This window comes from Diadema setosum, chromosome 9, assembly GCF_964275005.1.
Source record: "Diadema setosum chromosome 9, eeDiaSeto1, whole genome shotgun sequence".
Classification (NCBI taxonomy): domain Eukaryota; kingdom Metazoa; phylum Echinodermata; class Echinoidea; order Diadematoida; family Diadematidae; genus Diadema; species Diadema setosum.
Window position 1 is genome coordinate 29421681 of NC_092693.1, and position 72089 is coordinate 29493769.

At 39.4% G+C, this 72089-nt stretch overlaps 3 protein-coding genes and 1 long non-coding RNA gene across 6 annotated transcripts in view; all 4 read right to left on the reverse strand.

Annotated features, from left to right (window-relative positions):
- Positions 1-1767: 1767 nt before the first annotated feature.
- On the reverse strand, positions 1768-40343 carry LOC140232981 (copine-8-like). Of its 3 annotated transcripts, none has more exons than XM_072313086.1 (18): positions 40333-40343; positions 36370-36616; positions 32074-32114; positions 24211-24257; positions 23028-23131; positions 22189-22228; positions 18518-18591; positions 17813-17879; positions 17270-17373; positions 16487-16633; positions 15978-16053; positions 14665-14818; positions 13955-14136; positions 12106-12233; positions 10330-10432; positions 9779-9836; positions 8857-8930; positions 1768-2235 (listed from the first exon to the last, which is right to left on the reverse strand). In XM_072313086.1, the coding sequence occupies exons 2-18, from the start codon at positions 36456-36458 to the stop codon at positions 2008-2010; spliced, it is 1716 nt and encodes a 571-aa protein (XP_072169187.1). In that variant the 5' UTR covers positions 36459-36616; positions 40333-40343; the 3' UTR covers positions 1768-2007. The 3 variants fall into 3 exon arrangements, with proteins under 3 accessions (XP_072169187.1, XP_072169189.1, XP_072169188.1); XM_072313088.1 differs by having other exon boundaries at positions 32074-32422; XM_072313087.1 differs by lacking the exon at positions 32074-32114 and adding an exon at positions 32980-33020.
- A 10751-nt stretch (positions 40344-51094) lies between these two features.
- LOC140233286 (uncharacterized) lies at positions 51095-55663 on the reverse strand. Its single transcript, XM_072313394.1, has 8 exons — positions 54695-55663; positions 54231-54295; positions 53766-53897; positions 53401-53463; positions 52947-53235; positions 52512-52635; positions 51842-52030; positions 51095-51414 (listed from the first exon to the last, which is right to left on the reverse strand). The coding sequence occupies exons 1-8, from the start codon at positions 55661-55663 to the stop codon at positions 51095-51097; spliced, it is 2151 nt and encodes a 716-aa protein (XP_072169495.1).
- A 12294-nt stretch (positions 55664-67957) lies between these two features.
- Positions 67958-70208, reverse strand: LOC140233287 (serine/threonine-protein kinase 4-like). Its single transcript, XM_072313395.1, has 5 exons — positions 70159-70208; positions 69791-70076; positions 69376-69499; positions 68703-68891; positions 67958-68277 (listed from the first exon to the last, which is right to left on the reverse strand). Exons 1-5 carry the CDS (start codon positions 70206-70208, stop codon positions 67958-67960), a joined length of 969 nt encoding a protein of 322 aa, XP_072169496.1.
- Positions 70209-70244: 36 nt separating this feature from the next.
- LOC140232957 (uncharacterized) overlaps positions 70245-72089 on the reverse strand; it is a 5135-nt gene continuing 3290 nt past the window's right edge. Inside the window, exons 2-3 of the long non-coding RNA XR_011901510.1 lie at positions 71078-71142; positions 70245-70307 (exon numbers count right to left, since the gene is read on the reverse strand). This is a non-coding gene — a long non-coding RNA (uncharacterized lncRNA). The remainder of the gene's footprint in view (positions 70308-71077; positions 71143-72089) is intronic.

The following is a 72089-nucleotide window of genomic DNA, read 5'->3' on the forward strand; positions in this document are numbered from 1 at the left end:
CAAACTGTTAAATGCGTTTGTTTCTTTTTCTGAACACCAACTCAATTAAGTAGATTAACATGCGATATTCAACTATTTTTACGCTACTGTCGCCTGGCGGGATCGCTATGATTTCATTAATTATTTCGGCTTTAATCATTATACATTTATAATAGTTACTTGCCAGCAAAACAACTGGAAGTCGGAACTAAAAATGGAAAGGGTATAATGATGAGTTGCACACGCATTTCAATATTATTGTCCATTTTGGCCACGAGTGTCGCTACATGAAAAGTCTTTGAAGGCGTTATATTTTTTTTTTTCTCTCGTTGCGCTGTGGTCTGACCTATCACGCACGCGTATCTCGCGAAAAACAAAATCGAATGATTTTATTCAATAACTTAGTAGGAACATCGGAAGGTGTTTCTGTGTCTTATCGCGTGGTTAAGAAGAAAACATGAACTACTCTGCAAAACGGGAAAGAGACATGGACAGCGTGAATTCGGTTTTCAATGTTCCGTTTGTCGCGTGTTTGAAAGCGGCAAGTCAGGAAATGGAACCTCGCAAAAAAGAAAATGGAATGATTATGATTATGTGGTTTAACATGGAAAGAACGGTAGGCCCTACTCGGTTATTCGTCCCTGATAATGGATGGTCAAGAAGGATAACGGTGGGACTGAAACATGTTTGTTTCCGAGTCTTCATGCTTCAGATAGTACATGTAGATATTGAGACGGGACGGGCACTTGTGCAGTGCGTTACTGCGTTCTACACATACGTAAAACGGAGATCGTAAAAGTGAAATCGCTTTTCAATGTATCGTTCGTGGCGTGATTGAAAGCGGCAGGTCAAGAAATGGAACCTCGTTATATCCGACCAAATTACTTATGTTTTTCTTTATCATGATGCATCGAAAATGTCCTCGTTATAACCGGAATCTCGTTATAACTGGTTCGTTCTGCCATAGGTTTCCACGCAAAGGAAAACGGGACCGACGCGATCACCTCGTTATAAGCGGTTCCTCGTTATAACCGAACTTGTTATAACGGGGTTTCACTGTACTCTTTACAAATTTGCAAAACTTTTCTCAATAATAATGATAATGATTATAATAATTATAATAGATATCATTTATACAGTGCTTAATATAGGTATTTCTAAGCACATTAATAATGAAGTGAAAACGTTGAATTAAGATACAGAAACAAACATGATGGTATGTATATGAGATGTACGCAGAGAATGAAAAAAAAATTGTAATGGCTTGACTAAGTGAACTACATTTGTATGAGCACTGATTTAAAATTGCCTACATGTTGAGTGTTTTGAATAGACTGCTTATGCTCAGCAATGTCATTTGATTTTGTCACTCATCACACTTATATAGTTCAAGCAGCTGAAATGGTTTTGGAAGGAACAAAGAGAAGAAGAAAGAGTGAAGTGGCAGGTTTGCCTCGTACGCATGATTTTGCTCAACTTCGTCCGTTTCTGTCATTTTTCAGACCACAAGGTAGCCACTACTTTTCAACCATTCAGTCTTCACTGGCTGATACATGTGAAACAAGATATTTCAATAACTGAGCATTTGAACACGGTTAGAAATACAAATCTACGCAGACCTACTTTCTAGTTCACACACACACAAATACTATGCATCTCTTCAACAGCGACTTTCAACTTTCATCATCAGAAAAAATGTAGCTTCAGATATTTTTCCACGCTAGATTTAAAGCGGTCATGGTTTCTTTGCAAAATCTAACACCATCTACTCAATCTAATGAAATATAGAGAGATAGATATTTGACATTCATACATTGACAGAGAGAGAGAGAAGGTAAGTAATCAAAGTGTTCAATGCATCAGATATCGAAAGACACACACAATGCTTGAAAGCAAACATGTCTCCAATGTTAGGCATCACAAGAGTGGAGCGGAAACAGACACAGACCTCTCACATGTCTACGTGCCAACGGGTATCTTGGCTTTCTTTGCATCACCCAGGCTGAGGGCGGAGCTGCGTGGGTACCATCAGATGGGGGTGCTGTAGCCCGGCTGCGGGGGCGCCGAGGCCACCGACATGGCCGACATGGTGGAAATGGTGGAGGTGATGGATGCCCGCCTGGGTCTCGGGTGGATCTTGGCAGACTTCATGTAGGACACCAGCTGGTCTGGGATCTCGGCTAGGACCTCTTTGGCCAACCGCGCCTGACTCACCACAACGTTGTCAGAGTTCTCAAAGTCCCGGAATGGAACAAACTGGGGAGATGTACAGAGATGAATAGAAAGAGAGAAATATATGACTTTGGCATATTTTACACTTCCAAGAAATCCACCCCAAAACTGTATTAATTTTGTAAGAAAGAGTGGGAAAAAATCCCTGCAGAACAGTGCAAGAATGATCGAAATAGGATAAGAAATATTTAGGAAACTACAACATTCTGATATTTCACAATTTTCCGGAAGACACTTCTTGACCAGTCGTTATGAATATTCAAATCAGCAAGTTGACAATGTCATGCTCTCACAATTTTGTTATTCATTTGGTATAGAGAAGTGACAAAAATCTCATATTTCAGCTATATAAATATAAAACTTGCCTTAAAACCACCCCCAAAAAAGAAGAAATGTTAACTCTGATACATCTTTGAATTGAAACATGTTTTTACTTGTATTAGCTAAAATAAAAATTTTTCTAATTCATATATAACATACATGAAAAATTGTGACGGTATGACATCATCACCTCGCTCATTTGAACATTCATAAGGACTGGTCCAGAAATTTTTCCAAAAAAGTGTGAAATGTCAAAATGTTATACCTTCCTTATTTATTATCCATTTTTTTTTCCATTTTTGTATAGATATTTCAATCAATATTTTTTTTTTTCTTTTGAGGTTTAATTTTTTTTTTTTGGGTGGATTTCTTCTCTAAAAGAAACATCTGGGCCATGCAAAGGGAGTAGATGGTGCGGCATGCAAACAGGAGAGGAACAAGACAGAGCAGGGGAGTGCACAAAGAAAGATGACAAGTGTGTACATAAAGTACTACAAAAACTATCAAAGACTAGCAATCAGAGCATGACAAATGACACTGGAATAACTCATAAGAAATCAAAATCATTTCTTCATATCCACACTAATCAGCACTTTGAAAAATAACATCGCAAAGGCAATCTTGCAACTGATTTTGTACAGCACTCCTAGTAACTGCCTACATACTTATACATGGAAAACATATCAAAACAACTTCAGGCAGATTCCTTTCGACATCAAAATGTGGACCACAGCAATTTTCTCTCCAAAGTATTAAACTTAGTTCCACTTACTTCCACTCAAAATATTTTGTGCATGCACTTGATTATTAAATACAAGTACGACAATCTTTTTGCCAGTCTACCAATAAGTATACTTGGTAGATGGTTCATATCATACATGACTGAACCTATCATGGTAAACAGCATCAGCCATATTATTACTCATATACTCATATTAGCACTACTGCTAGTGCTAATACTAGTGGTAGCAGTTGGACTACCACCACCACTACTACAAATGAAGAGCTTGCAACCAAAAGGCGCTAAATCCATTCCGGCTACTTTCGAGTAAATTGATGTTTTTTAATTACACATATTACAGCTTGTTTATTCATTAGCTCTATGCTCCTAGTGGAAGAGCCATCACAGTAGGTAATAAAAATGCACATTAAAAAAATCCTGCCCACACCATTTATTTTTTATGAATTTTTATATTTCAGATTTTTTCGGATTTAGCGCCTTTTGGAAGAAATCATGGATTTAGCGCCTTTTGGAAGAAATACTTTTGAGTTGTTCAATAACATTGGTATTAGGGAATGTCATTAATGTACAAGCCAGGTAAATACTAGAGAACTGCATAAATTTACATCACAGTAGCCACACATACCCACACGCACACACACCCACACACACACACACCCACCCAAACACACACCCACATACACATACACACACAAATGCACCAAAACACACACACATCAAAATGTGAAATCTTTCCCAGCATGCTGCTTTTAATTTTACTCATAATAGCAGCATACTGTACACCTATTCATTATACATTCCACACATGCACAATACAACTGCAGCAGCAACAACAACAAATAAAATACTTTGATCTCCTAATAACACTTTGCACTGAATATCATGAAGTCTATACAGAAGGTGCAGTGACTCAAGGAAAGTGAGGACTTGCAGAGATTGTGAAATCATGTTGACTGATAGTATTTACTTCAGGTGAAAATAAAATACAGGTTGTCATGCAGAAATCTGACTGCAACAGACATGAAAACAAATCACTATGATAAGCCCTCACATTGTATGCTTTACCTATAAATACTATAGAAAGCATCGCAAGGCTTTGCTGGAGGCTTTTTGATTTGGACTAACCAAACATCTGTTTAAAAAAAATGTCAATTTGCTAAAACTGTAGTACTTATTAAGAAGGCAACAGATGCACATGAAAGCACATCTGTGGACAAAACTCTTTGTTTATACGTAAGTCAACAGCAATAAGGCCTACATCTAGGAATCTGTACTGTGAATCACATTGTCTTTTTTTTTTTGTCTTCTTACCATGTTCATTTCTGAAAAGTAAAAATTGAGTCATTTACAGCCAAAACAGGAGGTTTACCGCATGAAATGCATACCATCAAGTCCATGGCAGAATATCTCAACTAGTTAAAGTGCCTGCCCTAGGAATCATAATGTCTTGCCATAAGCTCAAGTCAGAGTTCCGTTCATCATTGGTGGCCACTGTTGCTTCATCCTCATTGCCAGAGATGTCCACTGTATTCAATATCAAGGAAGTCATTCAAAGCACTGGCCACTTGGTTAGTACCTCGCCGAATTCCTGTCCACCGCCTAAATGCAAGCAATATCACCTTGATGTTGTTTTCCAGGGATGTTTTCTCCTCCTCTCAGCTTAAGTTTAATGATGTCAAAAACACACAGCCACTCGAAGTACGTTGCACCTACCGGCGTACTCAAGAAAGCTTGATTCAGCATTCAATGAGATTAAGACCACTGTGATGGTTCCGTTGTCTGGTTCAGTACGCATGAGCTCAGAAATGAACGATAAGCTCTGTGATTTCTCGCAATCCTCTGATTCACGAAATCTTGGCCTTTCATGTACTGCTATGAATGCATCCTGTCACCCTCCTGGTATAAGGCATGGTAAATGTCATCGATGTGCGCTTCTTCTTCTTCTTGCGTATGAGGCAGCGGCAGCTAAATAACGTCCCTCACTTGTTGTAGCCAAGTTACAGTCTTAGGAGTAGGGTGTGTCAGGTCCATGTTGTCAGGAGGGCGGAGATCAGGGCACTCACTCAAGATGTGTTGAGCAGTCTGTTCTGGTGCATCACACTGGCAGGCTGCTGACGAGTGTAGCCCCCACCGATGCATGGCTGCGTTGAAACGCCCAACTCGGGTTCGAATCCGATTTAATGACACCCACTCCCTCCTTGGGAGGTTTGCTCCTGGGGGGACAGATGTATTGGGCGTGACAACGAGTTGGGCAGGTCATTGGGTGTCTTGCCAGCTCAGTGACACTTGCTGCTTGCAGATATGCTGTAGGTTGTATGACTTCCAAGGATGATTTGCCATTAACCTGAATTGGGAGAAGAATAAGAGAATTCAGTCAAAAGTAATTAATACCGTTGGCTTAGAATATCTGTCCATGAGTAGCAAACACAACCTCAAACTTCCAATTTTGATACATTTCTCAATAGCTTCTAGACAGCCATAGTGATTTGGAGCAACTCTTACTCTACTAAAAGACCAAAAAGAAAGGGACTAGTTTGATTTACAGATTTTTAACATAATTTTTTAATGTTTAATATAACCATAAAAAAAAACCACTAATGCAATCATATCAGGATTATAAGATCCATCAGTGAACATTAGACAGGCTCTAATTCTATCATTACCAGGGCAATGCACCCGTGCTGCATAGACCAACTCGAACAGTTAGAAAAGTAGGTAACCAGGTTATTACCATGGCAACACAGCATAAGCAGTACTGTATAGACTGACTTGAATAGTTACACGCTGTAGACCTACAGAAAACTTAACTGAGAAAATGAGTCAAGGTAACTTCATTTATTGATTACAGTTCCTTCAACAGATAATTAGTGACATACTTGTGAAATGGACCCCACCACTGTCTCTCTATCATCAGTACTAAATAATACGGCAGCTTACCTGTTACATCCCCACCATGTAGTGTTCAATATGGTGCTTTCTTGCACAATACAGGGCTAATACTGAGGAATGTGGCCCCACCAAACGACACTTTAATATGCATGATTGATACAGCAACAGGACCAGTTTCCACTGCATACAATGTATTGTAGCAATACACTTCATTTGGCATACTCGTGAAGTAGGCCCCACCACTGTGTGTCAGTACCAATACTACAGCGGCTCGCCTGTTTATACTCGTGAATTCAGCCCCACTGTGTGGCGTTCATCGGTACATAAGCACGGCGTTGGGGCTTTCTTCCATAGTATAATACTTGTGAATGCGGCCCCACCAAACGGTGTTTACGAGCAATTGATACAGAGGCGGGGCCAATTTCCACAGCATACTGCTCCCTTTCTCCCGTTTTTTTTTTTTTTTTCTTTGGTCTTCATGTTTTATTCTTGGAAAGACTCCCTAATGTCCCTCGACTAATTCAACAGCCAATTCAGCTATAAGTACAACCCTAACATAACCTTAAACCCTAACCCCAACCTAACCTTGCTTAATTGCTAAATGCACGAGTGCAAGCACACTGCTGTGGGGCCGATTTCACGATTTTGCCCTTCATTCTATCCTTGGAAAGACTTCCTCATGACCCTTGATTATTCTTACCATAGGTATACAACCCTACGCTAACGGCATACTTGTTAAATAGGCCCCACCACTGCATGTCAGTATTGGTTCACAGCGGCTCGCCTGTTTATACACACGCAGCCCTGTTGCTTAAGTCCACCCTATGTTAGTAACGTTAGTAGTAATTTACCTTGCTTGGCATTGCATCGCCGAAAAGTACCCTGTTTATACACACACAGCCCTGTTGCTGTAAGTCCACCCTATACGTTAGTAGTAGGCCTACTGGTAATTTACCTTGCTTGGCATTGCATCGCCGAAAAGTACCGGTAAATTTACCCTGTTTATACACACGCAGCCCTGTTGCTGTAAGTCCACCCTATAATATCTGGTAGAAGCTACTAGTAGGGGCCTATAGGCCTAGTAGTAAATTTACCTTGCTTGGTATTGCATCATGATCATCGAGCAGAACCCGTAGATCAAGAGGTTTAATTTACTAAAACTTATTGTACTAACATTTAATAGAGCTCTAACGTTAGAGCTCTACACTACAGCCTTGTACAGGTAAACATTTAGCTGGTAGCCAACACGTAAAATAAAATTTTACATAATTTACATTGTGATGCACGACGACGAGCCCTGTTTGTGGTGCCGGTGCATGGTGGGGCCCATTTCACGATTTTCCCCAGCAGATTATTGATCCCAGTGAATGATTAATTATAAAATTTGTAATAAAACCCAAATTTGACATTCTACGTTGCTCATAAATCAACTCAACATGTTCAAAGTAGGGTATGATGCCCATCTTGGTCCCAACACCAAGACGCACATATGGGACTGACTTAATCTGGGCGTCGTACAGATAAGTAAACTCACCTTTCACAGCTGTATTTCCACTGCTTAGCCTTGCATTTCTTCAACACTGCCTCATTTCTCCACTTTTCGTACCACTTTTTAGATCACCGGCAGTCTTGGGTCTTTCATCCATTATGAAACTGTCATGTACTTTCGACTGATAGCCATGGTTCTGTACAGCACTACAGACAACAGTGGTAGTGATCCATGACCGCGAAGAATTGCCATTGAACTATGTAGTGCAGTATCGCTGCATGTAATAGTACGTGTTGCATGTTCTCATTGGTCAGAGCACCCCTAGCTGGCGTGCTCTGACCAATCAGAGACCGGAATAGAGAAATTGGATATAGCGCCTTTTGGTTGAAAGCAAAAATGGATTTAGCGCCTTTTGGTTGAAAGCGTGAATTTCATGCTTGATTTTTTCATATTTCCTAAAACAATTTTGATTAAATTTTTAGTGCTTTATGTGCACATGACAAAGATCTGTTCGAATCATGCGAAAGATGGAGTTCGATAAAAATTGGATTTAGCGCCTTTTGGAAGCAAGCTCTTCAAATACTACCAGTACTACTACTACTAGTACTACTACTGTTACAAGATGTGATAGCGCCATCTACGACACACAGTTGTTAGCAGCACAGCCATGAGCTGAGAGAAGTTTGCCTGAGAATAAAGCCTCTGTTTAAAGAACTTGAAATTACAGAACTTGATTTATTATCATCTGTTGAGTAGCCTACAGAGTGAATGTGGGTGAAGAAGGTGAAAACTAACAACTACTACTACTACTACTACTACTACTACTACTACTACTACTACTACTACTACTACTACTACCACTACTAGTACTACAGTGCACTCCTATCACATAAGGAACACAGTTATAATGAAATTCTGCTTACAACAAAGTAAAAATTCAGACTGCAACATTATTAACTCTATTTTCTTTATTGTTTATTTGTTCGGTTCTAACAACGTTTTGATATAATGAAAGAAAACTACCCGTAACAAGGACTTTGTTATAATGGGAGTCCACTGTACTAATACATGTATTACTAGTACTGCTACTACAAAAATAGCATTAGTATTATATCACTGTCACAATTATCAAAATCTTTACAATCCTTGTGATTGCAAGAGGGGCTGTAGCAACCCTTGATAAGAGAGAGAAGCTCCCACTGACCTGGACGATGTCCCGAGCCGCCGTTCGTCCCTGATACGAGAGTCTGACCTCATCTCCGTCCAGTTCCTCCATGTCTGCCGATAGGAAAAGATGACCACAGTATTGGTACAACTGACCAATAGAATGCTCGCACCAGAGAATTCGTTTGGACTTGAGACAGTGAAGCCCCGTTAGAACAGAGCCTTTCAAATTAGAGTTATCGCGAAAACATCTGGCTAACATCTGGATAATCTTTTTTTTTTTTTTATCCTGCCTGCAAAAACAGTTCCCACAAAATGTTGCTTGGACGTTGTTGCCGTAACTTTTGCCAAATTCTACCCTAGCCAGCTAGGGTTATAACCGCGACATGATCCTGACATTACTGTGACATTACCCCAACAACCTTTCCATTAGAATGTAACCGTGCTAACATTCTTTGATACACTCCACACGCATGCGCAACATTGTAGACACAGAATGATTGACATGCCACACGCAGATCAAGTGCATGGATTGTAACCACTAATCTCTATGTAGTTGAGATCCGTGATTGTAACCATAATTTCTATGTGCACAATCTAGATCAATAGGCGGCGCTGACCAGTGGGTGGGGTAGTCGCATCAGTAGACACACCCCATTCGTGGAAACCTACTCGGAGAATGTTTTCAGTGTGTGTCTGTTAAAACAGTACCCCTCGCTCTCTCCTGCAGTTTTTATTGTCTACAGTCAAGGAATTTCTCCTGTTCCCAAAGTCCATTAGCTATTTATATCACCAATTCACAATACTGATCTAACAATATCAATTTATGTGAGGTATCAATGACTTAAAACAAAACAAAACAAAACAGATAAATGGAATACATAATGAATTAAGGATTTTACAATATAAATACAATTCTGCGCTGACAAAAGACTTAAATGAATCCAAGAGAAGCTACTCACTTGCAAAGTTCTCCTTGCCTACGCCCACAATGATGATGGACAGTGGTAGTACAGCAGCCTGAAACCAGTATGGAGGGGAAAATGTTAGTGTCAGAATCTTATCTACATGGTAGCCGAAGAGCTCAGTCCTTCAGCTCCAATTCTAAAAGCATCAAAGAGTTAATTCTTTCAAATCCTTACACAGAACCAAATTGCAATATGCTGTATTGCTCCATTTTCAACTCCATAATTTTCAATTTGAGAAAGCTTCCCCAGCTTTTCTATCTCTAACATCTACTCAAAGAGTATGAAGACAGATGATAAAAACATGCACATTGTGGCACTAAGGATAAAATTACATCTTGAGATATTATGTAACACCAGAAATCTTCATGCGCATTGCAGATTTGCAAAAGTAAAGTGCATACAAAATTTTTGTCAACACAATGCACTAAATGCCAGTCACAAATTCATGAAAGTTTTATGCCGCGAAAAAGGCCATTTGCAAAAGTTTATTTGCGAATGTTTAGGATTTTACAGGGGCAACTCTTTAAAAGTCTGGTTGTTCTTACATTGACGATAGCTTCCTTGGTCCGTGCCATGTCTGTGATAATGCCGTCAGTGATGATGAGGAGGACGAAGTACTCAGATCCATCACGTTTGGCCGATGCAAACCTGAGAGAAGAAGTGATTGGATCATGAAATGATTTCCTCACACCCTATGATGACATATGGCAGGACTTAACACTAACCATTTTGTATGGTGGTCTGTTTGGGCCACTAAAATCTTGATATCTGAAATTTTGGTGGCCCCCAAAAGTTATATAGTGGCCTGGAAAAAAAAAAGAAGCAAAAGTAGCAAGCCATTATGAATCATAGTTGCCTGATTGGGCCATTAAAATATGAATTTAGTGGCCTGACACCAATTCTTAGTGATTGCAGGCCACCAGACCGCTGTTAATGTCGAGTCCTGCAAATATGGAATGGGGGTGGGGGAGACATATCTCTAGATAGAAAGAGAGCATGAAAGACAAGATGATAGATGATGCCATGGTGGAAATGACAGAAGAGAAGAAGAGTATGAACAATTCAAAGACCATCATGTCACAATCAACTCAGGAAACATTTTGAAGCAATAAATGCTACTAAATGGGAGATTACTACGAAAGCTTTACATGGTATCCCATAAATGCTGATGGTATTCTGCAGGTGTACCATGAGGTGCTGGTCCTTAAAGGGACTTCGATGGATTGGCAGAGGATGGATGGGAAGATTCATGAGGAGTTAACATTGGCAGAACTATTTCTAAGTAGCACTAGTGGGAAGTGAATAAGAGTATGAGAACAAAAACACTGAAGAGAGTTGTGAAAGAGGTTTGTAATAGGTGTAACACTGTGGCATTGTAAGGGGTTACATGTTTACAGTATAAATGAGAGAAACCAAAGCTAAAATTGTGTGATGATATAAAACAAGGTAGGAAAAATGAAAGTTTGTACATCACCATGCAAAAAAGGAAGAAAATGGAAATGAGAGAAGATACAAGGATATTTTAATAAGAAGATCACAGCACAATACATTTCTGTTAATGGGAGAATGGCTTTAGAAAGAGGAAAGCTAATAAACCATTGTTTGATTACTGTAATGATTACAATGGCAGTATCATAATACATGATATATATCATCTTATACTACAATAGTGCATAATATATATATCATGGTATACAGGATTATATGAAATGGAATTATGACTGTCTTACAACTTATTCTTCACAGTCTATGTAAGTTAGTGTAGTGTACAAGCTATAATTTGATGTGTAGATTAAAAAATACAAATAATGAAAAAAATTGACTGAAAATGATAGAACATTCTATGGCAAAAGAAATTAATTGGTAATTATAAAATCTTTTGGGTTTTAATGACTTGTTGTTGTTACTTTGCTTGCACTAACACTTGTAGGAGTACATTACCAAATTTACTTCAATAAATACAGCAGAATTAGATATTCATAACTGTAAAAGTTCAAATGAAATAGTGAAATTGGTTGTAAAATAAGAAAGTTTTAGATTCCAGGTGGTACACGTGTTACAAGAACAGTGGGATAGGTCATGAACACATTTACTGCCACTTTGGATGAGGTGATGAAGTGACTTCACTCTTCCATACCAAATTCTGTTTCAGAGCCTCTAGTCTGATAACATTAAAACCTGAATTCAACTTCTGCAAATGTCTAAACACATCTTTCATGCCCCCCACTGATATAAAATTAAACTTGATGAAGTTTGAGAACAGCTACTTTGTGTCTTTTTTTTTTCTCTCCATTTTGCATGTGTATAACATCTTGCCTCACCTCGCTACATGGTTGATGATGGGAGCAAAGTTGGTGGGGCCGTAGAGTTGTACAGTGTGAAGTGCCCTCTGGTAGGCGTCCACGACGCCATCGATGCCGTTGCAGTATGGGTTATCGTTCCTTCCATTCTGCCAGGGACGGGCAAGAGATCACATTGTGTAATATAGTGATGATGATGATGATGATGATGGTGGTGGTGGTGGTGGTGGTGATTCACAACATTTGTATGGTGCCATATATTTGTTTTACAAAACATTCAAAGGTGCACACTCCTCCAAGAGAGGTGATAAGATGATTTAAGAGATACTATGAAATGCAAGTCTATATCTTATCATATCATTTCATTACCAGGTGCTGTTTAATATTTACTATTTGATACTATGTAAATAAACACTTTCAAAGTTACTTTCAAAACCATGCTATACAGTGAAAGCAATTATATGCAAATGTAGACTTGAAAGGTCAATGTTCTCTGCTTTTCTATGTGACATCAGTTGTTCTTTCTCACCTGTTCTCATTAATGGATACATCAGCACCACTATCTATCATTTTTTTATTATTATGTGCAGCTTTGTATCCATTGTTTACTTTATTTAACCTTTTCAAGCACTTGTTTCTAAATGAGAGGTGATATTAACCCTAACTTACCTGGGGGGGGGGGGGGCATAATGGCCCCCCCCCCTCGATGAATTCCGCGACCATTCCGGCGCACAAAATTTTTTAATGCGCCGTTCGCTGACTTTTTAATTTCAAGTCTCGCGCAACTTTTGAGACCAAATTTGTCGCGCCCGGGCATACCGTTCCAAAGCCACGCCCCTTCAAAAAACTTTCGTCAACCCCAAAATTGCTCAAAAACGTGATTTTGTGTACAAAGTCAATACAAATTGTGTTTTTTCAATTAATTCATATAAAGATTCATATTTTTAATTTTAATGGCCGAAATCAATTTATTTTAGTATAATTATGCTTCAAAAAATGTGTGTGACAAATTCTGCTGAAAAAACAACAAAAACAAAAGTTTGAAAAAACAAAGAAATACATAAAGAATTGATAAAACAATGAAAAACATAAAAAATTTTCATACTGAAATTTTTTTTACGCACAAATGTTCGGAATGTCACTAGGAATATTTACACCAAAAATCAGCATTCCCTAAGCTTTTATAAGCCAATTACAGACGAAAATGAGGTTGTTTTGCATATATTTGCATAATTAATTGATTTAAAATAGAAAATGCAAATTTTTTGAAAATTTAACTTAACAGTTTTGTAGATTACATGCAAAATTTTGCGGCGTTCACGCGATCAACGGCCGAGATCTGAAGGGGGGCCATAATGGCCCCCCCGAATTCAAGCTCGCTAAATAGCCCAGGTAAGGTAGGGTTAAGATTGAATTTTAATCTGAAATACAGATTTCATAACCACACTATTGATCGAAATTCTCATAACGAGCACCGAATATTTTATATGCTTTTACAAAATTTAATGGGCAATTTGTTTTGTTTGAACAAGTTTAATTAGATAAGGTCTTTTGTTTTGTTTTGCTTTGTTTTGTCCAACATTTATAGGTCATTTAAAAGCACAGAGCTATAAAAGGCAACAAAAAAAAAAATAATTGCCTGTATAAATGGAGAAGGTACATATGTATTCCCCTAGTGCAACACACTGACAGGAATGATTTTGTGAAGGAAGAAACTTGCCACAGTCTATATGCACACATCAAAACACACGGAAAAGTTCCATACATTCTTAGATAACCCCTTCAATGTTGTTTCTTTGGTAAAGCAACCCCCCCCCCCACACACACACACACGAAGAATAGAAAAATGGTTGCTGATCTCGGCCCTCACCAGGTAGAATTCATGAGAGACGACTCCAGTCGGGGGCAGCCTGGCACCAAAGCCAAAGGCAGGGAAAAGCTTGTCCGAGTCGTAGTCCTGTATGACCTGGCCCACTGCCCTGAGGGCCCGGAGGTAGTGGTTGGGCTGATAGGGGTTCATGTAGTGCAGCGAGGTGGGTTGGCGTGGGTCGCCTGTTTGGTGGTGAGGTAGGTAGAGAGCAGCACATCATCAATGTAATTATTACTACCACTACCTCAACAACAACTGCTACTACAGTAGGAAAGGGAAGTGGGTTTATGAAGGTCACCTGTTTGATGGGAGTGGCAGCCAGAATCAGTGCAACATACAAACATTGCTGATCCCTCTCCCAAGTCTACTACATTGTATCACCAAGACTATTCATGCTATCATTAACACCATATGAAGAAAATATATATATACAATGTATACTGATACTTATACAAATATCAATGTTACTGCAACAGATAACACTTCTACTATCAATGACACTAATTCTGCTGCTAGTACCAATATCTATACCACCACTACTATTGTCACTTCTAATACTACTTCTACCTCTGTTAATATCACTGCCATCATTACTGTAACTATACTACTTCCACTTCCACTACCACTGCAACTATCAGATGACTATCTCCCTTTAGATGCTTTATACATCCATCCCTCCTCCTTGGGCCAAAAAATATCCTACTGCTCACCATTGGATGCAGTGAAGTCGATGGCAACAGTGAAATTGAGTTGGCATCCTCCCTGGATGTAATCCAAGAAGGTGTGCTGAGGTTCGATGGATGCTGCCGTCAGAAAGATCAGCCCAGAGTTCTTCTTCTTTGCCTTCTTCTTTGGATGAATCAACTGATTCATAACAGATAAAAAGGGCAGTATGATCAATTGAATTCAACAATTTCAGTTTTAAGTGCCGACTACATATCAGCATAATTCTATAACATGCGAATCAAATGCTTGTGCAATGAATCAGTAGGATATGAAGACAGAGTTTAAAGGGATGACATACTTTAAGTCGAGATAGGGATTCAGATTTTAACTTTTTGCGAGATAATTGCAAACCTCTTATATGATATATCAAATATCATACAATATTAAGAGGAAATAAAAGTTTATTTGATAAAAATCTGTTTTGAAATGACTGAGATATCAAAAAATAAAGTAAAACAAAGTGGACCTACAAAAGGTGGGTCCCATCTTTTATTCAGACTACTTTGTTTTAGGATATCTCAGCCATTTCAAAATCAATTTGAATCAAACAAACTTTGAATTCGTCTTAGAAATTTATGCTTTTTGATAATTCATATAACTGGTTTATAATAATCCTGCAAAAAGTTCAAACCTGAATTCCCATCTCACCTAAAACTAAACCATCCCTTTGAATGTTCAACAAAATTCTTTGATCAGACAATGAGAGAAGCAGCAACAGAAACAATTCAGATGTATTCATGTTCTGTATACGCCATATATTTCGCAAATCTAAATTTTCGCGAATCGGGAATTCCCGACGATTTCACGAGTGGTTAAATTCGTGATCGTACAGTTCTGTACTGAACAGAGTAATGTATGCAGGTATGCAGGTTAAGCATATTAAATCCTCAAAAGGACAGTCAAAACTTAGAGTGTTAGGTGCATTGACAATTTAAAGCTCTTTTTCATCATTTGTCTGCTATACTACTTGCATTTGACAGTGCTACAACAACTGCTACTATAACTTCTTCATACTTACTAATACTACTACTACCACTGCTGATAGTAACTTTGACAATATCTTATTCATTCATTTGTTCATTCATATGAACACTGCCAGGTATAAACATAGTACCCAATGTGATTGTACACTATAAATGGTGAAGAAAATAGATGTCGTCCAAAAGATGGATGCACCAGATGGGGATTTGAACACACAACCTTCCGCTCAAAACCACCAGTCTATCACACCATTTACTGACACACACCAATACTGTACATTGTGATGGTAGAAATGTTTTGATTGGATGACACTCACATGATAGACGTTTGAATGGCCAGGCCCTCGTGACAGCTCCCTCACAGTCGTCTCAAAGACTCCAATCATACTGTGACTGCAAAATACAAAATCAGGAACATATGACTTCTAAGAAAAACCATCATAGATAAGGATGATATTTTAGACTACTGAACAACCAGACTGCAAGAATCTGTGGACAATTATGCTCTGGAGATACTAATGGGAAAAAACAAACCTTGCCAAAATACGGCCACACTTTTTGTCCTTGAACTTGTTTTGGATGCTGTCTGTTTTCAGGCTTATGAGTTTTATATCACCTCCCCCCCCCCAAAAAAAAAAAAAAATACACAAAAAAACAAAACAAAAACATTGCTTCTGTCTGTCCATTGCCAACGACACGAAGTTTGGAGATGTACAACAGGCAGCCAGAAGTGAAGAGTCTTGTTTTTCATATGCTAGATTACAAGTGGATGCAAATTGGCAACATCAGCAGCTGGCTGGGCTGTGGTGGATGTGCCTGCGCCTACCTTCCGTCTCTGTTCCAGTCGTAGCATTCCACTTGTATCTTCCTGTCGTAGTCACCGTTACAGAACGATCGCAGCATGATGCTGAAACACTTCCAGTTTGGGTTCAGTGTGTTCTTGATGACCTCTGTCTTGTGGCAAATTGTGAATCTGTCAAAAAGTGTGTTAAAAATTCTGGACATAAAAAGTTCGACTTAAAAGGCATGTAACCCTTTTGCAAATGTCACAAAATTTTGCATTGTTCGAGAGTAATGTCTCCTTACATGGTGTATGAAATCTTACGGTAATACACCTCAGAGTTTTTAAAAAGATATGAAAAACTTATCCCATATCACTCAAAAATATGCTCCCTTTTGTACTGAGGATAACAGTTGAAGAACTGAAAAAACAGAAAAAATTCACAGGAAATCTATTGTATTGTTTGCCCTCTGTCTTAAAGCAATTTCCAGTTTTACCATTCCAAGGATAGGTCTGAACTACCTACCTCTAAAATATACCAGCTTAATGAAAGGAATCTCATTTTAGGGTTGTGAAAGGGACACACAAACTTAAAAAATAAAATAAAATATACAAATATTGTCGACATGTCAAATGGCCAATTTAGCAGTAGCTCAGTTCTCACCACATTAAGCAGAAATGTTTTAAATGCGAGAGAATATTTTTAAAGAGGAACAGGTTTCTCCAACTTTATTGTGAACAGAATGGGATTGTGGTATGTAGACCCACTACCAAGTTAAGCCATATGTTTTATCTACATGGACAGAGTGCTTTGATTTTGATTCTTACGTGCCATCCTCGTTCTGCCTGGAGAAGACGAGGAAAGGGTCTGATTTTCCAAAGAAGTCTTTCTTGTCTAGATTTTCTCCCTTGAACTGCAGTGTCATCAAGTCCTGTGCAGGGAAAAAGAAAAGAAAAATACTCAATTATGACACAATATGACAACTGTTTATGTCAGTTCATATAAAACTTGTAAATGCTAAATACAGTATTCACTTGAAAGTGTGAAAATGTAGTGTCCACTGTATGTATGAGGAATAGTGGTGGTCTCTTGTGAAGCAGAATTTTTCAATTCAAGGCCATAGACATAGCAGAGAAATTAAATTTCATTTTTTTTTTCACATGAAAAGCAGTCGAACTGTGAAATGCACAAAGATTAAAACAGGAAAATTATAGCATATACTGCACTGTACGAAAGAGATGCTGGGTACAGAGAAAGAAAGATCTCTTCCTTAACCTGTTGAGGACAAGCTCATTTTGCTACAACATGCATTTCCCATAGACACTTGCCGAGTATACTCCGGACTTGTCGTCAATGGGTTAAATACTCACTTTGCATTGACTCATCTCTTCTCCTCTGATGATGATCTTGCCGCAGTCTTTCTTTTTACCTTTATAACTGAGACAAATGAATAAGAGTGCAACAATAATGATGGGGAAAATGTAACTTAATCAAAAGTCTAAAAACCCTCAAAAGGCTTTCTCATCAAGGTAAGGGTAGTTCATTTTTTCAGCATTACGAGACTACACTTTATTATCTCTGATGTTTCTTCAATTCTCTCTTTCTGAGTTTATATTATTATATCTTATTACTGAAAATGGGTATAGATTAATCATTTTGAAATCAGCACTGCAATGTAACAGTCTATGCTTGTCAACATATTTCAGTTACGCTTTTGCACAAGAATATTGACATTCCATGCAAGATGCATACCTGCCAACCCTGATCTGAACAAAGAAAAATCATCTAAAAATCTGAACTTTCATAATTTTCATATACTTTAATTATTATTAACATATATTTCCAAAAAAATCTGAACTTTCATAATTTTCATATACTTTAATTATTATTAACATATATTTCCAAAAAAATCAGAACATCATTTGATCATTTGAAATTAATGTAGCTTTGCCACACATAAAATGAAAAACATATGTACACATCATTTGATTACATGAAATTAACCTTACATGGCCATATATGAAAAAAAACAAACAAACCATAAACATGATCACGAATAATTTCCTACAACTTACTTCAGAGGCTGAACATATCTCCCTCCTGCTCCCATGATATTACCCATGGTACATTCCAGACTGCCAAGGAAATCCTGGCGGAAAAAAAGAAAAATGAGACTGTTTAAATCTTGGTCTAAAAGTAAATGTTCTTTCTTAGCTGTTACTTGTATATTCAAGTGACATTATCTTTCCAAAGGTCATATTAGGAATAGGAATTCTACCAACATCTATTATTGTCCTTTCCAAAATCTATTGTCTTTGACTGACAAACTTAGAAATTGGGATGATCTGTGCAGAATGGTAGGTATGTTGGACATCCTTTAAAATACTATCAACAAATCAAATGACAGCATGTAGGAATGAAAGAAAGGGATGATAGTAAACATGGAATATTTATTGGTGTTGGATATTTTCACAAATGCCATGCTCTCCACAAATAGCACAAAACTTGTAACATTCATATATATATTTGAGACATCAGAAAATGAGTACACACTTAATCATAAAATCATAACGGGTAAAGGTCACTGTAATTGGCCCAGCACTGCAAACTAATTGAGCATAAGTTTTAATTATCTCAGTAAATACCTACCTCATGATAACACTATTTGACAATATTGTAAAAGGATAATTGGCTGCATTTCTGTGGTACTTGAACATATTATAATTTCAAAGAGTTCTGCACATTTCCCCCTGTTTCCTGTGTCACTGGATTTAAACTCAATGCAGTGCCATGGTAGGATATTGTGCTTTCCATGAAAGTGAGGCATATACTGCTTACAAATGACCTTGCATCACACAATCAACAAAAAGCCACCAGGAAAAAACTAGAAATGTCGCTATGGTGACTGATGCCTCCGCCATAATGCATGATTCTCCCAATAGGCGTATAGTACAATGTCTTCACAATGTGTAATCCATGACAGTTTCACATAACTGGCAAAATATTGAAATGACAGGTCTGTCAGAAATGTCTTGATCTGGGTTTGCTATAATTTTTTTAAGAGTGCAGGTACACATATTTGGGGAATTGAGAATTTTTACTTGAATTCTGATGGACCTTTTCATTAGTTTATGCATTGAGTAATTTCCAAGGTATGAAGAAAGAGTGTAATAATGGTACAAAATATATATATATATATATATATATATATATATATATTTTTTTTTTTTTTTTTTTTTGGGGGGGGGGGGGGAATTGAAACCTGGCCTTTGACCCTAAACCTCTGACCTTTGACCTTCTGGCTGGAAATTTCCCGGAGAATCTCCATTAGGTAATGCATGTATTAAGTTTTGAAACTAATAATGCAAGCATTGCATATACTAGTATATGAGGGACATAATAAAATTTTGAGTTGACCTTGCCCTTTGACCCCTGACTATTGACCCATGACCCCTAAATTCCCTAGATAATCCCTGCCAGTCAGTACACACATATTTACCAAGTTCCACGAAGATACATTGAACCATTTGCGAGAAAAGTGATATTGCAACATTTTCACCTCACCTTTGACCTTTTGACCTTTGACCTTATGACATGAAACTCTCTCTGGAGAATCTTTACGCAATAGTACATGTCCACACCAAGTTTCAAGAAAATACCTTTGGGGCATTGCATAGATATGGGGGAAATTGCAACATTTGTAGCATTTGACCTTGACCTTTTGACCTTTGACCTCTTGCCAATGTCACTAAAATCTACTCAACTAATTGTCCCATCATACATCATCCTTGGACCAAGTTTGGTGAAAGCTGCTTCATCCAGTTTTGAGTTATCACGTAAACAGATAAATTTTAGGATTTGACCTTTGACCTTTGACCTCTGTCCGATTTCACTGAAAAACTAATCAAGTAATTGTTTTACCATACATCATCCTCCAACAAAGTTTGGTGAAATTTGCTTGATGCAGTCTTTGAGTTATCGCGTAAACGGATACAATTTCATGATTTGACCTTGACCTTTGACCTTTGACCTTTCGCTGATTTCACCCAAAATCTAATCAAATAATTGCCCCATCATACTTCATACTTGGACCAAGATTGGTAAAATTCCAGTAAATATTACTCAAGTTATCGCGTAAACGAAAGCGGACGGACGTACGGACGTACGTACGGACGTACGTACGGACGGACGGACAACCCGAAAACATAATGTCTCCGGCACCACTTCGTGGCGGAGGCATAAAAAATGTAGATAAGGGTAATAGTACCAAAGGGTGATATACTAAACTTCAGAGTGATATTTGGCTCAGGTAAATTGGGAATTCCCAGGACACATCCTAAAACACTTACACAATCCGGATTCCATCCATTCCAAACGTTACTCTGAAAAGAGGGACTTAGAGGTAAGGGTCTATCGAACTGTGCTGATTCACTACTTGCTGTGCACAAAGAATGAATTTAAATCTCTGGCAACCACTGCACCAGGATTATCAGATTATCCTTAAAATTGGCATACTCAGTCAGCACAACTTATTCATGATCATAGCAAAGGGTGCTACAGCTTTGCCTCACTCTGGAAGGTTTTACGCACAATATCCTACATCACATGGGTAGAAAATGAGGCCAAAAAAAGTAAAAACAACACAATATTCTAGTAAAGATAAGAAGAAAAAAAAAGACAACTTCAGAAAACCCTTTTTGTACTTAGGTTTACAATTCAAATCTAAAGAGAGAGAAGAGATTGAAAAAAAAATGTTCACTTTTTCAGAATACACAACAAACTTAAAATGGTAATCAGCCGGTCGTACGTTCGAGTCCTACTCGAGTACATAAGCCCATTTTACCATGGCTTCTACTGAACACTGATCAACTCAGCGCTTATTTCAATACGTCATTGTAAGGCCATTTTTGGAAGTCAGTTGAAATAAAAACAATTCCACACAACTTTCACTAATTTGAATAGGCTAAAAATGGACCTGCTTGACCCAAACCGCATATTTTTAGGCCATTTAGAAATCAACCCATGTGACTTTTTTAGGCAGGATTTGTAATGCATGGTCATATACATTCTAATCAACAGTCTGCAAACAGCAAATTCTCTGTTTATAGTGCCTTTTACACCCATCCATTAAAGGACAAGTTCACCTTCATTAACATAAGGATTGAGAGAATGTAGCAATATTAGTAGAACACATCATTGAAAGTTTGAGGAAAATCGGACAATCCGTTCAAAAGTTATGAATTTTTGAAGTTTTTGTGCAGTCACCGCTGGATGAGAAGACTACTGCAGTGAATGATGTCACATGCGTACAACAATATAAGGAAAATATAAAGAGAATTTCACAAAATTTAATCTTTTGAAAAAAGTACACATTCCCATGACTCATTACTGACGTACGTTATGGGTAATATTATTCCCATTGTCTTTAGAAAGAGGCAAGTCAAGTGCTCTTTTATTATGCAAAAAAAGTGAAAATATATTGAATTTTCTTTACATTTTCTTTATACTGTTGTACTCATATGACATCACAAGCCTTAGTAGTCTCCTCATCCAGCAGTTCCAACACAAAAATTTTAAAAATTCATAACTTTTGCAATGACTGTCCTATTTTCCTCAAACTTTCACTGAGGTGTTCTACTGATATTGCTGCATTCTCTCAATCCTTATGTTTATGAAGGTGAACTTGTCCTTTAACATACATCTTTAAATAAGGAGTATCTTTAATGAACAAACCAACAGAACTTACATGTTTACTGAGGTCTGGGCTTTTTGAGTCAACATCATACCTGGATGACAAGACAAGGGTCAGACAAGCGCAAATGTTAGAGGGGACCCAGAGTGAAATGGAAAAAGAAAATGTTTTACTGCCAGCACTAGGTACTCTAGTGAGTAAATATATGAATTTGAGAGAACTGCCAGGAAGAAAGTAGGTGTGAACAGAAGGAATTTCTACTAAGCCTCTGCACACAGAAAAGCAACAATATAAATAAATAAAAAAAATCCTACTGACAATAATGAATAAATAATCAATGACACACAACTTTTTATGATGATGATATCAATACTAAAAATACAAACAACAAATTCACAATATCAATGATGATGATAGAGTAATAATAGCTAAAGGACTACCTCTGTTGCTAATAAACTTGCGTGATAATAACAATAAAAATCATTACTACTCTTATAACCATCAAAACTCCAAAACTAATATACCATGTGGATGATGTTGGTGTGATATTCAATGTAGAAACATATTACTCCTTCTTTGGCAAAAGCACTGCTTACATCTATAAAAAAAGACAGTATAAAAAATCTTCAATGTTCAGCAATGGTAATTGATCTGTACTCATTGAAATATATCAAACATTGGCTCCTTTTTTTTCATCAGAATGCTGGTGAATAACTCCTGCAGTTACAGACGAGTAACAAAATCACTAATTTGGACAAGATGATAAGAAAAAAATTAGAATCACAAATCTGAGACCATCTGAAGTTAAAAAAAGAAACACCACAAGAGGTCAACTCTTAATCCATTAAGTTGCTGTTTGATGCTTCTGGAAAGACAATGACCAGTGGACTTACAACTCAAATTTCAGGTGCTGGACCTCCTCGAAGAAGTAGTCCAGCACAAACTTCTTGACAAAGTTTGGATTCAGAGTGTTCATGATAACCTCAGTCCGGCCATACTGAAAAAAAAAAAAGAGGTACTGTAAAACGAGAAATTTTCACGTGCATTTTAATTTCGCGAATTTCGCGAGCGCCAAAATTCGCGAAATTAATATGCACGCGAAAGTTTTTGTCTACACTACATGCATTGAACGCCAGTGGCAATTCGCGAAAATTTCATGCCGCGAAAAAGGCTGTCAGCTCCAATTCGCGAAAATTTCATGCCGCGAATATTTCATGTTTTACAGTAAAAGGTACAGCAGGAAATATTAATAGATGAGTATTAAACTGGTAAACTATTAATTACTGTTAATTATTCAGGGATGTGACACACTATGTCAGGTAAAATGTTGTGACTTGTGCATCTAGATGTAAAATCAGGAAAAGTTGGGAAACTAGTATGACAGCAATGAATACTCCGTCTTACAAAAATTATGAGATTCATCATTTGGTAGCAAATATGACTACAGGTTGATTTATCCCCAAAAAAGTTGGTATTCAATCAATCTTACAGGTTCAATTCCTTTTCTTGAGATTATGTGAACAGAATTATGGACATCTAGAACAAAGATCAGCTATCCTATGATTGCTTTTGTTTTCAAATCACAAATATGGCTTCTTGGTCTTCACCTAAATATTGATAATCTGAAAATGGCAACTGGATTTTCAATCCCAGAAACTGAAAAGAATTCTAGACACCGAAATATGAGAACAAAATTTCTTTTCTGAAGACTTCATCCAACTTTAGGTTGCTTGAAATATTGAGTAAAAAGTCAGATGTGCTCTGTGCTTACAAATAGAAACTCCTTTTTGTGTACAGATCAACAAGCTTCAAAATTTATTGAATGAGGATTTTATTTCTACATTATGAAGACAAAGACTTTGAGAGAAAAAGAAAGTAGATCTTCAGAAAAGGACAATTCTCAGAGAACTTAACATTCAAAAACAAATATGCTGAAGTCATTTGAATGATCATGCACTCAAATCAAGACATTTCAAAACAACATCAGCTTGAGCTGTGCATGTACTCTGATCATTGAAAACAGCACACAGAATTCAAAAAAGCTTAAAATGGATGAAAAACAACAACAACACCAACCTCGACATATTTGTCCGATCCAAGTGACTTCATAAAGAGAACACACACTGTGCAGGGGGAAACGATGAAGAAAAGCAGACAGTCATTCTCATGCCAGTCTAGGAACATTCACCTTATTTTTACCCTTAATTTCATAATATCCCCTAAAAAGGAATGATTCTCCAGCAATAATAATGGTGCATCTCTCAAGCTGAGGGGCAAAAAGGCATTCAACTTTACTGATTTGTGTATGAAGTCAACACTCTGTATTGCTCTTGGGTGAAAATGGGGCATGTGGATAATAATGCCATGATGTATGTAATGTACATTCCCTCATTATCCTAACAAAATGTTTCAAGAAGCATGCTTTGCACGAGTCATTAGTTACATTCAGATGCTGATCCTTAACTACAAGTTGAGCTAACTTTGAGGAAAAGCTTAGTACCACATAGATGCACTTGAAGTTAAGCTAGAACTTGAAGTTAACTTGATGACAAGAACCACAAGATTTCTCAGGGTTAACACTCTGTCCACAAACTGTGGGGGTCCCCACTTGTAGTTTACCATGATGTGGACACGATAATCAACCAGCTCAAAGGAAAGAGTGACATCTTAGTGAACTCCCCACTCCCTTTAGCTTCCAGGTCAACCTCCCAAATGCCCTTTGTACTTGGGTCATCACACCATCGAGTGGGACTCACTCATAGTTACAGGAACAAGAGCCTACCATTGATGATAAGCTTTGTCATCGATGATAGGCTTTGTCATATAGACACATGTTGAAGTGAAGGGGGCAAGAGCTTATCATCAAAAGTTAGCTTAACTTGAAGTTAAGGATCACCATCTGAACATAACTAATAGTGATGATAGCACATTCAACCAACATAAAATGAGGGGTAATGAGTGAAGCTATGAAGCTAAATTGCATCATTCCTGTGACTTCCACATAATTGTTAGCATGGTACAATGAATTTCTAGACTGCAGTAGACATTTGATTTCACACGTTTATTTCTGCCTATATATCAAAAATTTCTTCAAACCCAACATTATTATCAGGCATTGGGCAAATATAACTAATATGTATTGATGCCCAAAATACAAAAGAAATTGAGACAACATCAGTTGATATATTAAAAAAAAAAAGCAAGATTCACAAGTAAGCACATAACAATGATGTAGATGCTCATTAAATATCAAAATAACAATAAATAAGATTAGGATCCTCTCGTGGAATGAAGGCAAAATTCAGGGATTAAAGGTTTATAGGCGTTAGTACTGCTTTTATGAGTGTAATATCACATTTACGAGGCTAAGGTGTTAGTACCACGATATCAGTAATCTATATTCAGAATGCACATTCCATGCAAACCAATGGCAAGATTCACATAAAAAAGTTTACTACTGCTATGATTACTTAGAGTTTGCAGTCTCCCTTGTCTCCCTTGATGAATATAATATATATTCCAACAAAAACTGCATCCATTCTCTTTCCCACATGAAATATTAATTTTGTGGTTGTTTTTGTTTTATGTTATGATTTTTGAATGATATGTTTTACTCCATCAAAGATGGACTTGAATCCTGCATTTACGGGCATTGAATTGATCTATATGCATTGTTGGATGATTTTCTGTTTTTAACAGGGCAGAAGGTAATTTAGCTGAAGCCATGGTTTAGAAGAAATGTTCACATTCATGGTGAAAGGAATATAGCACAGGACCATTTTTGAAAAAAAAAAAGTTTACAGGTCTTGGCTAATGAATACACAAACAAAGCCCCCCCCCCCCACCCCCCACCCCCCCCCCCCAAAAAAAAAAAGGAAAGTCAAGTCAGTCTTTAAACGAGGAATCACAAATTAGCTTTGATGAATGGTGTAAGATACTTTATTTTACAGAGACCCTTCCCAATATGACTTTGAAATCCCCATTTTAAGCACGGGCCACTGAGGTCCTGTTGACATTACATTCTGTTATTCCCCATACTTATCATTTTGAAATGGCTTCTCCAAGTCTTCTTTTCCTCTCTTTCTCTCTCCTTTTATTTGATATTTGCTAGGTTTAGTTGACAATGTATGAACTATGACCTATGTGAGTGTATGTACGTGTATGTGTGTGCCACCTATCTTACAGAACCCCTTTGTATAGAATCCCTAGGTATATAAATGAAGGAAATCCTACACTGCAAAAGGTTTCTTGACGCATTTCCTGCCAGCACAGGTACACCACACACCACAGGCATGATGAATAGGAGGATTAGCATTTTAGTGCAAAGCCCTGAGAACTTATCTTCCATTGTCAAATGCCCAATTGTGTTTGGCTTTTAAAAAAAAACATAATGTGACCTTGCCAAGCAATGAAACCGAGTCAAGCTCCATGAACATGGCATTACAGGCATTAGCCCTTATTCATGACCACTGACTTTGTCCCACTGTCTTCTGTCTTCCACTATTTCAAATTTTTCACCACATCTGAATTTCAGTTGAGCATTGAATGAAATGTTTGTTTGTTTTTTAGTTTTACACGACCAAAATCCTGCATAACTTAATCCACGTTTGGACACATCCTAATGTAATCACTATTTGTTGGCATGAGTTAAAGAGGGTTTCTCACTTTTAACTTACTGATGGTAAGTAAAAAATGAAGGCAGTTTATTAAAAAAAAAAACCACAAAAACAAAACAAATCAACCAAACAAAGAAACGACCCCAACAAAATTTCTGACCCGAACAATTCTAATATATAGACTGTGGTTCAGAGCAGAATTGTCCAAAAATGATTTTACTACACAGGCAGACTGAGAGGAAATAGAGGATTAAGACTTAAGTAAAACTATTACACATTCTTGCTTTCTTCTCACTGAAATTCAGAAACCAAATTTAGACATATTAACACATGTGCTGATCGAATATCAGTGGCATTTCTACAATGTGCAACTCCAACCCACACCATGTTTCTGGTGCAAATGCCAGAATTTGTTTTGTTTTCCTGAGGATTTTTTTCCCCTTAATTACAACTTCATCTATGAGATGATGCAAGTTAGATGTTTATCCCTGGATATGGATGGGTGATGGGTGGTGGTGGTGGTGGTGGGAAGGGGCGGGGGGGGGGGGGGCAGGAGAGGACAAGTACCATGAATAAGTATGGTGTTTGATACCAATTCTAGTGATTAAGTCGTGGTATGGTCTAGTGTTGTCATTGCATGCACATAGTATGATATGAGCTGGGTAAGAGATTGAAGCTGAGTTTTCATGTGCCATGTACAGTGCTTCGTAAAATTCCAAACAGTACAAAATCAAACAGTTCAACCATTGAAAAAAAAAATAACAAGATATCAGTTCAAACACATCAAAACACTGATGGGGATGTAAAGTAAAAACTCCATGCATTCTCAAGCATCTGCTCAAAAAAAGGATGCTTTTCCCCTCAAGTGGCAACGTTCTTTCCTTTGTTCGTCATGCAAACAATTGAAGCAAGCGATACACACCACATGTAAACCCAGACTCTGAATAGGTTGAAAACAGGTGAGAACGGACAGAAACTGTTAGTAGAGGGCACACGGCAACTTGCACAAGGGGAACACTCCAAACGACTTGTGCTTGATACTTATCATTGTGCCAGCATGATCACCATTGTTATGTTTACACACTGCATTTCCTTTTATCTTTATTGCTCATTCTTGACATGAAGTTAGGCTGTCATTTTAAACAAATAATTCCCTCAACGCCATCCTCAGATGTCATCTCACAAAATACACAAACTATTAACCTTGGTCTGCTTTGCTACGAAGTTATGCTTATTACATAAAGTGCTGCTGAGCTTGCATTTGTCTGTCACACATTATTTGAAACATATGGCAATATCATAATTTACTCTCAAATACATATTTCCTCAAAATAAACTGGTGCCCTGAATCCCATGCCTCAATCCAAACAACCTTGGAAATTTTCCCTATGATGTCACTAGGGCATTCAAATGTATCAGTGCGGATCACAGATGCTTTTCAACTCACATAACTGCACAGCCTGGCATGTTTTGTACTTTGCTGTTTTGGCTAACAGAGATTTACCAAAATGTGGATTTCTACATATCGTCGCTGGGGTGACAAGACCTTGTATCTCAAATTTTGGTGAAAATGACTTTTTTGCATTAGTGGTCAAATAATCGATTAAGTGATGTCCTTTTCAAATCCCAGCTGTCTTACCCCAAAAATGAAGCCACCACGGCATGTCAAAGGAACGGCTATCCCATTCAGTATAGTGCTTTGGCCGCCATGTTTTTTGGCTCTCCTGAACATTTGACATTTTTGAGATACGAGGTCTTGTTGCCCCAGCGACGATATAATCTGGGACACATGTGCCATATCCATAGTAGATCAAAATCTTTCTCCAGCCGACCCCACCCCCTTCCCTAAAAGACAAACAAAACAGATGAAATACAGTCAAATAATCATAGATGTACATAAAGCACTCACAAATCTATCAATACTTCCCAAGCATTATATGCCTCTACTGGCTTGGGACTACAAAGATTTGTATCTCATACCTGCCAACATTTCAAGATGAAATATCTTACTCGTGGATTACAAAAATCTTATTTTATATGCAAACTGAAGTTAAAAATCTTACTTTCGGTCAAATCTCCAGAAAATACACATGAAAGGTATATCTAAATATTTTTTTAAAATCTGATTTCTCTGACAGAAAATCTGATTTTGCTATTTTTAACGTAAAAAATCTTACTGAATCTGATAAAATCTTACTAGTTGGCAAGTATGCTATCTATGTTATACTTTGTTCTATCCCCCTTCCATTTTTGGTACAATATTTCCGCAAAAGGAGGACAAGAAATGATTGGCGTTTTTACATCATCACAGACTCCACAAAACTCACTTGGGAACAAACTATGAAAGAGAAAACATGAGAAATCATAGCATGAATCTGCAGGGAAATGAAATGAGAATTGTAAGTGAACATATTACATGTGCCTTCCTTGCCCTGCGAATGGAACATAAATGTAGCTAATAAATAGCTAAGAAAGCTTCTGAGGCATCTACCATGACACACATTCTGAAAGAAACAACCATGTTAAAGCCAAAACATAGTTCATGTATGCCAGCAGAACTGTCCATTATTGCTCTGAAATATATGTGTATGCATAAGAAATGCATGAAATAACGCTGTAATAAAAAAAATTTCAGGTGGGTAATGACGAAAATGAGAAATATTAGCCAAAATGGTTCACTGGAAGCCGATAATCTTGGAGGTTACCCAATTGTGGTTGCTATGTAACTTTTCATTTAATAGATTATAGGTCATCAACAAATTGAGCCACAATGATAACTTCCATCGATCATTCGTGCTAGCATGCAGCTTGTTGAAAAATATGATTGCAAGGGCACAATTGATCATCATGTTACGTTCCACCTTCCTACAATGCTGAACACCGTAGGGCTCTTCTGGAATATAAGTTGTGTAATACGATCGAAATTATTCCACACTCTAAGCAACTGCTCATCCTGGCAAATCGCATCAGCCAGGTAAGTTTCTCAGTCCTCCCTTTTTGATGTATCAAGAGCAAATTCCATATCATGGAAGATGAACTTGCAGCCCTTCTGTGAGCTATGTTTTGGCTTTGAACATACTTTTACACACACTGAAGCAAACAGCCCGCACTCAACAAATGAACAACAAAAACCAGAATAGAGTTTCAAGATGAAAATATCAAAGTTTGCAGGTGTACACGGAGATCATAAGAAATCATGCAGATGTTGAAATGCTTTAAAAAAAAAAAAAGGCAGGGCAGGATTAAAAAAATGCAGTGATTTAGCCACAAGTGATTCAAACATTGTATGCTCTTTACTTGAGGATAAAAACTGGTAAGTCATACAATGAACTTTGTAATATAAGCACCACAACCCAACATTGCAAGTTCATAGGCCACCAAGGGGGGGGGGGGGGGGGGAGCATTATAAACTGCATCATTTTGAGAAGAAACCTGTTGCAGGTATATTACTTTCACTGTCTATGAACATCTTTTAATATAGCAGCAAGAGCAACAAGAACTGAACATTTGACACATTTGAACTTAAAACGGGACATGACATATACTACCGAACATACATACAACTAGTGATCACTGGATATGCTGTGCAGATAAGCTGGAATGTAGGATACACGTAAGTTTACAAAAATAGCCTGAAGAAGCCAAACTACAAATATGGGCATATGAAAAATGCACAGACCTAGAAGGCCATTACTACCATAAAAAAAAAATAATAATCATATGAAAAAAAGTAATAGAAATAGTTTAAAAAAAAGATAATGCAAAATTTAAGACTGGCAAATGATGAAAGTTTGGTTTCAAATTTCCTCTTTCATGTTGCTTTTTTTACTCTAGCAAGGCTTTTAGTGTGCCAGAAGATTTATGACAACGAATGATAGAGCTTACAACTCCAGTAGCATTTTTATTTTGATCAAAGCAACTGCTGACAATCACACACTTTGTTTGGAAACAGGATGACTGAGAAAAGACAGACAGGGTAGGTTAGGGGGTCATGGATCAGGAAGAATGGGTGGCTGGTTGGGGGCAGAGAAGTTATGTGTGTAGATTGGGGACCAGTCTTGCAACACTCAATTTTAGTCATTTATTAATTTCCTTGTTTTCTAAACTCTTCAAATCACTCCGCAAACGCATGCATGCATGCATACTATTAGAAGTGTCATGCTTTCATCGCTCATGTGTACGGCTACTGGGTCACTGTTACTTTTTGTTTTTCTTCTTTTTCGTCAGGCGGAGGCAGACAATCAAATTGGCTGTTTGTTCCTTTTTTTTGGGGGGGGGGGTCTTTAAAATAGCAAAAAGGATTTAGGGAGACATGCAATGAAGCAGTAATCTGCCTGCATATGTTAACTCTGATCAAACACTGGGAATCCTGCATAGAATTGCCATTATTTGGTCACATCTTTAAGACAACATAAAAATGACAGAATTTGCAGAAGATTTCATATAAATGCACGTCTGAAGCCGGCATATGATGAACATCAGGGTCAACATATGCCAACTTTGCAAGGAACTCTGCACTGCGTTTACTGGTGAACAAGGAGAGTGATCACACATCATATTTGTTCTGCTGATTCAAATCACGGGGTATCTTAAATAACACTAGGATACCACAGGTCATGCACATGTAGAAATGAAACCTGTAAACACAGACATTTTTGCGGTATGTTTAATCTCATGCGTATGTCGCGCTACTTTTGGCTAGCGGGCATTCTATACCCAGCAACAACCTCTTCACAATTTTCACTGCACATTTTGAATGGGTGGAATTGTGGGCTTTGTCAGTGCTACCTCCCTGGTACGAGTTGGTGTCTGTCCATGTGCCCTTGCAGTATTCACTTGAGCACAAGTTTGTGCTGCAGAAGTTTCTGTGCATGACATATGATAGGACAGCACATCAATTTTCATGCAGGCAAATATTGATTAAAATTCCGTCTTTTCTGTGAAATGGATGAAAACCTAGGAGTATAGAAGCAATCGTGCTGCCGGAATTCAAGAACCTGGAAATGTGTTTTTGAGCCACTCAGCTTGAAAAATTGACAGTTCAAAAATATCTACGTTCGCAGTACCGTACTGAGAATGTGCAGGGAAACCCATGTTATATTTTATATAATACTTGTTTAGTCAACCCGCAGTTTTCAGAACCCTGGGCATGTCATGTATTGAACATATGAGAATAAGAATATTTTGGAAGTGAAGGGGTTAAATGTATATATTCTGATATCTTGCTGAGTTTGCTCTACGTTGTATGTGGTGGGGGTAATGTGTGCCTCTTCCAGCTACTACAGTCATCAGGAAAGAACTGCATTAACTCGGTTCAGCTTACGTGGATCACTTTTTGAAAATGTGTCCATGTCCAGAAGCTTTCTGAAAGAGAATTAAGATACCAAGATGATATTACAGGGTAAGTTTATCGTTTACATCAGGATACAGTGTAAACAAACAACATTTCCAACAACCCTCCTGACCTTGTTACTATCTCTCAATCTCCATTTCTCTCTCACTTTAAAGTTTCTCCCAATGATGTCCCACTGAACTTGCAATGTTTCCATGGTCATGGATGAAATTGCTGTTTGCATCTCCTTTCTCTGCTTTCTGGTTACATTTCTGCCTTCTTCTTCTTCTTTTTTTTTTTTTTTTTGTAGACAGTGGCAGGTGATACCTCACTACCTTTGCTGTGAGAAAACAAACGCAAACACACACAAAACAAGGACCAATGTGACTGTTATCAGTGGCTGAACACACGCGTGTTAAGAGGGTGGTCCACATGAAGCTTCTAGCGTGTCGCGGCAACATGCTGCAGTTTTTGTGCCACAATTAAGCGCCATGCCGAGAATTCATAACATTCTAGTTTGAGATACTTGCCAGAACATGCAAGTCTGCGGTGTTCTGAAATTTGTTTCAAATTTGGCTACACATATTTTTAGCAGTGGACTACAGCTCTTTCACTGCATGGACAAATGATTGAAAAGTTGGCTTCAGAGAGCACCTACAGCATATCTAGTACCCAGGAACTCAATCCCAGGGGCAAGCAATATTCCTCAAAGCGACATGCTGAAATTTCAAATTGTGAACTACCCTGATAGCAACATAGTTTCAAGCCACCAACGAATGAGCTGAAAGTGCAGTGACATCAACGTTAATAGAAGAGGAGTGAAAGGATGAGGGTGTTATGTCCACTAATGTGTGGTTTGGAAGAGGGGATAGGCAGTGCTTCATGTAGCAGTCTTACCGGGGTCTGACTGGGAGACTACATCCGTATCAATGAGCTTTCTGTTTGGGAGAGAGATACAGTGACATGTATTGGGACAGAGACAACGCATCTTCGTTACTACCGAAGACTAATCCACACGAATACTGTCAAACCTGTTTTTGAACGGTCAGTTTTGTACAGCAGCCAATACAAAGCCACCTCTAGAAGATAAAAAAAAAAAAATCATGCATTATAAATCTTGGGTGTTTCATCCAACTGACTCTAGTGGCTAGCAGCTAACTAACTGCCTTCCAATTCATTGTCATTATTTAACTTTTTGTAGAAGCCACAGAATCCTACATTTAATAAAGACCATGTCTGTTAGCATGATAGTTGTTATTTTTGTTTCTGCTTTGAGTAATCTGCATCTCACAAACTAAAATTTAATCATTCTTTTTAAGGGTGAACCAGATTGATATCTCAAAAATATAAGAAAATGTAGGCTTGTTATATCTGACATAAGTAAATTTAAACAAAATCTGACCTTTGCATCTCATATGTAAATGTTTGTGAGACATGTATTGAATGTGAAATCTATCCTAGATGATATCATTAGATACTATCACAACAATCATAATAATCAGAGCGTTGAATTGAGCTGTCTAGATAACAGCCATCTTTGATGTTTTCCCCAATTCAATTCAATTCAATTCAATTCAATTCAATTCATTTATTTTCATTCTTCTTTTTCCAACAAAACATAACACAAGATAAATCAAACCAAGCACCCACTTATACATGCAGCTTTGACTGTATTTCAGTATGCACCTTGTATGTTTGACCACAGAGTGAAGGTCTGCTTGGTGTCAGGTTAGACTGGCTGGCTAATATTGAAGAGGTAGACTACCATTGTTGCGGTAATGCTACTTAAACAAACGCTCAGCCATTGCCATGATCATTGAGGCAATATTTGCATTCTGTATGTCACACAGTGCGTGAACAGTAACCCAAGTTTTGGTTTACCTGCTTTCTATTGCAGTCTGACAGAATCAGTCGTGAAAAGGAAAAGTGGACACGTGACCTATTTTGTCCATTTGTATGCATTAGTCAAATCACCATCTACAATACGGAGAAAATTGGGCACAATGAATCCAGTAACTTCACAAAGGATGTTCTTATCTAACATCTTATCTATCATTGTCTCCTTTACAAGAAATCCATATGTTCTTATATGTAGAAAACGTGGAGCTTGCGAGACAAGTCTGCTTTCTTTACGTGATACATATCACATCTCTTTTTTTCATCATTTGAACTTTTGTATTGCCTTGATGTAAAATTTAAAGAGAAAATACACATTACACCCCAGCAAAGTAGCTGACTTTTACTGTAAGAGTAACACTAAAACATTACACAAGAAACACTATGGTCATACTAGCTTAAGAACAACTGAGGCAACTAAGCTCTCATGGCTCCGTGGATAAGGCCATTGACTCTAAATCGTGAGGTTCTAGGTTCAAGGCCTCTAGGAGAACCTGTGCCTTCAGGCAGAGTCCTTTTACATTATGTAGGTCCCTATGCATTGTTGGGTCCTTCAGAGGGATTTCAAGCTGTTGATCCAGTAGTAGCTCATTAAGTCTTTAAATGCTTTGCAAGTAACCGCATAAAATATATGCCAACACAAAACTTTTCCAAGGAGCTTATCACAATCTAAATGAGGTGATTTTTCTGCTGTTCCTGGAAATGGGTACGACAGTCTTCAAAATCTGCCAATTTTGCTTACACTTTTTTGTTTAAAAGCAAAGTGTTGTATTTTTACTGCATATCATTTCAACTTGGGAACTTGGAGATGGGCAGAGAGGGGAATAGATCATGCAATAGTAAAATTAGTAGAACAACCTTTGTGACTCAGACCCCGTTTACAGTCCGGCCTCAATTGCGCGGCCGAGCCTCGCAATTTTGTCCATTTACACTGCTGGGCTCGGCCGCGCTTTTGATTCAAACCTTTCAATATTTTGTCGTAGTGGGGCTCTGCTTGTAAACAAACGCAATTTGGTATTGTCTGGTTTTCAGACCCTTTGCCAAATGAATTCCGTGGCGACGAAGTCGCCGTTCGGGCAAAGGCCTTTGCCGAAGAAAAAAAAATCCTTTGCAGGACAAAACCACCTTAAACTAGTTTTCGACGTTGAGGGGGTTAATATCCTGAATAGCGAAAGATACAGGCAGAGGGTTTGGAAGCCAGACTAAAATTGGCCGCGCATTTGGCCCAGTTTGCGTTTACACCAAGAAGAGGCAGGGCTCGGCCGCGGCTCGGCCGTGGCCGAGACCACCTCCAGAGCGAGGCCAAATGCGAGGCCAATTTTGGCCTCGCATTTGGCCTTTTGCGCGTTTACACCGAAGCGGGGCTGGGCTCGGCCGCGGCCGAGCCTCGCACTGTAAACGGGGTCAATGAGTTTGATCTTGCAGCCACTTTTCACATGTTATGTGACACCTGCACACTCTTTGAAGAGGGAAAGCTATGCCTTCCATGCATGACAGAAGACATAGGATTTAGAGCATGCAATAAAAAAAAAAAAAAAAAAAAAAAAAAAACCAATCAGACCAACATACCCACATATTTTTTTTCTTCTCAACATTGACATGGGGAAGGACAGAAGATTGAATACATAAATGGTGTGTGCTTACTGTGGCAAAATATGGATATTGAAAGGTTCGATGGACAAAGGTTTACACAAAATACCAAATGTTATTGCTTTACAGCCTGAACAATCAAGAGAATGTGCCATTCTCATGGAGGGAATTTCCCTTTTGCATTTATACTGCAACTCAAAGTGTGTCTAAGTACTGTGCATTCACACCTATTTATACCAGACATCTCACTTGCATGAGACATGTGACAGTATGCATTGTCTTGTTTAGTTGTGTAGATCATAGGTTTCAATCTTTACATGGAACAAGCTTTACTGACCAACTAGTGCACAGCAGCATCTTGAGGCAAACAAACAAACAACAAAACTTGCCAGCAAAAGAAATGATATTGAATTTGGAGATCCAACTTCAGTTTTTTATCAAATTTGGCATCATCATGCACCATGAATAGTCAGTTTCCTGCAAGAAAAAGGTTATCTTTTCCCCCACTAACCTTAAAAAGACAATATCTCTGTTCTGCATGTGTTTAAATAGGTGAAACTGCAAACACATTTTGATTCTACCAGGTTACAGTGGATTATTTGGATTATATGGATCTGGTTATCCAGTGACATGCTGAATAGGAACTTTTGCTGTTTATCACCCTCCTCACTCTGTTTGAATCTTTGCTTAATCTGATAAAGAGGCAATTGCTAGCTTGTTTATTTTTAATGATTCTACATGAGATAAATACAATGAAAATGGACATGAAAGGAGAACTAAATTGGTGGTAAGTGCAATTACCTGGCTGATACAGTGAGCTCCACTTTGGTTGCTGGGATGCTTTGTTCTGGATCCATCATGAAGTTGACGTCCCCTGGACCTGCCATCATTGCGACTTGTTCCTTGTCCCCTCTTGTTGGCCCAAACACCCGTTGGGAACAACTTCCTCTGCTGCGTGGGAGTGACGTCAGACACTCCAGCAGACAGACTCACCCGCGTCAAACGGTGCTTCTATTTGTACAGACAGGAGCCCACTCCCTTATCAGGTCTGGAGAGGAAGGATTTTAAAAATGATTTTAGGTCGAATTACTGGTGACTGAAAGTTATGTTTGCTTTTTCTTCTTCTTTACCTCCCTTAACCTCAGAGCTACCAAGTCTCACGCATTCTGCGTCAGACTCAAGCATTTAGGGGCCATCTCACGATCTCACGCATGGCACCCATTTTTCTCACGCATCGGGCGAAGTCTGCAACTTGGGCCTATAATAATGAGCATGGCTCAAAGGATTATTAAAGTGATAGTTGCAATTGAAGGTATATTTCCCTTTTGTCTTTCAAAATAAGTAAAAAATAGTCACTTAAGTGCACATGCACCTGATCGCATCATTAAGAGCTAAAAATTGAAAACGCTCCCTACTGTGGGAGGGGGAAAAAATCCCTCCCACACCCTCGCTCGCGCACACATTTCGCGTGCCGAGATGCCGAGTCATGAAAATCTCATTCATAAAAATTTTTTGAACTTGGCATCCCTGTAACCTGTTGAGGACGAGTCCCGAGTATACTCAGGCAAGTGTACGTGGGAAATGTTGGTTGTACACTTATTGCAAAATCAGTACGTCCTTGACGGGTTAAAGACCTCAAGAGAAGCTGCTCTATCAAACTGTTCAACTGAATACATTTCAAAATAAACATGAAATTCAATTACAAACATCAGTAGATGGAAAAACTTGTCTACAGGTCCGGAGGAGTCTTTTATCATTTTTTTTAAAACTTAAAAAAACACACACAAAAAAACACACACAAAAAAAAACTTTTACGGCTCTCCTCCCATCAGTTGCTCCTTTGTAATGCAAGCCTCATTCATTCTTTTATTGTTCTGTGTCCCTGGCCCCGCCTAGTCAGTGTAGGCTAAAGTAACTCGTCAGTAACTGATAGTTTAACACTGAATTACTATTTTTTTTTTCAACTTTGGTATATAATATCTATATATACATATATACCATTATATATATATATTTGAAAATGTTATTCAAAAACCTTATATGTCAAACAGGTAGACATACATTTGCTAACTGCACTACAGTACAAAGCATTCTTTAGCAGTCAGATGCAAATCCTGGTTGGTATCAAATGTAGGAAAAAATACACTTCTTGCCAGTCCAAGGAAGATTTAAACTGTTTAAATCCAAATATAAATCCAAATCCAAATATAAATCCAAATCCAAATTCAAATATAAATCCAAATCCAAATCTGGAGCAAATACAGGGTCTATCACAAAATGTTGATATGCTGGATGGTGTCCAGGCTGTCAATCTCTGTAGTGTGGATTACACAAATCAGTACGCACTGAAAACATATCTTGATAGAATGTCTGCAGTACTACTTTAAATTTTGGTGAATGCCCGTTCTCCTTAGCAACTAGTGATTGAAAAGGATGACTGATGGCGGGATACAAACTGCTAATGTATGCTCACAAACAGCAGGTCCAGGCTAAAAAAGTAAAATCCATGATGTGTTGCTAAGAAAAGGTTGGTAACACACCCTAAATCTTGGTCCTTTTCTGTGCGAGTTCTTAAATATGTGAGAAGGATAAGATATACCAAAGATAACCACGAAGTGTAAACTGTAGAGTAGTAATAGTAGTACAGTGTTGGGGGTGGAACCTTTCTCAACAGTAGTGCAGACTACACAACCGACAACTGCCTCACACACTGCTGATACAGGCTGCTGTGCTGGTGTTTACAGACAGGGACTACAATGTACTTCAGTATCTGGTTTCTTGTGTTGGTCTGCTGATCTTTAAATACAACGACAGACATTTCCCCGAGCTTGGAAATTTCCCCCCATCATACAGTTTGACATGTTCGATGTTCAGTACATTTCCACCACTGACGTTCCGTTTGCTGCGGTCAACGACGTTGACGGCGATGACTCATATTTCCCACAGTCGCAATTAATATATTCGTGGTGTTGCCCAATACTATACTAAGTACTAGTAGTAGTTGATCGCTTGTACAACCGGTACAACGTACAGCATTGCAAATAACATGATAACCAGCGACAAGTGGGCAGAACAGAACAATCAATCGACTGAGGCAGGTTGCGAATTCGCGTCAGGCAAAGATTTTGCATCGTCTTTAGTGTGTGAAATTCGCTATGAATAACGATGTTACACACTGCGTTTATAAAGATGCAAAAAATCACACATCTAAAATCACAATCTGTGCAATACAATGACACATGCCACACCTATCTGGAAATTGCACCAACGTCACCCTAGTCCCATACAGTATATTTCATGTTGTGCGTAAATTTTAACGTAATTATTGTTATTTTTTTAGGTGGCGGTGGGAGGAATTATGTTTCAATGATAAATGATGAATACTAAATGAAAAAAAAAATGGTACAGTGTATTCAGATCATTAGGCCTCACCTCAACTGATTTCTTTTTATGCAGCAAGCTTCCAATCGCACGGAATCTTTCAGCAGCTCTTTTGTACGGTACCCTCGCTTCGCTTGGAGCTCCTCAGTCGATCTCGCCGATCCGAGTGACGCGCAGTGTAAGTGCAGTATGATGAGTAAAGAGATGGGCCGCAGCTACCGAGCGCAGCGAGAGCAGAAATCGGGTGGTATGAGCGTACATCAACAAATCGTGGCGCGCCAGGTATTATGTAGTATACAAAATTGTACAGCACAACAATGCCACCGCGTATTGCCACCGCAGATCGATTGGAGTCATCAGGGACTCCTGCAAATGGTGATGAGTTTCTTTGGCAACAATTAAGTTTCCGTTATGAGAACATGTAATTCGCCAAGAATACTTTCAAACCAAGAAGTAAACAGAAAGCTCAATCTGTTCTAACATTTATCGTCGGGGAAATGTTTCGCGGAGGTGTCGTGCATCGAGGAGATTTAATATGTCTGGCTTGACGGAATGTCTCGAGGGAAGAACTGTCAAAGTACCCCCCCCCCCCCACAAAAAAAAAAAAACCAAACAACAACAACACACAAATCAAAACAAAACAAAACAAAAACAAAAACAAAAGCAAAAACACCCCAAAAAGAACAAAATGAAATAAAACAAAACTCCTCCGAACAGGCAGATTTTTCCGTCTCACCACGAAGTTGACAAACTGAGAGCTATACAGATTCGCACACGTCAAAGCTTGAACAATCCAAGAAATAAAAAAAGAGAACTCTACACATTCTTATATTTCACTTTCTAAATCTAGTAAATGAAGAAAAGATTCAGGCAGAGTCATTCAATCAATACAGCCTGTAATCTCGAACATGAATCATCAGCTATTCAAACCACTTTCTTGATTGAGGGCATTGTACACAGTCATGTCATGTTGATGTGCTTTTGTATATGCGTTTTGTTTTTCTATATGTCCTGTCTGTCCAGTCATGAATGTCACGCTTTGAATTACTTCGTATTTCGCTTTTGTTAGTCTTTGAGGCGATTGTACAGTGTTTGAGTTGTCCAGAGTATACTAGTTCTGCTTTTTAGTGGACCCTTGTATTTTCTTTTTTTTTTTGCCTCAGTACATGGATGATGTTATAACAAGCTTGGTTTAAAACTATGTATACAAGCTTTTAATTCGTATATTGCCACTAATTTTCATCGTAGGGCCTATACAGTCAACTATTGTGTATACTAAAATCATTTGTCATTTCTATATCACGGACGTTCTATATGAAAGAAGAAAATGAAATAAATTGAACTGAATTGAATTGAATTCAATGAAATACAAGGGAAACTCACGTAATGTTCCTGTCGAGAGCACCGTGCAGACTAAAAAAGAAAAAAAAAAGAAATATATATATATTATACTGAAAGAAAATGTCGGCCTGTCATCAGGCCTTCATCAGGATCTACCAACAGAATAATTATTATCTAAGTAATCTGATGTGTCATAATATAATGCCATAACCTATAATGCCAATCTTGGTAGATCCTGATGAAGGCCTGATGACAGGCCGAAAGCTCGACTGATTAAAAGGGAGACTCTAGATCGAGAGCAACGTCCGCCTCGGTCTAATTTCTTTCAGTATATGCTACCCACAATGAGGCACCGCGTAGTTTGGGAAGGGAATTATCTCTTGCACTACATTTATATGTACATATATATATATATATATATATATATATATATATATATATATACATATATATATATATATATACATATATATATATATACATCTCCCTTTGGGAATGTGTATAAATTACTATTTTGTGCAGAAACAGTGAAGAAATGAAATAGATGACTAAATGTCTTGTTCAAGTTTTCAAAGTGCAGTGCGGTGGCACTGTGAACTTATGAGGCACCGCGTAGTTTGGGAAGGGAATTATCTCTTGCACTACATTTATATATATATATATATATATATATATATATATATATATATATACATATATATATTATATACATATATATATATACATATATATATATATACATTATATATCTCCCTAAGGGAATGTGTATAAACTACTATTTTGTGCAGAAACAGTGAAGAAATGAAATAGATGATTAAATGTCTTGTTCAAGTTTTCAAAGTGCAGTGCGGTGGCACTGTGAACTTATTTTAGTAGTGGCAATAAATTTGTGATGTAATATTTTGTTCACCCAGAAAAAGGGATAAGAAAGTTTTGACTGTCAATCGGACTTGCTCGCAAACCATGCCTCTATCAGTTTATCAATAATGTATCCCGGTCGCTTCCTCAGTACAGCTCATTATTACATAATACACACGCACACACGCAGACACGCACACCCACACATACATTCAGAGAGGGAGAGAATCGACTCCTTCGTGTGCTTGTTTACTTCTCTTATAATAACTGTTTTCCAGTTTTATATTGATTTATATGTGACTATAATCAATATTTCTGTAGAAGCAGTGGGTTCATTAAACAAAGATGTGTCCGTACTTTCCACGTGTTACTATAATTTCATCTTTTCTACTCTTTTCGAATTCCCGTTTAATAGAGGATATTGTCAGCATCATTTATCTCAACATAGACCCCGTTTACAGTGCGGGGCTGGGCCGAGCCGCGGCCGAGCCCAACCTCAATTGCGAGGCCGAGCCCGCAATTTGGGGGCATCCCACGAGACCGACACCCACGAGTCATACGGTCCACGAGACCGACATCAATAATAGGTCCATGAGTCATACAGCCCACGAGTTATACGGCTCAGGAGTCATACAGCCCATGAGTTCGACACTATACGCACAAAAGGCTCATGAGACCGACACTAAGCGAACATAGCCCACGAGACTGACACTAAGCAATAAAGGCTCATGAGACCGACACTAAGCAAAGAAAGCCCACGAGACCGACAGTAGGCAAAATAGGCCCACGAGACCGACACTAAGCTAAAAAAGCTCACGAGACCGACATTAAGCAAAGACAGCTCACGAGACCGACAGTAGGCAAAGTAGGCCCATGAGACCGACAGGATAAACAGCGCCATCTACATGTCAATCACCTGTACAGGGTGTTCCATGAACGGAAAAATAACATACTGGCGGGTGTAATTTCGTAACGCTATCAATTGAAAGATGGTGACCATCTACATAATTATGAACGTCATCAAATATGTATTTCTACATACTTCTGGGGAGGGAGGGGGGCAAGTGTGTCAGGGAGCGACATTGTTATCAAGTAGAAAAATTGAATTGTATTCTTCATGCCCCCACCCCCCCCAAAAAAAATAGAAGAATTAGTATTCTTCATCCCCCCCCAAAAAAAAGAGACAAAAAACCACAAATGAATTTAAAAGAGGACAATAACGATGTATGGATTAATTTTAGAGCTTTGATAATGCCATCGTGCTATTTTTGATAGGCTTTCCCAGTTTTTACCTAGAAGATGGACAAGATATAAATTTTACCTCTTCTCTTTCCCGATTCACTAGTTACTTATTCTATTTTAGATATTCTACCCTCCTGCTTTGACGTTTTGCAATAAGCTCTATTTGTAATTTTCTCTGTAACTATAATGTAATTCTACTGATTAAAACGTTTTATATCGCAGGGATTCACCTCAATTTTGTGGCTTGTGTTATTCTCCTCCGAACAGTACATTTTATCGTGAAATACAATAGCTGTTTTTATGGATGCATTTGGTTTTTTCTGAATCCCTAACGCTACCTTAATAGACGATTACGTTATTTCTTATTTTTAATTAATACTAAATCATTACCCTCGCAGGTTTATTGTGGAAAGATCTGTTACACACTTTTACTGTACTTTGTTTATTTTTTTTCACAAACACACACCCATGCAAACACAATTAAAGATCCTGATCATTTCGCTTCGGGGGGGGGGGGGGGGGGGGCAACTGATGGGGTAACACCCTGCCGGAGATGGCAACTCTGCTTTTCCATCTCTCATATCTTCCTATGCTATTATCAGGACACCCTATACAATTTATTGGTCTATAGGTGGCGCTGTTTATCCTGTCGGTCTCGTGGGCCTTCTTTGCTTAGTGTCGGTCTGGTAAACCTCTTTTGCGTAATGTCGGTCTCGTGAGCCTTGTATGCGTAGCGTCGGTCTCGTGGACCTTTTAAGTGGAGTGTCGGTCTCGTGGGCTTTGTTTGCTTACTGTCGGTCTCATGAGCCTATTGTGCGTAGTGTCGGTCTCGTGAGCCGTATAACTCCTGGGCTTATTTTACTTGACGTCGAACTCGTGGGCTGTATTTACTCAGTGTCGAACTCGTGGGCTGTATAACTGGTGGGCTGTATGACTTGTGAGCTGTATGACTCGTGGGCTGTATGACTTGTGAGCTGTATAACTTGTGGGCTGTATGACTCGTGGGTGTCGGTCTCGTGACGTGCACCCCGCAATTTTGTCCGTTTACACTGCCGGGCTCGACCGCGCTTTTGATTCAAACCTTGATTATTTTGCCGTAGTGGCGCCCGATCGATCTGCTTGTAAACAATCGCAATTTGGTATTATCTGGTTTTCAGACCCTTTGCCAACTGAATTCCGTCTTTCGGGCAAAGGCCTTTGCCGAAGGAAAAATCCTTTGCAGGACAAATCCACCTTAAATTCTACTAGTTTTCGACGTTGAGGGGGTTAATATCCTGAATAGCGAAATAGTACAGGCAGAGGGTTTGGAAGCCACACTAAAATTGGCCGCGCATTTGGCCCAGTTTGCGTTTACACTGAGAAAAGGCCGGGCTCGGCCGCGGCCGAGCCGCGGCCGAGACCACCTCCAGAGCGTGGCCAAATTTGCGGCCAATTTTGGCCTCGCATTTGGCCTTTTGCGCGTTTACACTGAAATGAAGGTGGGCTCGGCCGCGGCTCGGCCGCGGCCGAGCCCAGCCCCGCTTCAGTGTAAACGCGCAAAAGGCCAAATGCGAGGCCAAAATTGGCCTCGCATTTGGCCTCGCTCTGGAGGTGGTCTCGGCCGCGGCCGAGCCGCGGCCGAGCCCGGCCTCTTCTTGGTGTAAACGCATTGGGCCAAATGCGCGGCCAATTTTAGTCTGCCTTCCAGACCCTCTGCCCGTACTATTTCGCTATTCACGATATTACCCCCTGACCATGGAAAACTAGTATAGTTTAAGGTGGTTTTGTCCTGCAAAGGATTTTTCCTTCGGCAAAGGCCTTTGCCCGAACGGCGACTTCGTCTCCACGGAATCCAGTTGGCAAAGGGTCTGAAAACCAGGCTATACCAAATTGCGATTGTTTACAAGCAGAGCGCCACTACGACAAAATATTGAAAGGTTTGAATTAAAAGCGCGGCCGAGCCCAGCAGTGTAAATGGACAAAATTGCGAGGCTCGGCCGCGCAATTGAGGCCAGGCTCGGCCGCGGCCGAGCCGCGGCCGAGCCCGGCCCCGCACTGTAAACGGGGTCATATAGACGTTCCACTCGGTCATACCAAGGAGGTTGAAGAGCTGGAGTAACAACAGAGTTATTCCCTTTGATCTATGTTCGAAGCCGCCGCTCATAAATATTTGAAGCATGTGCGAAACAGGATCTGCCGCGCCGATACGAAGACAATTGACTCGTGTCTCATTGCATAATCACCAGCCACTTTCAAAGGAAGATATGTCTTTGTGATGGTAATTACTTTTCGCTATCCCTTCTTATAAAAGATAGGTGATACAGACACGAGGATGCGCGAACAGAAATTGAGGAAAAAATTACTCGACTGAGCATATGCTGGCACTAATCTGATATATCTATCAATAAAGAATTATACTTGAAGATTATTACATATTAGTTTCATTTGGGGAAATTAAGTGGAAAGGTGATGAAACCAGGTTTCCAGGATGGTACAGTTTTAAACATTTTCACATAATACCGCTCTGATTTACACTTTTGCGCAAATTTCTGAACGGAATTGACTTTTGTTTTACATGCTTTATTATCAAGTGAAATTTCATTTCATTTAAAATGGCCAACATTATGGTAACGTTCAAAATGAATCTTCAGATTGCTCAGCAAGACGGCGGCTTGGAACATCGATCATCAAAGGCACAAGTGCACCTGTGGAATTCGTTTGTACATCAATAGAAATCTGACAACTGTTTGAATAATTACAGCCAGTTGGAACTCCATGTGTAAAACCTCTTTGGTCATACCATGGACCTATTACACATGGACTAGAATCGAAGGTCTTTCTTTGATCCCATCATCACCGCCGCCACCTGATTATGTGCATCTTATTGAGTACATTCAGATGTTTGGACAATGACGATTGTGCAATTGTACATCGTACTGACAAAAGAATCGTTTCCCTCATTGCAGTCTTATTTTGCTGAGGTGCCTTTTCAGACTCAACTGCCTTTGTATAAACACCAATGAAAGGGAGCAGCAAACCCGAAACATGACAATTTTCCTGTCACAAAATTGAAAATTACTGAAGTGGACACTTGTGGACAAGCATGTAACATGGCTTAATGATTGGACATACATGTCATCTACGGTTACTGTTCATGTTTACTCTGGAAAAATATGCGAAAAATTAGATTACAAATCACAACAAACCTGCCAAAATAATTGCTTTCTCTTGTAAAGTACGCGCATTTCGCAAATGAAATTACTTGAGCGATAATTTACCAATGTACACTACAACTGCACACGCATTTTTCTTGATTTAATATATAGAATAACTATCTTCTGCGCATGTAGTTTTTAGATTTCTCAAAGCGTCGTCATGTTTTTATCCAGGCTGACTGTCGGCGGTGATGATAAGATCAAAGCAGGAAAGCATGTTTAAAATACTTTTGTGCCACTTTTTACAGAAACAGGTGCATGAATTAGTTAACGAGCGATGAAAGTCCATGACCCGGTTTACAGTGCGGGGCTGGGCCGAGCCGCGGCCGAGCCCAACCTCAATTGCGAGGCCGAGCCCCGCAATTTTGTTCGTTTACACTGCCGGGCTCGGCCGCGCTTTTGATTCAAACCTACCATATATTTTGTCGTAGTGGCGCTCTGCTTGTAAACAAACGCAATTTGGTATTGTCTGGTTTTCAGACCCTTTGCCAGCTGAATTCCATGGCGACGAAGTCGCCGTTCGGGCAAAGGCCTTTGCCCAAGGAAATTAATCCTTTGCCGAGCCGCGGCCGAGACCACCTCCAGAGCGTGGCCAAATGCGCGGCCAGCGAAATTATTTTTCCCGGACCCCAAGTCTCAAAACTTCAATTTATTGACGGAATAAACGGCAATATAATGTGAGATACTATTTGTATTACATGCAATACTTTCGGTGTGTTGAAAATTTTAAAAGTTCAATAATTTAATTAAGAAATGTAGTACCCCCCCCCCAAAAAAAAAACAAACAAAACAAACAAACAAACAAAGAGCGGGATTTGAAGCAAAAAGTGGGACTCGAATCTGGGACCTCTAGTGTATGAGTCTGAACGTACACCATTTGCCACACGAGATATCGCTGCAAGCAGACGTTCTTTTTCCATTCTTACAGCGTCTTGTTAATGATTATGTCATACAGTCTAATGAATATTCATACATTCTCTCACGGGGTCCGGAACTTATGTGGGAATGATAATTTAGCGCGCGGCGAATTCTGGCCTCGCATTTGGCCTTTTGCGCGTTTACACTGAAATGAAGGTGGGCTCGGCCGCGGCTCGCACTCTAAACGGGGTCCATGTGTAGTAGGTCCATGATTGTACACAGGTCGCGTTACATGACCTCTAATTGACTTATTCTGTCCTATACACCCTCAACCAACTTAACAAAACACGCATGCTTCATCAGCATTACTTACATAATGATGTGAAAATCAAACGCAATGGACTTTATGTACTGCTTAATAGTCTGTTGGTATTTATTGGCAAATACTTCACCCCACATAAGGACAATTAATATTATTTCAAAATGTTTGATCCGTACAATGTGTAAGTTTGAATTCTTTTCGTCTCTGCCTCTTTCCTTCGCTTTCATTGCATATTCCACGTTTGTTGTACATCATTTGAATTTTTCTGATTATTGCTAGTTGAAATATAAGAATTGCTTATAGGGTGTCATTTCAAACAAGCCTCTTGTGTGCTTTATGTGATCCCTCAATTCAATATACAAATTGTAGCAAGGCAGTTGTTTTTTTTTTTTATTCAAATTCGGTGGTCTAGTGGAGATGACGCCTGTCCGGTGATCAGGAGGTCGCGGGTTCGAATCCTGCTCGAGTATGTACGCCCATGATTTTTATCATGGCTACTACTAAAACACTGATCAATTCAGTGCTTATTTACGTCGATGTATGGCAATTTGTCAATCAGTTGCAGTTGGTGTTTTTTTTCATTTTGAAAATGTTATGTCTTGAAATGGAAATAAATGAATAAAGGAATCCTTGGATTTGAGAAGTCAAGAAGACGAGATTGCAATAGATATCTCGCCTTCTCGCCATCTCGGCCCCGAGATATCGGACCTAAGATATCTCTTGAAGACTACGACTCGCAAGTCTTCTTCTTCCCTCTGCGGATCCAAGAAGTTGAGAAGACGACATTTCAAATCTCGCCTTCTATGAGGCTAATGTAGCTTCCGTATAGTTTATGATCCTACAATCTAGAAGACCTGTGTCCCGAGCCCGATTCCTGCGCTTAAAGGGTGTGTACAGTTCTGGCCGAGGTGAGGATTTAGCTTTTAACGTTTTGCGAGATATTCAGAAACCACTCTATGAGATGTTAAAGAGCATGCAGTTCTAAGGGGTATCAAAAGTTTATCCGATGAAAATCGGTTTTGAAATGGCTGAGATATCCAAAAACAAGGTGAAACAAAGAGATCCTAATAAAGTTGTGGCATGTCGCCTTTTATTGTTAGCACTTTTTTTTGGATATCTCAGCCATTTGTAAACCAATTTTCATCAAATAAACGTTGAATCCTTCTTAAAATTACATGCTCTGTCATATTTCATAAAAGGCTTTTCATCATCCCACTTAGGAATGTTCAAAACATGAATCCCCACCTCAACCAGTACCGTACAGTCCCTTTAATAAGTGTCAACAGTTAATCGCATTGCATTCAATACCGGAAGTCCACTCTCCCTTTGGCACTTGTCTTTCACTTCTTTCAAACCAAAATGGAGAGGCGAACTGTTCTGAGCTTTGACATTGCAATTTTGTTTCAGATCGTTCCTGCATGGTCCAAGGACATTATACATTCAACCAGAACAAGAATGAGTCAACAGCGGAAACATTTTTTGCTACAGCGGTGGTGTTGCTGCTAAAAGGCCCCCACCTGGGTCTGGAGTGGTAGGGCTGTTTCCCAATCTCCTTGCTATTATACCTATGGTACCTGTTGGTTTCTTGTCGTGTTGTTTTCATTGTTGTTGTTGTTCTTCTTTTCCTTTTCTTTTTCTTCTTCTTCTTAAACAGTACAGTCCACCACCGGGGTAAAGTCGTACTATTTTGAAGTTCTGGTGTGGTTATGTAAAGTTCAGTGACTTTCAAAAACATCGGACTATTTCTACATCATACTATGTGCAGCTAAAAACAATGCTCCTCTATCTACACCACCTGCTTAAAGAGGTTTGCAGAGGTGGTGGTGACCATACTTCTGGCAAAGTGTTTCATAACCTGATGGCTTCTCGGAAGAAGGATTTTTGACAGATAAGAGTCTGTATAATTTAGAGGTCTTGTTGTTTTTGCTGTTGCTGACGTCGTCGTCGTCGTCGTTGTTGTTTTAATGAAGAGTCCCGAGAAGATCTCGATATCAGCTACCCTTCTTACAACCGACCTGTTGTTTGGTTGTTATAGTTGCTTCATACAATCCTCCTCTCACTTGTACAGTTGTGGTCCGTTGTTTTTGAGAAGAGCCCCACCTCGCTCCACACCGTGATGGACAACCTGTTTGTATTCCATCTACTTACAACTTACCCGTTGTTACGTTGTTGTTATTATCGTATTGAGAGAACCCCACCTCGCTCTACAATGCGATGGACAACCTTTCAGTATTCCATCTTGTTTACACTCAACTGCTTTGTTGTTATTGTTTTTTGTGAAGAGCCCCACCTCGCTGTACACTGTGATGGACAACCTCTTAGTATTCCATCTCCTTACAACTTACCTGTTGCTTTATTTTGTTTTTTGTTAAGTCGAGAGCCCCCCCCCCTTCCTCGTTCTTCACCGATTGACAACCTGCTTATAATGCCATCTCCTTCAAAGTTTTCTGGGTTTCACTGTTGGACAACCGATAAAACTTCTAAACTGTCCTTCTTCATGCAACTTATCTGACGTTTTAGTTGTTGCGATTTGTTGTTCTTTGTGTGAAGAGCCCCACCTCGCTCTACACCGTGATGGACAACCTACTAGTATTCCATCTCCTTGTAACTTACCTGCTGTTTCATTGTTGTCGTTGCTGTTGTGTTATGAAGAGCCCCAGGCTGCTCATCGCTGTAAAAGATATCCTTCTATCAATATTCCATCTCCTTTAATAGAAGTTTCTTGTCTTTTGATTTACTGCTGGAGAAGCTCTCAATATCAGCCACCCTTCTTACAACTGACTTGTCGTTTTGGTTGTTATTGTTGCTTCATACAATCTTCCTCTTAAAGTTGTATTGTTGCGGTTCGTTGCTTTGTGAAGAGCCCCACCTCGCTCTACACTGTGATGGACAACCTCTAAGTATTCCATCTCCTAACAACTTATACCTTTTGCTTTAGTTTCCATTTTGTTTTGTCGAGTGCAAACTCCAGTTGGATCGTTCTTCACCGATTGACAACTTGCTAATAATGTCATCTCCTTCAGAGTTTCCGGGGATTTACTGTTGGACAACCGATAAAACTTCTGAACTGTCCACCTTCATGCAACTTACCTGACGTTTTAGTTGTTGTGAGTTGTTGTTTTGTGAAGAGCCCCAACTCGCTCTACACCGTGATGGACAACCTCTTAGTATTCCATCTCCTTAATCATACAACTTACTCGTTGATATTATCGGTTTGTGAAGAAACCCACCTCGCTCTAGACAATAATTATACGATAGACAACCTTTTCGTATTCCATCTCGTTTACACTCAACTGCTTTGTTGTTGTCGTTTTTGTGAAGAGCACTACCTCGCTCTACACCGTGATGGACAACCTCCTAGTATTCCATCTCCCTATAACTTACCCACTGCTTTACTTTGAGAAGAGCCCCACGTTAATCAATTGAATGTCAATGGCTGCTGCAAGATGAGCATAGATCACAAAGGGCGTGCATTAAATATTTTGTCAGCTTGAGGTGACGACATTGTCACTGAATTTCATCCATCAGTATTTGGCCTAGCGAAGAGCTTCTGTAACTTAAGCCATTACCGGGAAAACCAATCTTTCTTTGTTTTGCCAAGGGTTTTTGTTTGTTTGTTTGTTTGTTTTTTAATCCATTCTATGTCACTGAGACATTGTAGACTGAGACTAATTCAGTTCTTTGTTCAGGACTTTACCACATCAAGAGAATCTTCATTCATTGACCATAGCTAAGAAGCTGGTTGTCTCTGCATTATCGTATGTTATTCAAGCCAATACGAGCCGTTTACATCTCATGCCTTGTGCACTTTTTCTTTGTGGTGGCACTATTATTGTTGAAAAATAGCTATATTACAAGTCTAGGAATGTAACAATGATAAAAAATATGTACAGACATACTTACCTCTGCACCAAAGTCCGAAAAGATGTCATGAACTTATAGCATTTCGAATGAGAAACCTCAACGATGACTAAAATACTAAAAACGGCAAACTATGAATTCAGATATGTTGAGAATATCATATTTTTCCCGTGTCATGCTAACCCTTGATAATGAAACATAAGTTCGACGTAAATCACATTCATTCCATCATCATTTTACGTTATTTGTTTGTTTTGTTTGTTTTTGTTTTTAAACAGGTTTATTTTTATTATCATTGTTATCTATTATCCTTATTTGGTGATTAAAATTGGTGCTACATGATCAAGTTGGATATGTCTTTGCTTGCATCTGATTGCTGCGATTGATGAACCACAATGCATACTGAGTCAAGTTTTAATTTTCCTGAAAGAGAGCTTATGAGATCTTTTCGGACTCCGGTGCATCACATCTATAGCATCCTTTCCAGCTCGTGGACGACATCTCTCACAGCGGGCCGAGAAGCTCGGCAGACATTTCGGCAGAGCGCACCGATGAGCTTCAATCTCCCGTCGCCTGCAGCTTGCCCCATCATGTTCATCAGGCGACCCACCTGATAGACATCGCTGAGGACGTCTGTCGCTTGGTCTTGAATGGCGACCTCAGGGGCGATATGCTGATATAACTCCCCTCGAAGGTATCGTGCCTTCTCCTCGGAGGTGAAATAGTAAGGGGAGGAAGACGACTGACGGGAGACCATGCCTAAATCGATGACTCTGGCCCGCCAACGACCTGGAGTTTAAAAAAAAGACATGAGTGAAAGGAAAATGAAGGAAGGTTCGTAGGAGGGCCGGAAAAAGGTGAGGGAGGGGAACAAAGAGGAATATTGAGGGAAGTTAATGATGAGTAGAACTACAGTGGAAAAGATGGAAAAATGAGGCCAATTACTAACAAGGACTGTGAAAACAAATTTTCCTAATCGAATGAATGACGTCAATGCCAATAAAACCTCGCTTTTAAAATCCAGTTCCGGGATTTTTTGTTTTTCTGCAATCTAAAGACTTGGCTACCCTTTGAATCATCAGCTGTCCGTCATAAAGGTGTCGGGTGTGCCACTAGATGAATTCAAATGGTATTTCTTTGTCCTTTTCTCGAAGGCTAGGGAAAGAGGTGTGTTTGGAAGGTATATTAAATTGCTCTGAAGAATTATAGAACTCACCCGAAGAGGACTTGTCTAACAAGACATTGTCCTCTTTTAAGTCATTCATCAGATATCCTCTCTGATGAATGAGCTCAAGACCTCGGCAGATGTCCAATGCCAGACGGAGCCAGTTGGAGCGGGTGATGGCAGGGACCGCGCCCCGGATGGCCTCGTGGAGAGTCACGGTCTCTCCCGTCATCGCGTCACCTGATGGTAAGTTTGATACACGATGCTGGTTCAGACTATTCGTCTTCACATTCGTCCTTTATACAGCATGACAGTTATCAAGATAATTTGTTTTTGTGTGAAAAGATATACAGAATACACCATCTTTAGATAAATGCGATATTGAAAAAAAGTATAAATATAATTTTCCTATATATCACTGAGAATTGTGCTTTGGTGTTGTCATTTTTTACAATACCTAATACAGTATGGTGAGAATATTTTCTCACATTCCATATACTCGTCAATCATAGCAGATGAATGCAGCATGACTGTATGGATATTCTGGATTTTTTAATGTATTATTATTATCATTTTTTTTTATAATTACGACTCGCCTTGATGTCTCATAATCAAAAATTGCGTGTACATAACAGTCGTTTCCTTTGTACTCATCTGCAAATCATTCATCATGACTCAACTACTGTATTAGAAAAGTTTGCATTTCCTGTAGATAACTTACCGATGAACTCCATTGCAAGGCCGACACAACCGGTACCGATCTCAAGACATCCAAGATACGTCGGGAAACACTCCTCCCTGCCAAACAAGTCCAGCAGGGCTGCCTCCTCTTGTATCTCAGCTACCTGATAATGTGTAAAAGAAGATATCTATTGATGGATAACGTAAACGATGACATTCACGTCTAACTGTGTATCATTATCCCCTGCCTTTGGTCCATCGTTTCAGCAGTTTTGATTGTTGTCATTGTATATAATAATCAAAACCGCTTAATCTATTGCTTGCTGTTTAAAGTAGCAAATTAGATATAAAAGCCCTCCCCCCCCAAAAAAAAAAAAAACCAAAAAAAAAAAAACAAACGAACAACAACAACAAACAAACAAAATGTCATACTGCGCTGTAAGATTGAAATAAAGATTGAGACGAAAAAGGTTACCTTTTTAGTCATCTGCTGGACGCAGGAGGGCAGCGTGAACGTCTTGATGGCAATCGGTTGGTTGGTGACACGATGACGGCAAAGGTACACCGTGCCGTATGACCCCTTACCCAGGACGATGGATCCTCTGGAGGGGTCAAAGGTCTTCAGGTCTGAGATGGTCCACACGTAGGAGCTGGTACAGGATGACGATGCAGCAGCACCACGGGGGCTTGGGGCTGTCACCGCGGTGCTGCTTTGGGCAGCAGCCCCACTAGTCAAACCCACCGGAGATGAAGTGATGGTAGGTCTGCCAAAGAGAGGTATACAAACGATCCTGGAGTTTTACAAGATATTTAAGACTTCTCTTTAAGAGTCAATTGAACCCTAACTGATTATTCAAACATAATGTTCGTAAACTAAGTACAGTGTATGTGATCATTACATTATTAGTGCCAGTGGTTATCGTTCTTACCGAGGAGTGGGGCTTGCCGATGTCTTGCTGGAAGAAGGTGGTTTGGATGTGTGGGGCGTATGTCTGCAAGAAGAGAGAGAGAGAGAAAAAAAAAAGTCTTGACATTTACTGTCATCGATCAGCATCATCATCATTACCATCCTCAACACGAGTGAATCAAGCTACAATCTTTTCCCACCCTGCATGTTTTATGCGACCTTTCTTCTTTCCCATTCGTGAGAGAGATTCCTCGAAGGCCTACAATGGTCATGTTAAACAATGTATCAGAGAAATTATTCGTCAGTATGTAAAGATGAAATGTGTTGCATTAAGAAAATAAAGTAGGAACTCCAATGAAATCATTAAAGTTAAGAGCGCATTCTTACACAAGGGATGGGGAGTTTGAGACAGGAGAGGTGGTGCTCGGTGCTGGATGACCAGCGATACCGACTGAACCGTGTGAGGTTGGGCGCGAAGGGGTGTTGGGAGGTGCCGAGGCTGCGGCCTGATTTGGTGTACTGTTATTAAAGAGAATATCAAGGAAGAAGTTGTGAGGAAGATTCTGCCAACACTATCCCGCCGTGGAATGTGCACGGAAGCGATGAGATGAGAATCATGTAATTTCTTACAATGCCTTTACAGAAGAACATTTCGAGCTGAAAGAGACCATGAAGAATTATTTCTCCCCCCCCCCCATGCATATTTTAGAGTTGATTGCAATTTATATCACACCATGCTGATAGCATGTGAACAGTTGAGTCAGAATGTTCACATCTGCAGACTTGGGTTTTGGCACTAAATTCCTTGTCAAAGCATTAAAGCTAAAGACGAAATAATGAAAGACTTCTCACCATCCAGGCAGACTAGGAGAGGGAGAAACACCGGAGGAGGAAGCAGTGACGACACCCTGACGATCCTGGTAGGCGAAAACAGAAGGAAATATTTTGTCTTTGTTTTAATTTGATCTGAACAAGTTTTTTTTTCCTTGACAGTAGTGCTCTTAACTCTATCTATTCTTTTCCTGCTTGTTCATTTTATTTACCATTGTCATGCTTTAGAGATAAGATATTAATAATTTTCTTTATAAGAGTTTAATATTGTTTCATTGAGTATAGATACAGGTAGGTGGTTGATTTAACCCGTTGAGGACGAGCTGAGTTTGCTATATGACATGCATTTCCCATAGACACCTGTCCCAGTATACTCGGGACTAGTCTTCAGTAGATTTTACAGAGGCTCATCAAAGCAGTAATCAACCCACTTTGTTTATTCATCGTGTTCGTCGGTTTGTTTTCTCAATGCTTACTACACTCACCTGAAGATGGCTCCCTGTAGCATCTTTCTTACGTTTGGCCAAAGCCAGCTCCATCTTCAAGACCTGAATCTCTGATGCCGCGTCAAGATATTTGTTCTTCAACATCCTTGCTTTCTCCTCGGCGTGCTTCTCTCTCCCTTTAGCGATGGTAGCCTTCTCTTCAGCTTGCCTCGCTCGCTCCTCGGCCTGCTTCTCTCTCCCATTAGCGATGGTAGCCTTCTCTTCAGCTCGCCTCGCTCGCTCCTCGGCCTGCTTCTCTCTTCCTTTAGAGATGGTAGCCTCCTCTTCAGCTTGCCTCGCTCGCTCCTCGGCCTGCTTCTCTCTCCCTTTGGCGATGGTAGCCTCCTCTTCAGCTCGCCTCGCTCGCTCCTCGGCCTGCTTCTCTCTCCCTTTAGCGATGGTAGCCTCCTCTTCAGCCTGTCTCGCTCGCTCCTCGGCCTGCTTCTCTCTCCCTTTGGCGATGGTAGCCTCCTCTTCAGCTCGCCTCGCTCGCTCCTCGGCCTGCTTCTCTCTCCCTTTAGCGATGGTAGCCTCCTCTTCAGCTTGCCTCGCTCGCTCCTCGGCCTGCTTCTCTCTCCCTTTAGCGATGGTAGCCTCCTCTTCAGCTTGCCTCGCTCGCTCCTCGGCCTGCTTCTCTCTCCCTTTGGCGATGGTAGCCTCCTCTTCAGCTCGCCTCGCTCGCTCCTCGGCCTGCTTCTCTCTCCCATTAGCGATTGTAGCCTTCTCTTCAGCTCGTCTCGCTCGCTCCTCGGCAACTCTCAAGCTCTCCTCCATAGCTGTTGCCCGCTCCTCGGCAATCCTTGCTCTCTCCTTGGCACGACAAGCACGATCTTCTGCCTGTCGTGCCCTTTCTTCTTCCCGGCTTACTCGAATCTCGACATGCCGAGACTTCTCCTGGGAGTGAGCCATTTTCTGAAGGGACTGGCTCGCCATTCCTCCCACGAGACTTGCCATATGCTTGGCCCTCATCGCCTTCTTTTCAGCTTGATGTAATTTGCTGACTAAAGCCTGTCAATATTGAGGGGACAAGACAAAAAGTTGTTGGCAACGAATACTCGCATTTTTGAGTTTGGATAAATAACATTGGCGACATAGGCCTTGAAACCTGTGAGAAACGATCTGTCTTTGGTTTAACTTTGTACCTGGTATTGGAAGAATTTTTTGATTAGGCCTGTATGTTTGTATTTGTATAAACATAAGAATATGTGAAAGATAATCAAACAGTAGCCCCTATACAATATGGAACATCAATCAAACATACTCTACGTACTGTTGTAGTGTATTTCATAGTGTATTTCGTAGTGTATTTCATGTTATCAGCGATTCTAAACTTTTCAATTTGCGAACAGGTTTACTCGATCCCTTTATGCTCATTATGCAAATTCATAACACTCATTTGAATTTACAAAAAAAAAAAGAAATATGACGTCAGACGTACTCCAATCTGTTCTTCCAGCTGCTTGTTCTTGGTGGAATCCTGGAGCCATTGCAGAAGCAGGTTCCCTGCCAGATACAAAGGCGGCACTGGAGCTTGGCGGCGGGCTGTCTCAACCAGCTTGACATACAAGATAAGAATAAGATGAGAAATTATCGACTCATAGTAGATCTACATTCTGTTGGAACCGGATGGTATACCGGCACTAATACTATGCCTAACTGTTATATGTATAGGTTTGCAAACGTCCGATGAAATAAAACATGACGTAGAATTTTCAACATTATAGACAACACCCTAGTACCGGTAATGTGCTTATTTAGCAATCTTTACACCTACATTCGACTGTTTTCTCCCATACCCAAACCCAATACGGTACCATATATAGAATCAAGATAGCTTCCTCAATACCGTAACGTTGGTTAGATAAAGAAACACCAAGTTATATCAAAATCTATTTCGTTCACTAATGGAGACGTTATACGGGAGTCAAGCTTATTCATCTTATATGAATAATTCATGTAGAGTGTAACCATAGTATTCAATTAACTCCACTTCAATTCCATATTTGAAAAAAAATCTAAATACGATAGATCTAACACTTGTTAACGTTAAATGTACGGTTTAACTGTCAATAATAGTGTTAATGGTATTGCAATCAGCCTACCCAAGTTTTGGGACACGATTTCCCCCAAACCCTGTATGGCCTAACCAGGGTCGACTTTTATTTGTTTAGTTCAACTTGTTTTAAATGTTTTAAATATTGTATTTTTGATGACGTATAATGTCACACTGAATACAGCCTAACGTTACAGGGGTTGGTCGTGCTTACATCTGCCGGGCTGTACGCAGGTGACGCTGCGCCAGCCCTGACCCACGGTTCACATCGTGCCCTCCGCTGTAACTCCCATGGCACGGTGACGTGAATTTGGGACACGGAAAACATCTCCATTTATCCTCTGTCAGACTAGATCTCAGTATCTACACAAACAAGATTAAAAGATGTTGTACCTTGAGTCAATGATTGTAGTGTAACTGTCATTTGGTTTTGTATGCTCTGTTGTGTGTATAAAAATGACTCATGACCTTCAATCGACTTTGTGAGCCTCAACATTCCTTTGTGTGGCACTTCACTAACGACAAACGTTAGTACAGGTACGATATGCCTATCATCAGTAGATCTGCGACTACATTTAAACTTGAAAATCATGAAATCTGTTCGACAAATTGATTTTAAATTACACACACCCATTAAGTAGCGTGTAAATAATCACTGACCTGACAAACAACGATATTTTGTCTCTCTGAGCGCAATAAAGTAGGAATCTATCGGAAAAATCCGTAGCAAAACACTTCCGATCGAAATCAGCACACAGAATGTTGACTTGTGTTTACCGTTGCTTGGAAATGTTGGCAAGTCAACGCGCATAGAGACAGGATGATGTATACCTTGCGCATATGCGCGTAATGCAATGAACAACTTGCGTTGCACATTGACGTTTAACGCGCATAATTAATAGAAAGAAAAGAGAAGCCCGTAAGATGCGTTTGCGCGGAGTTGCCAATCAGAATTCAGATGGTGTGTTTAAAAGAAAACATTCTTTATCCATGGCATCTTGTCTTCAGATATTTCTATCAGGAAAAAAATAATTTTCAGATACGAATTTCTATGGAGTTTGACCTTGATTTTGATCAAGCGGTTGGGTTTTAATCAATAATGGTAAATTAGCAACGTATCTCTCTGTACTTCTATTTCTGACAAAGTATGCTCTACACTGTACTCTGTGTGCTACAAAATAATATTGATCGGTCACGGTGATCAAAAATCAGAGGAAAGACCACACATTTTTAACAAACAATACACACCAATGGAATTCTAATCTCCACAACATTGTTGATTCTAGATGACTGTGAATATCTTTGTGTATTCACTTCCACTTCGACCATATTAAATGAAAAAAAAATAACAGAAGAAGAGTTGTTGCACTATTTTCAGTGATTCGCTCATCTGTCTGATGACGTCGTTGGGTGGAATTCGTCCTGAAAACTACAATAATGTAGGGAACCCCCCCCCCAAAAAAAAAAGCACTTCCCCCCCCCCCCCAAAAAAAAAAGAAATTGGGGGGGGGGGGGGGTGCAAAACGCAAAACGCCCCCAAGTGCCCCCTGTAAAAAATAATTAATCAATCATTTAAAGACCAAAATGATCAATAAGGCACTTTTCTTGTCTAAAAGTTGTGAATTTCATAAATGAAAATGCGAAATTTTCGCCCCTTACGAGGCGAAAATCATAATACATTACTAATATACATTATGATTTCTGTACACTAATATTTACTTGTGAGTAAATTTAGTGTATAGATGGTAACCTCGAGTTCTGTGCCCCCTGAAACATAATTATATACCTTTAGTAAACCTTGCATTCACTTTCTTCTATGCTTTTCAGCAATATAGAAATAACTTTTATTGATCGGACAATGCGATCACGTTTAAGCTTTTAATGAATACATTTCAGACGAATGGCAAAGTGAAAGTGTCTCGCTCGCTCTGCCCGTACATATAGTAAAATGAGTAGTTTTCATAAGTTATGATCATAGTCCTTCGCAGTGATTTTTTTTACTACGTTTAATTCCTTAGAAATTTGAATTCAAATGTTCGGTAAATGCGACTTTTATACTATGGTCCCTACCATGATACCCCCTCCCACACCCTCATCCGCTCGGTCGCTTCGCTCCCTCGCTGAGGATCTGCACACCGTCACATAAATGTACCCCCGTACGTTATGATCATAGTCCTTTGCACCAAAATTTTCCCACTGTGTGTAATTTCCTACAAATTTGCTTTTAAATGCTCTATATACGCGACTTTTGTACTCTGTTTTTACAAAAAGTCCCTACCGTGGTACCACCGCTAGGTCGCTTCGCTTCCTCGCCGAGGATTTCACACTGTCACATTATGTGCCCCACCGAGATTTTGCCCCCCCCCAAAAAAAAAAAACCCACACAAACAAACAAACAAACAAACAAACAAACAAAACAAAAAAATAACAACAAACAAATAAAAACTAACAAAACCAAACAAACAAACAAACAAACAACAAGTGTTCCGGCGCGCTTGATGATCACATGGGGATTTTCACATGATGAAGTCTCTCATTATTATAGGAATACATGCCATCTCATTTAAAATCACAGGTTAATTCTCATGTACGTTTACTTTCAATCTATCTGGAACCATGTGGGTTGCCTAAACTCATTAGGCCTTTCATACATACATCGAATGTTCTGATGGGGTTGGTTGATGTAGTTACATACAATGGTCCCCGAGATGAATACACAATATATCTGTTATTAGATGTCAGGGTTTAGTTGAATATTATGCCCATGCAATAACTTTTAGGGGCGTCACCAGCTTTTTTTTCAAGGGGGGTGCGTTTTGACACTAAATAATGTAACGAGATTTTTGGACAGACATTTGGAATTCAGGAAGCTCTCAATCCCCAGACTTTTAGGGTTTTTTAGGGAAACCAAGCGGGTAAAGGGCGCCGGCGTAGCTAGGATTTCATCTCTCTTTTTTTTTTTTGGGGGGGGGGGGGGTGTTAGTATGCGAGGGAGCGAAGCGACCGAGCCCGAGCCAACGGAGCGAGCAAGGGGGGGGGGGGGAGGGTGTGGGAGGGGGTTGTCCCCCTCCCAAGGTGAGAACGTTTTCCATTTTGATGTTGTAAATGGTGCAATTTGATGCAGGTTTTTGCTTGTTTTATCGACTGAAAACAGTCCCACTTGCTTAAGGTATCCGTATATTTTGATGTTGATTATTATTGAACAATTTGCCTATAAAATAGTATCATCTAAATAAACTTCTTATTTTAACATTTGCACTGAATATCATGAACGCGACCAAGCAAGAGCGAGCGGAGTGATTAAGGGGGGAAAGTGTGGGAGGGGGTATCCCCCTCCCACGGTGAGAAGTTTTTGCATTTTGATGTTGTAAATGGTGCAGTTTGATGCATGTTTTTGCTTCTTTTATCGACTTGAAACAGTCCCACTTGTGTAAGGTAGCAGTACATTTTGACGTAAATTGTTATTGAACAATGTGCCTATAAATGATATCATTTAAATAAACTTCTTGTATTACTAATTCTTACACTGATGTCATGAACGCGACCGAGCCCGAGCAAGCGGAGCGAGCAAGGGTTTAGGGTGTGGGAGGGGGTCGTCCCCCCTAGCACCCTGAGAACTTCTTGCATTAAATTTTTAATGTTGTAAATGGTGCAATTTGATGCAGGTTTTGCTTCTTTTATCGACTTGAAAGAGTCCCACTTGATAAGGTAGCAGTACATTTTGATGTAAATTGTTAATGAACAATTTGCCTATAGAATGGTATCATTTGAATAAACTTCTTGTATTAATTCTTACACTGATGTCGTGAACGCGACCGAGCCCGAGCAAGCGGAGCGAGCGAGGGTTTAGGGTGTGGGAGGGGGTTGTCCCCCTCCCATGCGGTGAGAACTTTTTGCATTTTGATGTTGTAAATGGTGCAAATTGATGCAGGTTTTCGCGTTCTATTGACTTGAAACAGTCCCACTAAGGTAGCAGTACATTTTGATGTAAATCGTTATAAACAATTTGCCTATAAAATGGTATAATTTGAATAAACTTCTTGTATCCACTGAATATTATGAAAGCTCTCTGTTAAGCAATCAAACAGAAAAAAAGCATGCACACGAGGGTGTACATAAGGGGAATTTCTGCTCCAAATGAAGATGATTTTGTATTTTCAGACCTGAAATTCAGCGATTTTGGTGCATACTTTTGGTGCAATACAACTGTACTTGAATTTTTTGCAGCCTCCTCACAAAAATAATAATTCAAACAAATAGGTTTTTTTTTTTTTTTGGTGAAATGTTAATGGCTCTTATTCCGAATGTGCACCATCAGGCTCTGTGTATGTACAAAGTATAGTGAGGTAGAGCTTGGGGGAGGATGTGGGAGGGGGATACCCCCTCCCGCTCGACGGAGCTTTGAGTTTTTAGAATTGAAATAAAGCGATCTGAAGCACACTTTTTGTGGAAAATCCGGAAATTGTCATTCCCCATCGTGTACTAAGTCTTGGCTACGCCATTGGGAAAGGGTTGATTGTTAATTGAAAGGCGATAATATCCCCTCCCCCACGACGGAACATTTGCATTTTTTATTAAGTTAAGTGACAGATTTGGTGCACACTTTCGATGAAATATTTGTAAATCTGTCAATCTATACATAGGTGTATTAAGTCCATGGAAAATAGACCGAACGGGGGAAGGTGTGGGAAGAGGTATCTCCCTCCTACACGAGAGTGACTTTGCTTTTTTAGAATTGAAATTCAGCAACCTGCACCTGGTGCGCACTTTGGGTGAAATAATTGGACAGATTTCTTTAAAAAAAACCAAGAAAATCTTTTCATCTCGGGAATTATAATAATGTGGGGTGGGGCAGATAATAAATTATATGGTGCGCTTGCCCCTCGAACATTTTATGGAGGCAACTTTTTTTCCTGTCAAAAAGCAAGGAAATCTTCTCATCTCACTATAATAATTATTCATTATGGGGGGGGGCAAAATTATGATATGCTTGCCCTTCCAATGTTTTTATGGGGGTAATTTTTTTTTTTTTCCTGGCAAAAAAGCAAGAAAATCTTCTCGTCTCGGGAATTATGGGGGGGGGGGGGGTGGACAAAATGATATACTTGCCCCTCCAATTTTTTTTTTTTTTTTTTTTAAATGAGAATAAGGCTCGCACTTGGGCTCGCATTATCAATATGGATTGGTCAGATTAATGAAGAACCCTAACGGGGTGCTGTTCGTTATTCCGAAGGTTCGTTATTCCGAAGGGTCGTTAATCCGAAACACGCAAATTCCCTATACCTAGAGGTTCGTTAATCCGAAAATGAAAAAGGGTTCGTTAATCCAAAAATTTGTAGCGTTATTCCGAAGGTTCGTTACTCAGAAGATTGGTTAATCCGAAAATGAAATTCGGAACAATGAACCTTCGGAATAACGAATCTTAGGAATAAAGAGCCTTTGAAATAACGAACCTTCGAAATAACGAGCTGTAACCGAAGTAACGTGCTGTACATAGACCCTACATACTTAGTAAGTAGCACACGTACATGCAAACGTGTACGTGCTCCGTACATACCGTACGGATGTACAGTATACGGTCGCTAAATAGTAAACACTATAGAATACTCGTAGATATGTATAAAATTAGTGCTGACAGAGCCCAGGATAAGAATCGTTTTTGCCCACGATTTTGTTGTCATTGGTGCAAAATAACAGAAGTAAAAACAAAACAAAACACACACACACAAAAAAAAAAAACCAACCCAAGAATAATTATTTAGCGTCCGGCGTTGAGGTTGCTCGCAGACTGAAGTGGTGATTTTTTTTTTTTTTTTTTTTTTTTTTTTTTTTGTCTGAAGGGGGTGCGTCCGCACCCAACGCACCCCCCCCCCCCCCTGGTGACGCCCATGTTACATAAGCTGATCTTAAAAATCAATTTTTCTAACTGAATGTACTTGTATTACCGTTCCCTACTAACAAGCGGGTCATTTTGTGCCCGGCCTTTCACGAATGGTGCAAAATTGTCTTACTTGTGTCATCATCGAGAAAGTGATTATTTTGAATTGTTTGAGTGCAGTGTGAGATGTTATTTAAAACCTATAACTGAACATGCGTTTGTCTTTTGTGTTTGATAATGTACTTGGATAAGCTCAAGAAAGAGTAGGTGGCATTCAAGTGCATGTCATCGAGTTCTTCGTTGTATATCATTTTCTTTTGCAGAGTGAAACTCCCTTGTTTCTTTTGTATGTTATCAAAGATGCCAATGATACTGTTCTTTGTAATACTTATGATATTCAGATAATTATAATAAATGAATTGGGGTTTTTTTCAGAGAACTTTTAGGAAATGTGTTCAGTCGTAATGCAATATTCCAAATATGCAATTAACTTTCACTATATATTTGTAGAGATCTTTATGTGACTTTTAGATTGCTACACGTTGCATCATAATTATGTAAGCCACTTTGTATAGATGAAGTATAGAAACATTATCATCCCATAGTAGCTGTTTGGGAATGTGGATAAATTCTATTTTGTGCAGGAAAAAGTGAAGAAATGAAATAAATGAATGATTGTTCAAGTTTTCTGAGCGCAGTCCCGTGGCAGTGTGAACTTATTTCAGTAGTGTCAATAAATTTGTGATGTAATATTTTGTTCACCCAGAAAAAGGGATAGGAAAGTTTTGACTGTCAATCGGACTTGCTCGCAAACCATGCCTCTATCAGTTTATCAATAATGTATCCCGGTCGCTTCCTCAATATAGCTCATTATTACATAATATACACACAACACACGCACAAACACACACACACACACACACACACACACCCGCATATACACACATACACACACACACACATTCAAAGAGAGAGTCGGCCCCTAAATGCGTTTGTTTACATCTCTTCTAACTTTTTTTGTCAGTTTGATTTATATATAACTGTAATTGATATTTCTGTCAAAGCTGCAGTTGTGGGTTCACTTGTTGACATAAAACAAATATGTGTCCATACTTTCCACGTGTTACTGTAATTCCATTTTTTTTTCTAGTCTTTTCTAATATATATAGCTCATCGTTTATGATATTATCATCAACATTTTTTCTCTCAACACACTCATTCCACACAGTCATACGCTGTCTCCTTTGACTGTACACAGTTCTCGTTATAAATATGACCTCTAACAGACTTATTCTGTCCTATACACCCTAAACCAACTCAACAAAACACGCATGCCTCATCAGCATTACTTCTATATACATAATGATGTGAAAATTAAACTTTACACAGAGACACTGGGCACTCAATGGACTTTAAGAGAGACTACACTTTAATCGTCTGTCGGTATTTAGTGGCAAATACATCACCGCACATAAGGACAATTTGTTATTTCAAAATGTTTGATTCATACAATGTGTAAGTATGAATTCTTTCCGCCTCTGCCTCTTTTCTTCTCTTTTCATTGTATCTTCCACGTTTGTTTCATATCATTTGAATTCAGAATTTGAATTCATTTGAATTCAGAATTGAATTCATCAGAATTTGTCTGATTATTGCTCAGTTGAAATTATAATGGTTGCTTATAGGGGATCACTCTCCCTTTGCTTCTTGTCTTTCACAGCCAAAATGGAGAGGTGAACTGTTCTGAGCTTTGACAATGCAATTTTGTTTCAGATCGTTTCTGCATGGTTCAAGGACATGATACATTCAACCAGAACAAGAGTGAGTCAATAGCGGAAACGTTTTTGCTACAGTGGTGGTGTTGCTGCTAAAAGGTCCCCACCTGGGTCTGGAGTGTGATTGACAAGGTAGCTATAGGGCTATTCCCTTATCTCCTTGCTATTATACTTACTGTATCTGTTGGTTTCTTGTCGTTTTGTTTTGATTGTTGTTGTTGTTGTTCTTTTCCTTTTCTTCTTCTTCTTCTTCTCAAATAGTATAACAGTCCACCACCGGGGTAAAGTCGTACTATTTTGAAGGTCTGATGTGGTTATGTAAAGTTCAGTGACTTTCAAAAACATCGTACTATTTCTACATCATACTATGTGCAGCTAAAAACAATGCTCCTCTCTACACCTCCTGCTTGAAGAGGTTTGCAGAGGTGGTGGTGACTATACTTCTGGTGGGGTGTTTCATAATCTGATGGCTTCTCGGAAGAAGGATTTTTGACGGATAAGAGTCTGTATAATTTAGAGGTCTTTGTTGTTTTTGTTGTTCACAATGAAGAGTCCCAAATTGTTCAACACTGTAATAGATATGCTGCTCTTATCAATAATCCATCTCTTTCGAAATTTCGTGTCTTTTGACATACTGCTGGAGAAGCTCTCAACATCAGCCACCCTTCTTACAACTGACATGTCGTTTGGTTGTTATAGTTGCTTCATACGATCTTCCTCTTAAAGTCATATTGTTGCGGTTTGTTGCTTTGTGAAGAGCCCCACCTCGCTCTACACCGTGATGGACAACCTCGTAGTATTCCATCTCCTCACAACTTACCTGTTGCTTTGGTTTGTTTTTGTTGTTTTTGTCGAGAGCCCCCCTCCTCGTTCTTCACCCATTGACAACCTGCTAATAATGCCATCTCCTTCAAAGTTTCCAGCCGATAAAACTTCTGAACTGTCCATATTCATGCAACTTACCTGACGTTTTTGTTGTTGCGATTTGTTGTTCTTTGTGTGAAGAGCCCCACCTCGCTCTACACTGTGATGGACAACCTACTTTAGTATTCCATCTCCCTATAACTTACCTGCTGTTTTGTTGTTGTCGTTGTTGTTGTTTTATGTAGAGCCCCAAGTTGCTCATCACTGTAAAAAATATGCTCCTATCAATATCTCATCTTCTTCGAAGTTTCTTGTCTTTTGATTTACTGCTGGAGAAGATCTCGATATCAGCTACCCTTCTTACAACCGACCTGTTGTTTGGTTGTTATAGTTGCTACATACAATCCTCCTCTCACTTGTACAGTTGCGGTCCGTTGTTTTTGAGAAGAGCCCCACCTCGCTCCACACCGTGATGGACAACCTGTTTGTATTCCATCTACTTACAACTTACCCGTTGTTACGTTGTTGTTATTATCGTATTGCGAGAACCCCACCTCGCTCTACAATGCGATGGACAACCTTTCAGTATTCCATCTTGTTTACACTCAACTGCTTTGTTGTTATTGTTTTTTGTGAAGAGCCCCACCTCGCTGTACACTGTGATGGACAACCTCTTAGTATTCCATCTCCTTACAACTTACCTGTTGCTTTATTTTGTTTTTTGTTAAGTCGAGAGCCCCCCCCCCCTTCCTCGTTCTTCACCGATTGACAACCTGCTTATAATGCCATCTCCTTCAAAGTTTTCTGGGTTTCACTGTTGGACAACCGATAAAACTTCTAAACTGTCCTTCTTCATGCAACTTATCTGACGTTTTAGTTGTTGCGATTTGTTGTTCTTTGTGTGAAGAGCCCCACCTCGCTCTACACCGTGATGGACAACCTACTAGTATTCCATCTCCTTGTAACTTACCTGCTGTTTCATTGTTGTCGTTGCTGTTGTGTTATGAAGAGCCCCAGGTTGCTCATCGCTGTAAAAGATATCCTTCTATCAATATTCCATCTCCTTTAATAGAAGTTTCTTGTCTTTTGATTTACTGCTGGAGAAGCTCTCAATATCAGCCACCCTTCTTACAACTGACTTGTCGTTTTGGTTGTTATTGTTGCTTCATACAATCTTCCTCTTAAAGTTGTATTGTTGCGGTTCGTTGCTTTGTGAAGAGCCCCACCTCGCTCTACACTGTGATGGACAACCTCTAAGTATTCCATCTCCTAACAACTTATACCTTTTGCTTTAGTTTCCATTTTGTTTTGTCGAGTGCAAACTCCAGTTGGATCGTTCTTCACCGATTGACAACTTGCTAATAATGTCATCTCCTTCAGAGTTTCCGGGGATTTACTGTTGGACAACCGATAAAACTTCTGAACTGTCCACCTTCATGCAACTTACCTGACGTTTTAGTTGTTGTGAGTTGTTGTTTTGTGAAGAGCCCCAACTCGCTCTACACCGTGATGGACAACCTCTTAGTATTCCATCTCCTTAATCATACAACTTACTCGTTGATATTATCGGTTTGTGAAGAAACCCACCTCGCTCTAGACAATAATTATACGATAGACAACCTTTTCGTATTCCATCTCGTTTACACTCAACTGCTTTGTTGTTGTCGTTTTTGTGAAGAGCACTACCTCGCTCTACACCGTGATGGACAACCTCCTAGTATTCCATCTCCCTATAACTTACCCACTGCTTTACTTTGAGAAGAGCCCCACGTTAATCAATTGAATGTCAATGGCTGCTGCAAGATGAGCATAGATCACAAAGGGCGTGCATTAAATATTTTGTCAGCTTGAGGTGACGACATTGTCACTGAATTTCATCCATCAGTATTTGGCCTAGCGAAGAGCTTCTGTAACTTAAGCCATTACCGGGAAAACCAATCTTTCTTTGTTTTGCCAAGGGTTTTTGTTTGTTTGTTTGTTTGTTTTTTAATCCATTCTATGTCACTGAGACATTGTAGACTGAGACTAATTCAGTTCTGTGTTCAGGACTTTACCACATCAAGAGAATCTTCATTCATTGACCATAGCTAAGAAGCTGGTTGTCTCTGCATTATCGTATGTTATTCAAGCCAATACGAGCCGTTTACATCTCATGCCTTGTGCACTTTTTCTTTGTGGTGGCACTATTATTGTTGAAAAATAGCTATATTACAAGTCTAGGAATGTAACAATGATAAAAAATATGTACAGACATACTTACCTCTGCACCAAAGTCCGAAAAGATGTCATGAACTTATAGCATTTCGAATGAGAAACCTCAACGATGACTAAAATACTAAAAACGGCAAACTATGAATTCAGATACTTTAGTATGTTGAGAATATCATATTTTTCCCGTGTCATGCTAACCCTTGATAATGAAACATAAGTTCGACGTAAATCACATTCATTCCATCATCATTTTACGTTATTTGTTTGTTTTGTTTGTTTTTGTTTTTAAACAGGTTTATTTTTATTATCATTGTTATCTATTATCCTTATTTGGTGATTAAAATTGGTGCTACATGATCAAGTTGGATATGTCGGCTTGCATCTGATTGCTGCGATTGATGAACCACAATGCATACTGAGTCAAGTTTTAATTTTCCTGAAAGAGAGCTTATGAGATCTTTTCGGACTCCGGTGCATCACATCTATAGCATCCTTTCCAGCTCGTGGACGACATCTCTCACAGCGGGCCGAGAAGCTCGGCAGACATTTCGGCAGAGCGCACCGATGAGCTTCAATCTCCCGTCGCCTGCAGCTTGCCCCATCATGTTCATCAGGCGACCCACCTGATAGACATCGCTGAGGACGTCTGTCGCTTGGTCTTGAATGGCGACCTCAGGGGCGATATGCTGATATAACTCCCCTCGAAGGTATCGTGCCTTCTCCTCGGAGGTGAAATAGTAAGGGGAGGAAGACGACTGACGGGAGACCATGCCTAAATCGATGACTCTGGCCCGCCAACGACCTGGAGTTTAAAAAAAAAAAACATGCGTGAAAGGAAAATGAAGGAAGGTTCGTAGGAGGGCCGGAAAAAGGTGAGGGAGGGGAACAAAGAGGAATATTGAGGGAAGTTAATGATGGGTAGAACTACAGTGGAAAAGATGGAAAAATGAGGCCAATTACTAACAAGGACTGTGAAAACAAATTTTCCTAATCGAATGAATGACGTCAATGCCAATAAAACCTCACTTTTAAAATCCAGTTCCGGGATTTTTTGTTTTTCTGCAATCTAAAGACTTGGCTACCCTTTGAATCATCAGCTGTCCGTCATAAAGCTGTCGGGTGTGCCACTAGATGAATTCAAATGGTATTTCTTTGTCCTTTTCTCGAAGGCTAGGGAAAGAGGTGTGTTTGGAAGGTATATTTGCTCTGAAGAATTATAGAACTCACCTGAAGAGGACTTGTCTAACAAGACATTGTCCTCTTTTAAGTCATTCATCAGATATCCTCTCTGATGAATGAGCTCAAGACCTCGGCAGATGTCCAATGCCAGACGGAGCCAGTTGGAGCTGGTGATGGCAGGGACCGCGCCCCGGATGGCCTCGTGGAGAGTCACGGTCTCTCCCGTCATCGCGTCACCTGATAAGTTTGATACACGATGCTGGTTCAGACTATTCGTCTTCACATTCGTCCTTTATACAGCATGACAGTTATCAAGATAATTTGCTTTTGTATGAAAAGATATATAGAATACACCATTTTTAGGTAAATGCGATATTGAAAAAAAAAATATAAACATAATTTTCGTATATATCACTGAGAATTGTGCTTTGGTGTTGTCATTTTTTACAATACTGAATACAGTATGGTGAGAATATTTTCTCACATTCCATATACTCGTCAATCATAGCAAATGAATGCAACATGAATGTAAGGATATTCTGGATTTTTTAATGTATTATTACTATCATTTCTTTTTTTTTATAATTACGAGGCGCTTTGATGTCTCATAATCAAAAATTGCGTATACATAACAGTCGTTTCATTTGTACCCATCTGGAAATCATTCATCATGACTCAACTACTGTATTAGAAAAGTTTGCATTTCCTGTAGATAACTTACCGATGAACTCCATTGCAAGGCCGACACAACCGGTACCGATCTCAAGACATCCAAGATACGTCGGGAAACACTCCTCCCTGCCAAACAAGTCCAGCAGGGCTGCCTCCTCTTGTATCTCAGCTACCTGTTAATGTGTAAAAGAAGATATCAATTGATGGATAACGTAAACGATGACATTCACGTCTAACTGTGTATCATTATCCCCTGCCTTTGGTCCATCGTTTCAGCAGTTTTGATTGTTGTCATTGTATATAATAATCAAAACCGCTTAATCTATTGCTTGCTGTTTAAAGTAGCAAATTAGATATAAAAGCCCTCCCCCCCCCAAAAAAAAAACAACAACAACAACAACAAACAAACAAAATGTCATACTGCGCTGTAAGATTGAAATAAAGATTGAGACGAAAAAGGTTACCTTTTTAGTCATCTGCTGGACGCAGGAGGGCAGCGTGAACGTCTTGATGGCAATCGGTTGGTTGGTGACACGATGACGGCAAAGGTACACCGTGCCGTATGACCCCTTACCCAGGACGATGGATCCTCTGGAGGGGTCAAAGGTCTTCAGGTCTGAGATGGTCCACACGTAGGAGCTGCAGGATGACGATGCAGCAGCACCACGGGGGCTTGGAGCTCTCACCGCGGTGCTGCTTTGGGCGGCAGCCACACTAGTCGCACCCACCGGAGATGGAGTGATGGTAGGTCTGCCAAAGAGAAGTATACAAACGATCCCGGAGTTTTACAAGATATTTAAGACTTGTCTTTAAGAGTCAATTGAACCCTAACTGATCATTCAAACATAATGTTCGTAAACTAAGTACAGTGTATGTGATCATTACATTATTAGTGCTGGCAGTGGTTATCGTTCTTACCGAGGAGGGGGGCTTGCCGATGTCTTGCTGGAAGATGGTGGTTTGGATGTGTGGGGCGTATGTCTGCAAGAAGAGAGAGAGAGAGAGAGAGAGAGAGAAAGTCTTGACGTTTACTGTCATCGATCAGCATCATCATCATTACCATCATCAACACGACTGAATCAAGCTACAATCTTTTCCCACCCTGCATGTTTTATGTGACCTTTCTTCTTTCCCATTCGTGAGATAGATTCCTCGAAGGCCTACAATGGTCATGTTAAACAATGTATCAGAGAAATTATTCGTTAGTATGTAAAGATGAAATGTGTTGCATTAAGAAAATAAAGTAGGAACTCCAATGAAATCATTCAAGTTAAGAGCGCATTCTTACACAAGGGATGGGGAGTTTGAGACAGGAGAGGTGGTGCTCGGTGCTGGATGACCAGCGATACCGACTGAACCGTGTGAGGTTGGGCGCGAGGGGGTGTTGGGAGGTGCCGAGGCTGCGGCCTGATTTGGTGTACTGTTATTAAAGAGAATATCAAGGAAGAAGTTGTGAGGGAGATTCTGCCAACACTATCCCGCCGTGGAATGTGCACTGAAGCGATGAGATGAGAATCATGTAATTCCTTACAATGCCTTTACAGAAGAACATTTCGAGCTGAAAGAGACCATGAAGAATTATTTCTCTCCCCCCCCCCCCATGCATATTTTAGAGTTGATCGCAATTTATACCATGCTGATAGCATGTGAACAGTTGAGTCAGAATGTTCACATCTGCAGACCTGGGTTTTGGCACTAAATTCCTTGTCAAAGCATTAAAGCTAAAGACGAAATAATGAAAGACTTCTCACCATCCAGGCAGACTAGGAGAGGGAGAAACACCGGAGGAGGAAGCAGTGACGACACCCTGACGATCCTGGTAGGCGAAAACAGAAGGAAATATTTTGTCTTTGTTTTAATTTGATCTGAACAAGTTTTTTCCTTGACAGTAGTGCTCTTAACTCTATCTATTCTTTTCCTGCTTGTTCTTTTTATTTACCATTGTCATGCTTTAGAGATTTCATTATCTCATTCTAATCCAAACCAATTTTTTATTTCACACTTTAACATAAGGAGTATAAACAAAAACTTTGATCAATTCAATATGTTCGTGAATCAAGTTAAATTTGATAGTCAGGTTATCGGAATCAGTGAAACCTGGTTAAATGAAACATCACCTTCTTCGCTATTTACCATTGATGGCTTCACACTTTTGACAAAAAACAGGGCAGGTAAAAAAGGCGGCGGAGTTGGGCTTTACGTCACTCAGAATTTGAATTATGAACTCTTAGACGAACTCAGTTTAATGTCTGAAGTTATTGAGAGTATTTTCATTGAAATTAGGGTTCCAAATAGAAAAAGTATTGTTGTCGGTGAAATATACAGACCTCCAAATACAAGCCCCACTGAATTTATTGAATCTTTATCCGTACTTTTAGCTGATAAATATTTGGAGAATAAAAGTTGTTTTATCATGGGTGACTTCAATTTCAACCTTTTAGACTGTCATACCAACTCCGCATGCCAAGATTTCCTCAATGTGATGTTATCCGAGTCCTTTTCACCTCTTATAAAGAAGCCCACTCGAATTTCAGATGTCACAGCAACTCTAATTGACAACATCTTTGTTAATAGTTCTCTTTCCAGTATCACGTTTGGTGTAATAGTGTCTGATGTATCCGATCATTTTCCGATTTTCGCTGTTCTGCCCAATGTTAACATAAGTAATGCCTCTTTTTATTCGCCCAATTCTGGTTTTCGAGAAATGTCAGAAACTAATCTTAATAGACTTATATAGGGAGAGACTAGGATCCGTTAATTGGT

Coding starts and splice junctions, on each gene's coding strand:
- LOC140232981 (XM_072313086.1), bottom strand. CDS start 36,458: ATGATGGCAGGTCCAGGGGACGTCAACTTCATGATGGATCCAGAACAA. Junction 22,229..23,027: donor CAGCACCTGAAATTTGAGTT/GTAAGTCCACTG, acceptor CTTGTCATCCAG/GTATGATGTTGACTCAAAAA. Junction 17,880..18,517: donor AGATATGTTCAGCCTCTGAA/GTAAGTTGTAGG, acceptor CATTTGTCTCAG/TTATAAAGGTAAAAAGAAAG.
- LOC140233286 (XM_072313394.1), bottom strand. CDS start 55,663: ATGAGGGCCAAGCATATGGCAAGTCTCGTGGGAGGAATGGCGAGCCAG. Junction 53,898..54,230: donor TCTCCTAGTCTGCCTGGATG/GTGAGAAGTCTT, acceptor CTTTAATAACAG/TACACCAAATCAGGCCGCAG. Junction 53,236..53,400: donor TCGGCAAGCCCCACTCCTCG/GTAAGAACGATA, acceptor TCTCTTTGGCAG/ACCTACCATCACTTCATCTC.
- LOC140233287 (XM_072313395.1), bottom strand. CDS start 70,208: ATGATCACATACACTGTACTTAGTTTACGAACATTATGTTTGAATGAT. Junction 70,077..70,158: donor ACATTATGTTTGAATGATCA/GTTAGGGTTCAA, acceptor TCTCTTTGGCAG/ACCTACCATCACTCCATCTC. Junction 68,278..68,702: donor GTTAGACAAGTCCTCTTCAG/GTGAGTTCTATA, acceptor TTTAAACTCCAG/GTCGTTGGCGGGCCAGAGTC.